Source organism: Mesoplodon densirostris, chromosome 2 (genome assembly GCF_025265405.1).
Source record: "Mesoplodon densirostris isolate mMesDen1 chromosome 2, mMesDen1 primary haplotype, whole genome shotgun sequence".
Lineage (NCBI taxonomy): Eukaryota > Metazoa > Chordata > Mammalia > Artiodactyla > Ziphiidae > Mesoplodon > Mesoplodon densirostris.
Genome location: NC_082662.1, coordinates 118,278,553 through 118,350,021, shown reverse-complemented (window position 1 = coordinate 118,350,021; position 71,469 = coordinate 118,278,553). Strand labels below are relative to the sequence as shown.

Sequence of the window (71,469 nt, the reverse complement as noted above, 5' to 3'; positions counted from 1 at the left end):
ATTTTCCAAGGTCTTCATCTAATAAAGCTCAAGAGGTTTAGTCTTCCTCAGCCATGAAATTTGCCAATTTAATGAATGTAATTTTCTTCATCTTCCAATGGCAAGGTCAAAATTACATTTGGTATTTCCAAATTGTAAGTTTGATCTGAGTAATTCTCTTTTTCATTCTCATTGTTTGTATTAGTAATTAGTTTTCTTTTAGTAAGAGATATGAAGAGAAATGAAAGCATTTTGTTTCACCTGTTCAAGTTGCAGGCTTGATGAGAGTAGTTTTCTTGTTCATGTGTATCATTTTCATAAATAATTAAGTCCTTAATAAAAATTGTAATATAATTACAAATTTTATGTGGGTCACATGTGGATGTGTTCATTTTCATTGTTTGCAGTTCTAAATATTTCATCCTCTTTTTCTTTTTCTCTTTTCAGCTCTTTTTCTTTGTGAGCTCACATTTTTTCCCACTGCCCTCCCCCCCACTGCTTTATTGTGATATAATCAACATATAACATTGTGTAAGTTTAAGGTGTAAAACACATTAATTTGGTATATTTATATATTGTAAAATGGTACCACCATAGCATTGGCTAACACCTCCATCTTGTCACATAATTACCATTTCTTTTTGTGGTGAGGACATTTAAGATCTAATCTCTTAGCAACTTTCAAGTATATAATACAGCATTATTAACTACAATCACCACATTATACATTAGATTCCCTAGAACTTATTCATTTTATAAATTTAAGTTTGTACCCTTTAACCAATACCTCCCCATTCCACCCACCCACCCCCCAGCCCCTGGCAACCACTAATCTGCTATTTCTATGAGTTTGCTTTTTTTTAGATTCCACGTATAAGTGATATACAGTATTTGTCTCTCTGTCTGGCTTATTTCACTTAGAATAATGCCTTCAAGTTTCATCCAAGTTGTCAAAAATGGTAGAATTTCCTTATTTCTCATGGCGAAGTAATATTCCATTGTGTGTGTATGTGTATCTCACATCTTCTCTTTATCCAGTCAAATGTTGATGGACATTTTTAAATTTCTTAATTCTTATTTATCACATTATGACTTGTACTCGTTCTCATTGACATAAAAAAATTTAAATGTCTTCCTTCAAACTGTAAAAGATTTGAACATATTTTCACCAAAAATTCAGATTAAAGTAAATGTAGAAGATTTTCCAAACAGAATGACTTTCATGTTTTCAAGAAAGTCATTTTCTTCTGCAGTATTTAAATATGTTAAAGTTAAAAGGCAAATATGAATGATAATTGATAAATATAAAATTTTTCTGCAGCAGCCTGGGTGGGAGGGGAGTTTGGGGGAGAATGAATAAATGTATATGTATGGCTGAGTCACTTTTCTGTGCACCTGAAACCAACACAATATTATTAATCAGCTATACTCCAATAGAAAATAAAAAGATTTAAAAAAATGAAGAAAAACCCTACCTTTCTAAAAGCTCTGTCTAGTCTTTTGGTCTATAATTCTGCTCCATATCTGGCACAAATAAGAATTCCTGCTCCTGATAAGACTTAGATGGTTAATCCTCTATAAAAATATTTCCCAAAGGAAAAGAAATATAAGATTTTTCATTAAAATTATTTTAAGCTGAAAGTTTATCTAATAGAAGAAACTTTATTTAAATCATATTGAATACATCTATAAAATTAAAACTATTTACAATTCTAGAGTTCAGTGTCTATTTATCTGCCAATGTAAAAATCAGTGCCTTGCTTTTTAAGTATTATGCATATATATATTTTAAACATCTTTATTGGAGTATAATTGCTTTACAATGGAGTGTTAGTTTCTGCTTTATAACAAAGTGAATCAGTTATACATATACATATGTTCCCCTATCTCTTCCCTCTTGCATCTCCCTCCCTCTCACCCTCCCTATCCCACCCCTCTAGGTGGTCACAAACCACCTAGCTGATCTCCTTGTGCAATGTGGCTGCTTCCCACTACCTATGTATTTTATGTTTGGTAGTGTATATATGTCCATGCCACTCTCTCACTTTGTCACAGCTTACCCTTCCCCCTCCGCATATCCTCAAGTCCATGCTTTAGTAGGTCGGTGTATTTTTTCCCGTATTACTCCTAGGTACTTCATGACCTTTTTTTTTTTTTTCCTTAAACTGCATATATATGTGTTAGCATACGGTATTTGTTTTTCTCTTTCTGACATACTTCACACTGTATGACAGACTCTAGGTCCATTCACCTCACTACAAAAAGCTCAATTTCGTTTCTTCTTATGGCTGAGTAATATTCCAGTGTATATATGTGCCACATCTTCTTTATCCATTCATCTGTTGATGGACACTTAGGTTGCTTCCATCTACTGGCTATTGTAAATAGAGTTGCAATGAACATTTTGGTACATGACCCTTTTAGAATTATGGTTTTCACAGGGTATATGCCCAGTAGTGGGATTGCTGGGTCATATGGTAGTTCTATTTGTAGTTTTTTAAGGAACCTACATAGTGTTCTCCATAGTGGCTGTATCAATTTACATTCCCACCAACAGTGCAAGAGGGTTCCCTTTTCTCCACACCCTCTCCAGCATTTATTGTTTGTAGATTTTTTGATGATGGCCATTCTGACAAGTGTGAGATGATATCTCATTGTAGTTTTGATTTGCATTTCTCTAAAGATTAATGATGTTGAGCATACTTTCATGTGTTTGTTGCCAATCTGTATATCTTCTTTGGACAAATGTCTATTTAGGTCTTCTGCCCATTTTTGGACTGGGTTGTTTGGTGTTTTGTTATTGAGCTGCATGAGCTGCTTGTAAACCTTGGAGATTAATCTTTTGTTAGTAGCTTCATTTGCAAATATTTTCTCCCATTCTGAGGGTTGTCTTTTGGTCTTGTTTATGGTTTCCTTTGCTATGAAAAAACGTTTAAGTTTCATTAGGTCCCATTTATTTATTTTTGTTTTTATTTCCATTCTCTAGGAGGTGGGTTAAAAAGGATCATTCTCTGATTTATGTCATAGAGTGTTCTGCCTATGTTTTCCTCTAAGAGTTTGATAGTTTCTGGCCTTACATTTAGGTCTTTAATCCATTTTGAGCTTATTTTTGTGTATGTTTTTAGGGAGTGATCTAATCTCATACTTTTACATGTACCTGTCCAGTTTTCTCAGCACCACTTATTGAAGAGGCTGTCCTTTCTCCACTGTACATTCCTGCCTCCTTTATCAAAGATAAGGTGACCATATGTGCATGGGTTTATCTCTGGGCTTTCTATCCTGTTCCATTGATCTATCTTTCTGTTTTTGTGCCAGTACCATACTGTCTTGATTACTGTAGCTTTGTAGTATAGTCTGAAGTCAGGGAGCCTGATTCCTCCAACTCCATTTTTCGTTCTCAAGATTGCTTTGGCTATTCGGGGTCTTTTGTGTTTCCATACAAATTTTGAAATTTTTTGTTCCATTTCTGTGAAAAATGCCAGTGGTAGTTTGATAGGGATTGCATTGAATCTGTAGATTGCTTTGGGTAGTAGAGTCATTTTCACAATGTTGATTCTTCCAATCCAAGAACATGGTATATCTCTCCATCTATTTGTATCATCTTTAATTTCTTTCATCAGTGTCTTATAATTTTCTGCATACAGGTCTTTTGTCTCCTTAGGTAGGTTTATTCCTAGATATTTTATTCTTTTTGTTGCAATGGTAAATGAGAGTGTTTTCTTCATTTCACTTTCAGATTTCTCATCATTAGTGTACAGGAATGCCAGAGATTTCTGTGCATTAATTTTGTATCCTGCTACTTTACCAAATTCATTGATTAACTCCAGTAGTTTTCTGGTAGCATCTTTAGGATTCTCTATGTATAGTATCATGTCATCTGCAAACAGTGACAGCTTTACTTCTTCTTTTCCAATTTGGATTCCTTTTATTTCCTTTTCTTCTCTGATTGCTGTGGCTAAAACTTCCAAAACTATGTTGAATAAGAGTGGTGAGAATGGGCAATATTGTCTTGTTCCTGATCTTAGTGGAAATGGTTTCAGATTTTCACCATTGAGAATGATGTTGGCTGTGGGTTTGTCATATATGGCCTTTATTATATTGAGCAAAGTTCCCTGTATGCCTACTTTCTGCAGGGTTTTTTATCATAAATGGGTGTTGAATTTTGTCAAAAGCTCTCTCTGCATCTATTGAGATGACCATATGGGTTTTTTCCTTCAAATTGTTAATATTGTGTATCATGTTGATTGATTTGTGTATATTGAAGAATTCTTGTATTCCTGGAATAAACCCCACTTGATCATGGTGAATGATCCTTTCAATGTGCTGTTGGATTTTGTTTGCTAGTATTTGGGTTTTTTGTTTGATGTTTGTTTGTTTTGAGGATTTTTGCATTTATGTTCATCAGTGATATTGGCCTGTAGTTTTCTTTCTTTGTGACATCTTTGTCTGGTTTTGGTAACAGGGTGTTGGTGGCATCGTAGAATGAGTTTGGAAGTGTTCCTCCCTCTGCTATATTTTGGAAGAGTTTGAGAATGATAGATGTTAACTCTTCTCTAAATATTTGATAGAATTCGCCCTTGAAGCCATCTGGTCCTACGCTTTTGTTTGTTGGAAGATTTTTAATTACAGTTTCAATTTCAGTGCTTGTGATTGTTCTGTTCATATTTTCTATTTCTTCCTGATTCAGTCTTGGCAGGTTGTGCATTTCTAAGAATTTGTACATTTCTTCCAGGTTGTGCATTTTATTGGCATAGAGTTACTTGTAGTAATCTCTCATGATCCCTGTATTTCTGCAGTGTCAGTTGTTACTTCTCCTTTTTCATTTCTAAATCTATTGTTTTGAGTCTTCTCCCTTTTCTTCTTGATGAGTGTGGCTAATGGTTTATCAATTTTGTTTATCTTCTCAAAGAACCAGCTTTTAATTTTATTGATCTTTGCTATCATTTCCTTCATTTCTTTTCAATTTATTTCTGATTTGATATTTATGATTTCTTTCCTTCTGCTAACTTTGGGGTGCTTCTGTTCTTCTTTCTCTCATTGCTTTAGGTGCAAGGTTAGGTTGTTTATTTTAGATGTTTCCTGTTTCTTAAAGTAAGATTGTATTGCTATAAACTTCCCTCTTAAAACTGCTTTTGCTGCGTCCCATAGGTTTTGGGTCATTGTGTCTCCATTGTCATTTGTTTCTAGGTATTTTTTGATTTCCTCTTTAATTTCTTCAGTGATCACTTGGTTATTAAGTAGTGTATTGTTTAGCCTCCATGTATTTGTATTTTTTACAGATCTTTTCCTGTAATTGATATCTAGTCTCATAGCATTGTGGTCAGAAAAGGTACTCGATGTGATTTCAATTTTCTTAAATTTACCAAAGCTTGATTTGTGACCCAGGATATGATCTATCCTGGAGAATATTCTATAAGCACTTGAGAAAAATGTGTATCCTGTTGTTTTTGTATGGAATGTCCTATAAATGTCAATTAAGTCCATCTCATTTAATGTATCATTTAAAGCTTGTGTTTCCTTATTTATTTTCATTTTCAATGATCTGTCCATTGGTGAAAGTATGGTGTTAAAGTCCCCTACTATGATTGTGCTACTATCGATTTCCCTCCCCCCATTTTTTTTTTTTTTTTTTTTTTTTTTGCAGTACATGGGCCTCTCACTGCTGTGGCCTCTCCCATTGTGGAACACAGGTTCCAGATGTGCAGGCTCAGCAGCCATGGCTCACAGGCCTAGCCGCTCCGTGGCATGTGTGATCTTCCTGGAATGGGGCAGGAACCCGTGTACCCTGCATCGGCAGGCGGACCCTCAACCACTGCGCCACCATGGAAACCCCAATTTCCCCTTTTATGGCTGCTAGTATTTGCCTTGTGTATTGAGGTACTCCTATGTTGGGTGCATAAATATTTACAATTGTTATATCTTCTTCTTAGGTCAATCCCTTGATCATTATGTAGTGTCCTTCTTTGTCTCTTCTAATAGTCTGTATTTTAAAGTCTATTTTGTCTGATATAAGAATTGCTACTCCCCCTTTCTTTTTATTTTCATTTGCATGGAATATCTTTCTCCATCTCCTCACTTTCAGTCTGTATGTGTCCCTAGGTCTGAAGTGGGTCTCTTGTAGACAGCATATATATGGGTCTTGTTTTTGTATCCATTCATCCAATCTGTGTCCTTTGGCAGGAGCATTTAATCCATTTACATTTAAGGTAATTATCAATATGTAAGTTCCTATTACCATTTTCTTAATTGTTTTGGGTTTGTTATTGTAGGTCTTTTCCTTCTCTTGTGTTTCTTACCTAGAGAAGTTCCTTTAGCATTTGTTGTAAAGCTGGTTTGGTGGTGCTGAACTCTCTCAGCTTTTGCTTGTCTGTAAAGGTTTTAATTTCTCCATCAAATCTGAATAAGATCCTTGTTGAGTAGAGTAATCTTGTTTGTAGGTTTTTCTCCTTCACTTTAAATATGTCCTGCCACTTCCTTGTGGCTTGCAGAGTTTCTGCTGAAAGATCAGCTGTAAACCTTATGGGGATTCCCTTGTGTGTTATTTGTTGTTTTTCCCTTGCTGCTTTTAATATGTTTTCTTTGTATTTAATTTTTTATAGTTTGATTAATATGTGACTTGGTGTGTTTCTCCTTGGATTTATCCTGTATGGGACCCTCTGTGCTTCCTGGACTTGATTAACTATTTCCTTTCCCAAATTAGGGAAGTTTTCAACTATAATCTCTTCAAATATTTTCTCAGTCCCTTTCTTTTTCTCTTCTTCTTCTGGGACCCCTATATTTCAAATGTTGGTGCATTTAATGTTGTCTCTGAGACTGTCCTCTGTCTCTGAGACTGTCCTCAGTTCTTTTCATTCTTTTTTCTTTATTCTGCTCTGCAGTACTTATTTCCACTATTTTATCTTCCAGGTAACTTATCCGCTCATCTGCCTCAATTATTCTGCTATTGACCCCTTCTAGAGTATTTTTAATTTCATTTATTGTGTTGTTCATCATTTCTTGTTTCCTCTTTAGTTCTTCTAGGTCCTTATTAAATGTTTCTTGCATTTTCTCTATTCTATTTCCAAGATTTTGGATCATCTTTACTATCATTATTCTGAATTCTTTTTCAGGTAGACTGCCTGTTTCCTCTTCATTTGTTAGGTCTGGTGGGTTTTTATCTTGCTCCTTCATCTTCTGTGTGTTTTTCTGTCCTCTCATTTTGCTTTTCTTACTGTTTTGGTGGTCTCCTTTTTGCAGGCTGCAGGTTCGTAGTTCCTGTTGTTTTTGGTGTCTGTCCCCAGTGGCTAAAGTTGGTTCAGTGGGTTGTGTAGGCTTCCTGGTGGAGGGGACTAGTGCCTGTGTTCTGATGGATGAAGCTGGATCTTGTCTTTCTGGTGGGCAGGTCCACGTCTGGTGGTGTGTCTTGGGGTATCTGTGGCCTTGTTATGATTTTAGGCAGCCTCTCTGCTAAGGGTGGGGTTGTGCTCCTGTCTTGCTGGTTGTTTGGCATAGGGTTTCCAGCACTGTAGCTTGCTGGTCGTTGCGTGAAGCTGGGTCTTGGCATTGAGATGGAGATCTCTGGGAGATTTTTGCCATTTGATATTACGTGGAGCTGGGAGGTCTCTTGTGGACCAGTGCTCTGAAGTTGGTTCTCCCACCTCAGAGGCACAGCACTGACTCCTGGCTGGAGCACCATGAGCCTTTCATCCACATGGCTCAGAATAAAAGGGAGAAAAAGTAGAAAGAAAGGAAGAAAGAGGATAAAATAAAATAAAGATTAAAATAAAATAATTAAAATAATAATCATTAAGAAAAAAATTGTTTTTAAGTAAAAAAAAAAACAAAAAAGAATGGACAGAATCCTAGGACAAATGGTGAAAGCAAAGCTTTACAGACAAAATCTCACACAGAAGCATACACATACACACTCACAAAAAGAGGAAAAGGGGAAAAATAATCTATCTTGCTCCCAAAGTCCACCTCCTCAATTTGGGATGATTCGTTGTCTATTCAGGTATTCCCCCGATGCAAGGTACATCATGTTTATTGTGGAGATTTAATCCACTGCTCCTGAGGCTGCTGGGAGAAATTTCCTTTTCTCTTCTTTGTTCGCACAGCTCCCGGGGATCAGCTTTGGATTTGGCCCCGCCTCTGCGTGTAGGTCACCTGAGGGCGTCTGTTCTTTGCTCAGACAGGACAGGGTTAAAGGAGCCGCTGATTCGGGGGCTCCGGCTCACTTAGGCTGCTGGGGAGGGAGGGGCATGGTGTGCGGGGCGAGCTGCACCTGCAGAGGCCGGCGGGACTTTGCACCAGCGTGAGGCGCGCCGTGTGTTCTCCCAGGGAAGTTGTCCCTGGATCATGGGACCCTGGCAGTGGCGGGCTGCACAGGCTCCTGGGAGGAGAGGTGGGGGTAGTGACCTGTGCTCGCACACAGGCTTCTTGGTGGCGGCAGCAGCAGCCTTAGCGTCTCATGCCCGTCTCTGGGGTCTGCGCTGTTAGCCACGGCTCGTGCCCGTCTCTGGAGCTCCTTTAAGCAGCGCTCTTAATCCCCTCTCCTCGAGCACCAGGAAAGAAAGAGGGAAGAAAAAGTCTCTTGCCTCTTCAGCAGGTCCAGACTTTTTCCTGGTCTCCCTCCCGGCTAGCCGTGTTGCACTAACCCCCTGCAGGCTGTGTTCACGCCGCCAACCCCAGTCCTCTCCCTGCGCTCCGACCGAAGCCCGAGCCTCAGCTCCCAGCCCCGCCCACCCCGGCGGGTGAGCAGACAAGCCTCTCGGGCTGGTGAGTGCTGGTCGGCACCGATCCTCTGTGCGGGAATCTCTCTGCTTTGCCCTCCGCACCCCTGTTGCTGTGCTGTCCTCCACGGCTCCGAAGTTTCCCCCTTCTGCCACCCACAGTCTCCGCCAGTGAAGGGGCTTCTAGTGTGTGGAAACCTTTCCTCCTTCACGGCTCCCTCCCACTTGTGCAGGTCCTGTCCCTATTCTTTGTCTCTGTTTTTTCTTTTGCCCTACCCAGGTACATGGGGAGTTTCTTGCCTTTTGGGAGGTGTGAGGTCTTCTGCCAGCGTTCAGTGTGTGTTCTATAGGAGCAGTTCTACATGTAGATGAATTTCTGATGTATCTGTAGGGAGGAAGGTGATCTCCGCGTCTTACTCTTCCGCCATCTTCCTCAACTCTTCCAAATATTATGCATATAATGCTAGCTACAGATGTCTAAACTTAAGAGAAATGTAAATGGTTTAACATGCAACACATTTTTCATCTGCCATGTGCAACCTGGGCTAGTCGGTGCATCTCTGTGTAACTACAAGTTGGTATGTAAAGAGAAGCAAAAAAAATAGACAGTTGGGCACTACTGGGAAATGATAATTTTTTATACAAGAACTTCCTGCATTCATGTTTTCAGAGAGGACAAGTTTGACAAGTTAATTCATTTGTTTTTTTCTGTCTGAAGAGCTCTTGCCATTCAAACCTCTTCTTATGCTAGGTGGTATCCACCTCATAGTGCCACAACCCACCAACTTAACGGTATGTGGACAGAACTGCTTTTTATTTTGAGGACAAAAGGCAAGAGGTGTGGATCAGCATTTCTCTGGGGGAGCAAAACATGTCAGTTATAAAGGTTCTATGTCCTTAGGCTATCACTGGACACTAGATCTTCAGGGTAGAAGCACCACTGTGTATTTTAATAAGTCCATTTTGGGCTATGTTTATGATATGAGTCCCTCTATATATGAGGTGTAGGGCAGGATCCCTTTGCCAGAATCAGAGTTTTACTGACACTAGCAGTTGTCTTAAATATTGTTTAGCTTATTAGCATTGGTGATGAGCAGCCATACTCTTTTTGGCTTTACCTCAACTGCCAGCTATAACATCAACAGCCTTATTATATATCCTGAATTTCAATCTCTTTTCCAGTTATGCCATTGTTTTTTTCTCTTTTTTTTTCCTTATCTTTTTCTCCTCCATTTGGTAATAAAATTCTGCTTTTCTAGAAACTGTAGCTCCCTACCCTGGGCTAGGTTCAGAGGATGGAATTTTCTGATTGACCAACCTGGATTATTCGCCAAAGACAGCCTTGGAAGAGATGGGATCACACAACCGTGCTTGGCCATCAGAGTTGCCTTCCCCACTCCACACATGATGATTAGTTCAGAGATGGGCACATGGTCCCAGCAGGGACAGTTTTTTTTTTCAGAGATTTATACAATTTTTGAGATTTCTCTGCTTCAAACTTATAAGCACTAAGGACCATGTAAGCCTAAAGATGCCACCAGCTATTTTTTTCTACAAACTAAGCAATGGCTACCTGAGAAAAAAACCTGCACAGAAGAATTAAGAGATAAGAGATTAAGAGGACAACTGATGACATCATTTGAGCCTCTGGATCCATCCTCACCTACTGTGGATTTTTGAGTTGTAAAAATAATTACATTCTTTTATACTTGTCTTTTTAAAAAAATTATCTAATTCAGGTTAAATTTCCATTATTTATCACCAAAGTGTTCCAAATAATACACAATCTTCCTCCCATCTGGTTTCTGGTTTTGTTCTTTTATGTTCTTCACTTTAGCATTTTCAACATGACTTCCCCATTCAAGTCTCTGTGACATTGAATAAAAGAGTGAATGAAGCTAACAATGACTTACTGATTTTTTCCCACATATGGAAACATTTATCACATCCTCCATGTTTAATTAATGTCTTTGAGATGTGAATTATTATTCTCATGATTACAAGTGAGGAAATATCTGCTCACACAGTTTCAGTGTCAGTGTCTTGCCCAAGACAGTGGGAAAACTGAAGCAGAATTTGGAGCCTGGAAGCACTGACTCCAAAGACTAAACTGTCCATCCCCCTTATACTGAATCACCATTAAAAAATAAATAAATAAATAAATAAATAAATAACCCCCCCAAAACAACGTTTGTTTTAGATGCCCTAGATGCAGTTGTTTCTTGCCTTTCTCTCCACAGTCCCATGATTCTCTTTGCCACCATTTCTTCCCATTTATTTATTTTCCTAGTGCCTGAAAACCACTTAGTTTAAAATTTCATAGTTTTCAGGTTTGCCTTTTATACTTAGGTTTTTCTTTTAATATCCCCAGAACCAAGCATAGTCCCTGGCCCATGGTAGGTTCTCTAGGCTACTGGTCTATGCACATATGTTGGGGAATTACTTGGACCATTGATTACTTGCTTCCCCATAAGATAACTCCTTCAGCCTGTAAAAATAACTACTGTGTTCTCCTTGAGTCTCCTCTTTCCAGAGTAAACTTTCTTAGTCCTTTCAGTTCTTTCTGAAACAGGTTCAAGTTGAGAAGGGTTTAGGCTTACTGTAGTTTTATAAGTATAAAGATCCAATTCCTTAGGAAGATTAATTTTGTATTCATTTGCAAGTTGGCTAAAAGGGGAAAGAGGCAGGAAGCAAAAGGTCCAGTGATGTTCTATCACAGGAACAAGTTATGCATGTATCATGGCCCTTATCACATATAATATTCATTCATTTCTTTTTCTGCACAAACTGTAAAGTTCTTGTGAATGGAAATAGTCTTATTCTTTCATTTTTTTGAATTCCCAGCACAAAGCACATGACCTCATACCTGATATTAAGCATGTACATGGGCTTTGAAGTCAGACTTCTGAGGTTCCAATCCTGGATCAACCACATATAGGCTCTAAGCAGTGGCAAGCCACCTCATTTCCATAACTCTTGATTTCATTATCTTTAAATGGGGATAATAATCATTCCTATTTCATATAGTCATTGTGAAGATCAAACTAGATAATCCATAGAAAGTGTTTAGCATAATGACTGGCACAGATGAAACGCACAGAAATGCCTGTTGCTGCTCCTGTTGGTATTAATACAGAGGTCCTTAATAAGTATTTTTAAATGAATTAGCTATGTGGTTCCAGGCCCTTGCTTTTCCTGTCTCTAACCTCTCCATACCTAACCATTTCATAATGCTCCCCACATTTAACCAACATATCAGACAAGATGCAACCAATGAAAGGTCATGAATACTGGTCACCTCCCTTTTGCACAGTTATCTTTCTCATCTAATCAGGAGTTAACACATAGTGTGTTTGCCAGACCCCTGGGCTTTCTCAATCATGTGCCATTTATCAACTTGTCCTGTGAAATCTAGGGGTAGGAATGATGAACTCACCAGCCTAAAATCTAGCACGTAGGGTGATAGCTTTGGCTTCAAAATGAGGTGTGGACCTGAGGGCAAGATAGAAAGGACATTGGTTCCTCAGTGACCCAGGGAAGCAAGGAAAATAACTCTAGACCTGGGGCTGGGTGGGGGGAGAACAAAAGTTAAAACTAGAAAGCAGGATAAAGATGACAGTAAGGACTTGCTTTATGTGTCAGCAAATGCCAAGCTGAAGTAATCAAACTATGCTTATAAGGATTCACCCAGACGTAGTTTATACCCTGAGAGCTCTGTATGTTATCCCCATAAAGCATCTTTGTACTCTGAAACAGCTGTGAGGGAGGGGCAGAGCAGAGGTGAAGGGGAAAGGATGTGGGTTCTGGGGCATGATCTTCGGAGGAGCCACTCACTCTTGCCTTCTGTGGTGGCAGTGGAAATGTACTCAGCAGCAAAAGTGGCCACAGGGCCTGTTGTTTGGGAGCTGCTCTGGGCAACCGCAGTATCACATGTTCACAGATCATGTGCTTTCACCAGTCCAGATGGACGCCACCTATTTCTGTGCCAACATCCTGAACCTGTGGTCACTGAGCAGTGGTCAAAATGCTATGCCCCAACCTAATCGTAGCTGTGGACCTGAGCCCTGCCACTGAACTAAAAGTGTTTCTCCATGCCCTTGTTACTGCTCTCTCTGTGTGGAGAGGGGCCCATGGCCCAGGCACTAGTGGGTAAACACCAATATCTCCCTGCTCTGAGGGGTATGTGGGACTGAGCCAGGAGAGCCTCTAGTTCAGATAGGGAGCTTGGTCCTCTTTTGAATAAATCTTTCTCCAGGCCTCAGATTTTAAAAATGTATAATAAATATTTATTTATGGGGTTGATTCCTTGATTAATGAATAAAATGTTGCTTCTAAACTTAATTTTTGGCTTCTGTAAGAAACATGTAAGCCTCTGTTTCCTCTGATCCACCCAAAGATAAAAGACCCCTTTCTCTCAAACTCAAAACTCCTTGAGAAAATGCCTTATGGGACCCAGTCCCAGATTGGTCCTTATGGGACCAGTTTTTTCTCCTGGGTTGCATATAAAGACACTTTAAAAACAGAAAATAGGGCCTCCCTGGTGGCGCAAGTGGTTGAGAGTCCGCCTGCCGATGCAGGGGATACGGGTTCGTGCCCCGGTCTGGGAGGATCCCATATGCCGCGGAGCGGCTGGGCCCGTGAGCCATGGCCGCTGAGCCTGCACGTCCGGAGCCTGTGCTCCGCAACGGGGGAGGCCACAACAGTGAGAGGCCCGCATACCGCAAAAAAAAAAAAAAAAAAAAAAAAAAAAAAAAACCAGAAAATAATTAAAGTCAGAAAGAAAATTGTCTGATCTCTATTTGATTCTCTCAAAGAACATTTAAGGAAATCCCATTCAGAATCCACATTTCTGGCACAGATCAAGCATTCCATAAACAGCGGTTTTGCTTATGTTTTTATTATTAGTTTTCATTTATTGTTGTTCTGTTTTACAAACCCCTCCCCAGAGTTCCACCTCTACTGGGGCTCTGTCCTGGAACCCTAAATTCCTTTTGTGAAAGCTCTTGTTGAAACACACATCTTACATGAATCACACAGACAGTCATTATCAGCCAGACCATAGGTTACATTTTATCAGATTGGCTTCAACCACATGCCAGAGACCAAAGTAGCAGAACCATGGAACCCAGTGAGTAAAAAAGAAGTGTCCTTGCCCCCAAAGTGAAGAGCATTCAAAGTGGCACTGGTAAGAGGCTCAAATTTCCTAGTCTAAACAAAAACCAAATCCTTTGAATGACTATGACAGAAAAACAGTAATCCACCCATAGTGGATGGAATTGCTTCTTATACACTTGGAGAAAGTAGCCACCTCTAAATGCTGTGAATGTGAAAGAAGATGAATTTGCAGACTTTCTATGTCATAACACAAGTGATATAATACAAATGGAGCAGTAAGGTTCTACTTTGTTACCTTCTACAAGATGCACTGAAATGAAATGTATGTCTCTAACATTGACTTAAAGATGCAGTTCGATTATTCAATTATTGAGAAATATACCTTAACAAGAGAAAGTCAATTTACCAATCAACAGAAACTTTTAAAGAGTTAGCTTTTATTTTAAACATCTTTATTGGAGTATAATTGCTTTACAATGTTGTGTTAGTTTATGCTCTATAACAAAGTGAATCAGCTATATGTATATATATATCCCCATATCCCATCCCTCTTGCATCTCCCTCCCACCCTCCCTACTCTACCCCTCTAAGTGGTCACAAAAACAACAACAAAACAAACAAAAAAACAAACAAATCTTGGGTATATCCATACAATGGAATATTACTTGGCCATAAAAAAGAAGGAAGTAATAATTCATGCTACAATGGGGAGGAATCTTAAAAGCAAGATGGTGAGAGAAACCAGTCACAAATGCTACCTATTGTAAGATTCTATTTATATGTAATGCATGGAATGGACAAATATATAGGGACAAAAAGTAGATTCATGATTGTTTAAGACTAGGGGCACAGGCAGTGCTGGGAGATGACAGCTAAGGTGTATGGAGCTTCTTTCTGAAGTGGTGAAAGTGTTTTAAAATTGATTGTGGTGATTGTTTCACAACTCTGTGAATATACCAAAACCAACTGAATTATAGACTTTAAATGGGTGAACTGTATGGTATGTGAATTCTATTTTAATACAGCTGTTGTTTAATTTTTTTTGTTAGCTTTTAAGAACATTCCACTGCTTAAATTCTGAATTATACAATTGCTAAATAGCTTTATGTTCTCTGCTTTGCCAACTGTGTGACCTTAGTCAAGGCAGTTAAATTTCTGAGCATATCTTTAAACATTCAATGAAAAGGCTGGGCTAGATAATCACTGTGTGACTTTGAAGGGCTAAGAGATTGTGTAAATTATAATCATTTATAATTTTATCTGCTGAGTAGAGCAACCTACCACAAATCTAGCATAAGAGTGCTAGTCCCACTTCTTTTTTCTGTTTTTTTAAATAAATAAATAAATTTATTTATTTATTTTTGACTCCGTTGGGTCTTCATTGGTGTGTGTGGGCTTTTCTCTAGTTGCAGCGAGTGGGGGTTACTCTTCATTGCAGTGTGCGGGCTTCTCACTGCAGTGGCTTTTCTAGATGCGGAGCACGGGCTCTAGGTGCGTGAACTTCAGTAGTTGTGGCTCGTGGGTTCTAGAGCACAGGCTCAGTAGTTGTGGCGCACAGACTTAGTTGCTCCACAGCATGTGGGATCTTCCTGGACCAGGGATTGAACCCGTGTCCCCTGCATTGGCAGGTGGATTCTTAACCACTGCGCCACCAGAGAAGTCTTAGTTCCACTTCTTAATATTTATACACAAACCTCGTTTTATGTCATTTTGCTTTATTGTACTTCTCAAATACTGCATGTTTTACAAACCAAAGCTTTGTGGCAACCTTGCATCGAGCAAGTCTATTGGCCCCATTTTTCCAACAGTATTTGCTTTGTGTCTCTGTATCACATTTTGGTAATTCTTGCAGTATTTCAAACTTTTTCATTATTTTTTTAAACATCTTTATTGGAGTATAATTGCTTTACAATGGTGTGTTAGTTTCTGCTTTATAACAAAATGAATCAGCTATACATATACATATATCCCCATATCTTCTCCCTCTTGTGTCTCCCTCCCACCCTCCCTGTCCCACCCCTCTAGGTGGTCACAAAACACCGAGCTGATTTCCCTGTGCTGTGCGGCTGTTTCCCACTAGCTATCTATTTTACATTTGGTAGTGTATATATGTCCATTCCATTATTCTTTTATTTGTTATGGTGATCTGTAATCAGTGATCTCTGATGTTACTATTGCAAAAAGCTTATGACTCTGAAGGCTCAGCTGATGGTTAACATTTTTTAGCAATAAAGTATTTTTTAATTAAGGTATATACATTTTAAAAGACATAATCTTATTGCACATTTAATAGACTACAATATGGTATAAAAATAACTTTTATATGCACTGGGAAACCAAAAAAATTGTGACTCTCTTTATTGTGGTACTTGCTTTATTGTGGTGGTCTGGAACCTACAATATCTCTGAGATATGCATGTATATAATATGCATCTTTTTCTGTTTATGTTGCTACCTCTATTTATCTTTAGTTTGGACTGATTAGCCTACTTCTTGTGAACAATATTATTGTTCACATTGAATATCAGATTATAGTTTACAAAGTGCTGTCAGGCTAGAAGATGGGCAATAGGGCATAATCATAAAAGAGTGGTGGCTCAAGAGCCACATTGCCTGGTCTTGATACCTTCTCTACTACTTCCTAGTTGCATGACCTTGGAACAGTTCCTGGTGCCTCCGTGATGTCAGCTATACAAAATGAATACAAAAATACCTACTTTGTAGGGTTACTGTGAAGATTAAATAAATTAATACTTTAAAGTGCTTCAGACAGTTGCACAGCCCATAGCAAACACTCAGTGACCATTAGCTACAATGTTATTATGATTATCATGTCCCTTGTTCTTCACAAGGCTGAAGAGGCATTCCCAGGGACCCTTCAGAAGAAGCAGCTGGAGGTTAAGACAAGCTGGACTGATTGCCAAAGTTCACCTAATGCAGAAGTGTCTAGAGATGAGAGTGGACCCGAAGCACTCTAGTTTCCAATCCAGTGATCTCTCTACACACTGCTTCCCTGTGAAACTAAGGGCTGGAGTTTGGCCATTCACTGGTCTGATGAGCTTCACTCCAGCAGAATCTGACTGGTAGGTCAGACAGTACCCCACAGTGCTCCGTCAGCCATCTCAAAGTTCTCAGCTTGAGAACCTTCAAACAAGGCTAATAACTATAAAGCTTTCTGTGTGGGGCACAAATCTGTACATATAGAACCTCCCAAAGACTGCTGCCTTTACGTCCTTTTCACTGGAAGTAATTAATCTCTTCTTTTAATAGCCACATCACTTTACCTGCACCTCTTCCATTGGGCATCATTAACTTCCCAGCACATGTTATGGAATCCTGCACCCATGTCTTATCTCTCTGCTACACTGCTCACTCATTGAGTAAACTGTTGCTGCCTTATTCTTTTTATACCTGACTGTGTACTCTATCAGTATCTGTTGATTGAATGGATGGATGAATGAGTGAATGAAGGTATACTTGAGCGATTGAAGTATTTGGGATGAGAATCAAACCCCTGCAGAAAGACACAATTTAATTCAGCTCTAGTCAATTTTGAGTGGTGAAAATATCCCTGGCACTTTACCAGATGTTATAGGGGATCCAAAACATATGTCATAGTCTCTTAAAATTTTTTGGATGGGTAAAGACTCATCTTCATGAAGAAATTATACCTGAGGGAGAAAAAAGGAAACGATATAAGAGAGTCCTGGCAGTGCTTAAATTAGAAGGCTTCTCCAAAATTTCATTTTTTGTTAGTTGTTGGAAATTTGGAGTACATTTACGTATGAAAACATTGTCATAAATTGTGATCTGTTTTCAATATTGGTCCACAATATTTTGCCAGAAAAGTCAAAGACAGAAAGGACTTCAGAATTTATCTGGTGAAAACCTTTCATTTTATAGAAAATACAGTGTGACTTTCTCAGGATCACACGGTGGGTGAACTGAGACTAGAATCTGAATCTCTTGACTTCCTATTGTGTTCATTTTAGTAACACTCAGTACTAATGACAGAAAAAGCCATCATCATGACAGTGCACTGTATTTATATAAATATTTATCAAACACCCATTATGTGACAGACACTGCAAATGTTTTTTTCACCCAAACTACTGAAGACCCAAGCATCATCCTTGACTGCTCCATCTCCTTCCTCTACTTTCTCTCCTACCTTGTCCTGCTGATTTTACTGCCTAGATATTCCTCAGATCTATCCCCTTCTCCCCATCCCTACCATCACTTTCTTAGTTCAGGCCATCTTAACTCTTATCTGGCCGATTATAGCAGCTTTCTATACAATCTCCAAAGTGATATTTCTCTGATATCTTAAAAACAAACCATATCATCTCATTTCTCTGCTCAAAATCTTTTCATGAGTCCACACTGTCAATAGGATAAAATGTATGCTCCCTAACTTGTTCTACGAAGTTCCCCATAGTCGAACCTTCCCTACCTCCCTGTCACTCCCTGCCTCCCACTGGGTGCTACAGTAACACACACCTGCTTGCCATTCTCTGCTCAGACCATGATGTGGTTCCTCCCTGTGCCAGCTCAGTCCTCCTCCCTTCTGCCTGGATCCTCCCCTCCCCTAGCTAGTCTTTATCTGCCCTTAGGTAACAGAGGTATCCATTTCACTCTCTCCAGGTTGCTTCCAACCATCTACTGAGTACAGGTTCTTGAACTCCTTACCCAATGGACTGTGATAGAGGAAAATTCAAAGCAATCCTTTCACCCCCTCATTAAGTGACCAGAGAGTTTCTAAAGATTTGAAGTGTCCAAGAGCTTTGCTTGGGTGAGAATCCTCAGTATTGCTGGATGCAATGCATTGACTGAAGAACTGTGGATGGCCTCTCTGAGGCAGAGACAGATTGCATGCACTGACTCTGAGTACCCAGAGAGCAAGAGTGGTCAGGGTTCCAGATGTAGATGGCCAGCTACCCTTGCAGGAGGATTGTCCCTAGCAGCCACTGCTGGAGTGGTCCTCTATGTAGGTACTACATCCAGGCGGCCTGCTCTCTTGTCCACCAACCCTGGCCTTTCCTGGCCCAGTATCCCGTCTCTATAAACTGCTCTCTCAGGGACTTAGGACCCTGACACTTTTCTCTCCTGTGTCTCCCCCAGGTCCTCTCACCTTTTCTCTTAGATCTTCTCCAACAAGGAGTGATTCCTCCATCTTTATATAATAGGGGTGTTGGTCCATCAGGGCCCATACGTTTTCTTAAAAACCTATTTATCAGGTTATGATCTGGGCCATCTGGCAATTTCTCCTGTCCAGTCTTTAAACCCAAAGGTTGATCATTTTCCCAATGAGGGCAAGAAGGTGTTTATTTTGTGCCACAACATTATCTCTCTAGTTAGAAAGAAACTGGTGACATTTATTTACAACAAGGCATTTTGCTAAGCTTTGAGACTTAGTTCAACATCACCACTGACCAGAAATCACTCTAACAAGCAGCATTTTCTACATTCCCCTCCCACTGGGCTGGATGCCTCTCCTCTGTGTCCCTTAGTAGGCAGAACAATATCTCTCTCATTGCACTTATTACACTATGTTGCAATAATCTCTTTATATGCCTATCTCCACAATGCCTATGAGTTTCTGAAATAAGACGAACATGTCTTATTTGTGTTCTTTATCCCAACACATGTCTGACACATAGTAGATGCTCAATAAATGATTGTTGTTGTTTCACTGACCTCCTTTGCTAATTGGAGTAAATCAGAGAGCTGGCCCCTGCCCTCAAGGAACTTACCTCCCATTTAGCATTGATTATTACTACTATGAATGATGATCTTTTCCTGATAGGAGGGGTAGCTGAGACACCAAGTATTACTATTAAGATGGGAGACACATAGAAATACATTTAGCTAGCCAACAACCATCAGATCAGCTGAATGGCTAGCTGTGATGATTCAGCATCAGTCAGAGGCCTATGATAAGAAGTCCACCAGGAGCCCAGGTATCATATTCTCTGCAGGGTTCTGGATGAGATATACACTTTGTGGAGGGGTGGCGAGGGCTCTGACCCACAGAGCACAGAGTCAGGTACCAAAGGGGTATTTAACAGATACTTCTTTCAAAGCAGCTCCATGTCGAGGAAAAATACGAAAGTCTGGAGAAGAGCTGATGAAAAAAATAAATAAATAAATCCAGCAGAGTCTTAGGAATGCATGAAGGGTGTTTAGAATAGGAAGTCTTCTGGGAAGTTTCATTCTTACAGAGGCGATGAGGCAGGTCCTTGTGCAATTGGCATATAGATATCTTTCTAACCTCTTTTCTCTGAATTGCAAAAATTGGCAGAGAAGCAAGATCTAGTGGTGATGAGGGACTTCAGCTAGCAGGACATCTGCTGGAGGTCTCATGCAGACCAGCTGATGAATTCTTCCCTTGCCTTGCTGACAACTTAATCTCTCAGTAGGTAGAAAAAGCAATGAGGGGGAACTGCTACTCAGGACTTAATTATGACCAGTAAGAAAGACCTGGATCATGATGTATATGTTGTAGGAAACTGGGGGAAAGTGACTATGGCATTTCTGAAAACTAATAATAAATGATAGGGTATCCTCTTATTATAATAAAATATGGCAACCTTCTCAATACCTTTCGGGAAGCATTATATGAACACATTCATTAAAATATTCAGATCAGTGTACCCCAGACACCAGGAGAGCAGATTTCTGAAAGTTCAGAGCAAAGGATTATAATCTTATGACCCATGATGCAAAATAATAATGGAGTTCCACTCTCTAATGGGATGGGTACTTCTAAGAAATGAAATTCAAATAATATAACCATGAGTCATCCTGATAAAAAAAGGAGAAGGCAGCTAACAAAACCCATGGGGCTTCATAAAGAGTTCTTTGATGAGCTCAGATTGAATAAAGCCCTGCACAAAAGATATAAGAAAGAAAGTGTAACTCATAACAAATCCAAAAGTCCACATGGTCCTATAAAGACAGTAATAATATTAATGCCCAATATTTACTGAGGATTTGCTGTTGTGCCAAGTATTGTTCTAAGCACTTTACATATATTAACTCATCAATTCGTTGGAAGAACATTATGAAGTAGGTGTAAAATTTATCTTGCTTTTACAGAGGAAGGTTCTAAGAAAGCAAAGTGATTAAATTACTGACCCAGGGTCAAAAAACCAAAAAATTGGGATTTGAATCCAAGCAAGCTGGCTCCAGAGTCAGTACTCTTCACCCCTATGTTCTACTTTTATCTATTTCACAACTCTTCTCCGGCCATTATAGGCAGGTTAAAAAGCAGAATGCATAGGTCTTTGGCAAAATAATAATTTAATATGGCTTTTAAAGGGGATACTCCTGTAACAGGAAGAAGAAGGAAATATAGACAATGGAGGAGACAAAATGGGAACAGATGTCAAAGGAAAAGCAGTCCTATTAAACTCTTATTTTGTTGCCATTTTCTTTGAAGTGAGGATTTTTAAGTTGGAAAAGGTAGATTAAACATGGTTGTAACATGGAAGCCAAAATAAAAAGGAAAAAGTTTCTTGTTGCTCCAAAATAATAGCTGTCCTGGATTCTGGGGATTTTAGCTGGCCAGAAAGGAAACAAGGCCCATTTGTGCTGTGATGGCATACAGGGTTCCCCTGTCAGGAGGGGTAAAGAGGTGATAGGCATGGAATCCGGGACCCTAAAGACCACCCAATTCAGCTCTTTGTCTCATTTCACTCCATATAGTTGACTAGATTTTGCTCAGTTCTGGGCAGACTATTTTGTGGGAAACATTCATCAACCATTCCATCCATGTCCAGAGGAGGAAAAGCTGATGGTGAAGAGTAGATGCTGTGTTGTACGAAGATCTCCTGATGGAAATGGGGCCCCCTGTGACTATAGATGTAACGATTGCATGGTACATCACCATTCGGAAAGTGCCTTCAGGTGCATTATCTTCCTTGATCCGCACAATATTCTTCAACAGTAGATGCTCCTGGCCTATTTTATAAGAAGGTTAGAGGAGGAACCCAACACTCTTGCAGAACTGGAAATTAGTTTACACCAAAAGCTCTGCCCACTATCCCAGACTCCCTCGTGGTTGCTGTCTTCAATCATCTGAAGGGAAGTTGTGTAGAACAGGGGTTATATTTGTTCTCTTAGCTCTATTTGGGATCCAAAGGGAAAGGAATTTCCCAGCAGGGTGGCACCCTGATCCTTGAAGTGTTCAAGTGGAACCCAGAGATTAGCTTATAAGGTTATGCTACTGATTGGAGTTTGGTCTGATACCATAGTGGTCCTCAGATTTAAATTTCATGAACAAAACAGTGACAACAACAACAATAGTGATAATAAATGGAGGACCGACATAGGATTAACACTCTTACCATCTGCCTTTTATCAGCTCGTTAAAAAAAGGAAACTGAACACCGAGAGAATAGTCTACTGCTACATTGCTTTTTTTGTTTTCACATTTTGCTGTAGACTGGTAAAAAATTTGTCACAAACTGGCAACAGTCCACAGCCCATTATTTGGGAAACATTGGATTAGAGCGTTTTTAAGGTTCTTTCTAATTCCAAAAATTGTACACCTCTAAATCATACATTTTGTTACCTAATTATGCCTTTCTTATATTTTAGCTAACATCCTGAAAGCATTCTCAGTGCCAAGCAATGTGTTAAGTTCTTTACATGTCAGGCAACTTAATCCTCTAAATAACCCTATGTCATCAGTAGTTGCTGGTCCACTTTCAATGGAGACCGACTCAGAGAAGTTCTATGACTTATCCCAGGTCAAACAGCTGCAAATTCAACTTTGGTCTCTGCCTTCAATGCCTCTGCTCTCAACGACAGTATTACATGTTTTATTATTAAATACAAACACAGTATTTCAAATATCTTCCTAGACTCTGAGTTCCTAGATGGCAGGGTGTGTACATTTTAGCTTCCAAATCCCACGATTGATGTTAGCACAGTACCTCTACTGCATTCAACAAAATTAGAAGGTATTTATTAAATACCTACTGTAGTTCAGCTCAGGGCTTCCTGAGGCGCACAAAAGATATTTGTTGATTAGCTGATCAGCAAATTAGTATAGGAGAATGTTGAATCTATGAAATTGGTAAAACAGTTCTCTCATTTCACTTATATGCTGTCTGAGTATTCAATTTCATAGGAATCACCAGCAAGGACAGTCTTTTCTCTGATTTACCAACTCAAAGGAGGAAAGTCCTGATGTTCTATTGCTTCTCAGACTCTCCTCCCATGCCAAGGAGAACAGCAAGGACCCTGTCCTTTATTTCCTGTGTTCTCCAAGCAGCACCAGCTGCCTGCCTTGCAGCCTGAAAGACCAAATAGACTCCCCTCTGGGTCTCTTTGAGCTTCTGCACTGTTAAAAGGCCGTTGGGAAGAACCCACTGTGAGCCAAATAGTGGGAAAAGCTGGTTCTCTGAGAAAAGGGGAGAGGACTTGGGATAATATGGTGAAGAGGAAAGATTCTAAAGGGACCAAGAGCCCAGTGGTTGACTTCACAGTTTATATTCATATAATGTTCATGATGTGCCCACTGTCCTGTGTGCAGAAGGGGTTTTATTGTATTGCACTGCCACCAGAACAGTGAGAAACCATGTAACTTGCCAAGAACGTCCAATCAGCATAGCTGTTATCTTAGTCTGAGAATAGCAGATGTGAATGAGCAGCCTCCCTCAGCTTGTCCTGAGGACAGGGACTCAGGCGAGGCTGCTGGAGCTGCCCTTGCTGCCCCTCTCTCTGCCACCAAGCTGGAGCTGGATGTTCCTGTCCCCTTGTCAGCACTGCCCTTCCCACAACACCTGTACACAGTCATCCAGTGTCAAGGCTCGGGGATTGTGGACAGATGAGAAGGAAAGTGAGAAGAGCAAAATCTATCCATGACAACCTGAAGGTGGCAATTATCACATTTACTTGAAAACTGCCTAAGAATGAACTATGCATTCTTGGGTGGGTATGCAAATGTATGCAAATGAACCCAAATGAGAGACCCTCTTAACTAGTTTCTGTATCTGGATGTGACCCTTGTGGTGAGGCCAGAAGGAAGTGGGCTCTAAGTGATGGATTCTGCCCAGTTCTCCCTTTGGGCTGGGGGGCAGGGGTGGCTGGATAAACATATTCTTTGTTCTCTAGGCCACCTTTTTCCCATAGCTGGGATTTGGGATTTGAGATTTGGGCACGTAGCTCTTGATCAATCAATATATATTGCTTTGCTTCAGTGTGATCTGATCTGGAGAAGATGGGCTTTGTGTTTTCTGGCCCCTTCCTCATTCCCCAGCCCCTCCCATCCCAACCTGGCCCAGACCATTATGTGATAATATGACAACATTATCATGTTGCTCTCAGTACCACAATAAAAAGGGAATATTCTATATCACTGAGCCTCAACCATCAGCTAGAAAACAAGAAGGCAGAACCTGATTCTCTTTAAGTTCCCTCCCAGAAGGTCAGATCTGAATGTCTGGAATCGCTGATGGAAAATATAGCAACAGGGCTGTGCTGTGATGACTCATCACCAGCTGGATGCAAGAGAGGAAGAAGCAAGGGCTTTAAAGTTGAAGTCATTCTGCAGCACAGACCCGGGTTCAAATCTTAGATTTTTCTGGTTCCTAACCATTTATGCTTGAACAAGTTGCATAATTTCTGATTAGATATTCCCTTTTGGTACTTAACCTCTGTCCTCCTTACATGCGTTAATACACACAACAGACATTTAATATTTAAAATGCATACTTTGTGTCCAGTACTGGTCTGGGTTATAGAAATTGAAAGATAAGGAAGCCATAGACTCTGTTCTTAAGACACCTAGTCTTAAGTGGGAACAACACACAGGGACAGAGACTAAATAACACAGGGTAAAGTAACTATTGTGCCCAAGATGCTTTGGGAGCACAGAATAGGTGCACCTAGTTCACCAACCCAGCCTATGAGGATACAGAGGATAGTTACAGGTTAGGGGACACTTGAGTCAAATCTTCAAAGACAAGTTTAGGCATTGACCAGACAAAGGGGAGGTGTAGAGAGCTTTTCAGTCCAATGGAGCATCCCCATGCAAAGGCATGGGGCCCTGAGAGAAGGTGATTTGATTTTGGGGAGTTGTGCATCATGTCTGGAACTCAGGATGCTTGGTGAGGTTGGAGAGGTGGGTTCGGGGAAACTTCGGGAGGATTGTAGGTGCCATGCTAAAGCTTGGCTTTCCTCTAGGATGATGGGCCCAACAGGAGGCTGGAAATGCTAGTTCCTCCACTTACCCCAAGAATCTGGATCTGTGTAATCCCAGCCCACATCCTACCCCGTGGACCAGAGCTACTCCTTGGCAGAATTGTGAGGCTGGGAGAGTCTATCTGGGCTCCCCCACCTCTGCTCCTCCTTCCATTTGGTTCTTTTTTTCCTCCTCAGCTGCCTGATTTTCTGCTGTTGCCCTCGACCGTCCTTGCAGCAACATTTCTGATAAATTAACTTGCACTTAGTGTCTGTTTCTTAATTCATTGCCCCTCTTAAGGGAATATATATGTTAAAAGAGGAACCCGGTTGAAGGCAATGTTTACCAATGAGAGAGAGCTTTCTAACAGCAGTCATTTCAGGAATCAGCAGAGTGGACATATGTGTGACAGGGATTGGACTACGAGGCCTTCCCTACACCATCCCGTCCCATCCCCTTCCCATCCCTGACACTCTCAGACCACACAGTAGATCCGAGACAGCCTGCTGGAGTTATGTCTGTGCCACCAAATTCAGACAAGCACTGGCCTGTGAGGATGGGGCAGCACGGCCTTTGCCTAAAGGGCATGGTGCCCAGACAGCATCTGGAAGGGGAATGTGATGTGTGGCTGTGCCCACAGGCAAGTGTGAGTGTGCCTGCCTGCCTCTGTGTATGGTGTGACCCTGTGCGGTCCCCTCGCTACCTAGAGGGACTGATCCTTTTCCATTCTGTGGCCGGCAACCCCTCAACACGTGGTCACTTCTTATCCTCTCTTACCTCATATGTGACTTACTGACAGTTTCCCACTGTTGCCCTTCCTAGAGATCCCGCTCACCCAGAGTAAGAGGAGAAAAGAAAGGTAGAAAGACTGTATTCCCCATTGCCCCACAGCCCTCAAACCTGTGCCATTTGGGGCAAGACTTGAGGAAGGTCTATCCTTCTGGGGCAGAGGGAGCCTGGGAAGGAACCTGGGTGTGGTCTTTATCTCACTTTGTCTAAAGCATGGAAACAGTCTTTGCAGGACCTCCCCCCACCCCACCCCCGCATGATAATTCCTGAATTTTGAAGTGGAGTCTAGAAGACAGGGAGAGTGGAGAAGGGAAAGGTTCAGGGAACCAGGTCTGCTACCTGCTGGGGGTGGGGTGGTAGATGGAGGATGCTGGATGAAAACAGAGCCCAGGTTGAATACCCAACAAAGTGTGCAGTGCTCCCCAAACTTCCATGAGCCAACAAATCACCTGGGATCCTGTTAAAGTGCAGATTCTGATTCAGCCGTGGGTCTGGGGTGGAGCCTGAGAGTCTGCATTTACTACAAGCTCCCAGGTCTTGCCAATATTGTGATCCATGACCCACACTTTGAGTGGTAAGGGTGTAGAATACGTACCGTTAATCTTTCCCAAAGAGTTGGGGGAAGCTCACCATGGGCTGCTGAGCAGGCAAGTTCTCCCACAATAAGGAGCCTCCAAAAGATGCCATCTTCCAAGGGGCAGAAAATATAGGAGAGACCATGTGAGAAGAGCTGGAATGTGGTCATTTTAGGGTCCCTGGGGAAAGGTTGGGTATCATAAACAGCATTTAGGTGATATCACTTTTTGGCAGTCCGGGAACACTTTGTGCTCTGCCTTAAATAATACTGTAATGCAGCAAAAGTCAGCCCAAATGCCAGCAAGATGTCTGCAACAGTCCCTATTATTACCACCACCATCACCCACACTGGGTCAGCCTCTCTTTTAAAGGCACACTTCCTGGGAGCTTCCTATTAAACTGTCTCAGACAGATTCTGTTAGCCCTTTGGTCACAGGGTTAAGTGGAGACACAAGGACAGAGGTGGAGGTGAGTCTCAGCAGTCCAGCTCATTCTATGTACTATTGCCTTTGTAAAAACGTTTCAGTGGAATGACCGAGAAGGCAATGGACAATTTTCCCAATTGCCTGCCCGGCAAACTTTAATACTAATTGCATTGTATTTCCTCCTAGCTGTAACTCATTTTACAGCTTCCACATCTGCCAGTTCATTTAATCTTTATGTCAGATCTGTAAGCTAGGCAGGCCAATGTTGTTACCTGCTTTTTCTCAGGTGGGAAAACTAAACCTCAAAAAGCTGGTAAATGACACATTTCAGAATGCCATGATCCCTATCTCCCAACTCAACCCAATGCTCTATCCAAATACTCATTTCTCATATATTTTATATTTTCCCAGGGAATTGAAATGACCCATGGAGTCCCTAATTGATGGCCTGGTGTCCTGGGGAGTTGTCAACTCTGGTTTTTAGAAGTTACCTAAATTGAGATCATCTAAGACATGGCAAGGGGCAGGAGGAACTTGGTAAGCAATTTCTTAGTTTTACCACTTCTATTTATTAATGTTAATTCTACTGAATAACTTTCTAAAATATGTACTTAGGCTTCTCTGCTTTATTTTCATAAGGCCCCTCATCTTCATAGAGCCTGTGTCAGAAAATAATTCTCTGGCTAAACGGGGGTCTGGAGAAGTGGAGCTGAAGTGATAATTTCTGACCACTAGAGGGACCCCAGGCACCAGCTACAATTTTTCTGCAGCAGCTGGTGCCTGGAATGGTACCCACCGCCTGGAAAGATTCAGGTCAGGTGCATATCTGGCTAAGAATCCCTTTATTGTTCTACAAACCAGGTCTGGAAGAGACCAAAGCATCCCAGCTCTGAACCAGAGGGCTTTAATTCGAGGATCCAAGCAAAGAGATTAAAATGGTCACAAGTGAGACCCAGACACCAGAATCAAAGAATATGCATTTTAGTCTATAGCTCTTTCATTTAACATATCACCTTAGGGTTTTCAGAGTCTTCTAGTCCCAACTATTCGGGTTCAGAATATCCTGAATTGAGACAAGGGTTGTTGAAAAAAATCTCTCCCCGGGAGATTCTGATGCACTGCCAATTTGGGAAAAAGCTGCTGGACTGGTCCTGGCTCTATCCCAAAGCATGGGATATCCCTCGACTATATTTTGATGATTTGTTACTGTCCAGCCTCAGCTTGAGTCCTTTCTGTTACTGTGAAATCCTGACTCAAATCAGTTCTATCTTGTTATTCTTTTCCATGGCACCAGTTCTTTTCTCTTATAACAGCATTTGTAATTTATCTGTGTGTTACGTGTCTAATCTCTGCCTCTCTTGTCTCTAAACTTGACAAAAGCAAGGCCCTCATCCGCTATGCTCATCACTGTGAAACAAGAACACAGAGCAGTATAGAGCATATAGTGTGTGTGTCTATATGTTTATGTGCATGTGTGTGTGTGTTATTTTTTTACATTATCAAGAATGCCAGGGCTTCCCTGGTGGCGCAGTGGTTGAGAGTCCGCCTGCCGATGCAGGGGATACGGGTTCGTGCCCCGGTCCGGGAGGATCCCACATGCCCGGGAGCAGCTGGGCCCGTGAGCCATGGCCGCTGGGCCTGCGCATCCGAAGCCTGTGCTCCTCAATGGGAGAGGCCACAATAGTGAGAGGCCCGCGTACCGCAAAAAAAAAAAAAAGAATGCCACAGCCCATCCCTGTAATCTGCAGTCTTGTTGAGGAAAGCCTTTCCTAATATTCAGTCAAAATCAATCTCTGTTATTCCTCCGCATCCCGTGTTTCTAGTTCTAAAGCTCCAGCTACATATATGTTTAATACTTCTTTCAAGGACAACTCTTCAGTTATACAAAGATAGCTATGTATTTTTCTACATTTTTCCAGTGTCAATGCCCCACCCGTACTCAACCCTGCTCTTCCAGACCATGCTTAGAGAAGAGGTATGGTCTCCAGAGTGGCATCATTTGGGCACCCCCCCTTGGAAGAGCTCTGATTTGTTAGTGTCTAACATTTGGTACCCAGAGCTGAGCCATTTATTCCCCAAATGGCCTGTCTTGGGTAGGAGAGGATGGTGTAGTGCCCCACCTTGTCCTGTACACCACATCTCTTAATGCAGCTGGAGTCTGCATTAGCTTTTTTGGCTGCTACACACACTATTGAATCATCTTTAGCCTGTGCCCAAGCGAAACATCTAATTTTTTTTTTCATAAGAACTTTTGTTGAGCCAGGCCTCTTCCATTCTGCTTTTATGCAACTGATTTTTTTTTTTTTTTTTGGTACGCGGGCCTCTCACTGTTGTGGTCTCTCCCATTGCAGAGCACAGGCTCTGGACACGCAGGCTCAGCAGCCACGGCTCACGGGCCCAGCCACTCCGTGGCATGTGGGATCTTCCCGGCCCGGGGCACGAACCCGTGTCCCCTGCATCGGCAGGCGGATTCTCAACCACTGCGCCACCAGGGAAGCCCATATGCAACTGATTTTTTAAAACACAGGTTTTACATTAATCTCTCAAACTTTATTTAATTTCTGCAAATTTTTTTCTATCTCAGTAACCTTCCCTCCAACATACTCCTTTCACACTTCCAGAGTTTCCATAGATCTCCCTCTGCCAATCAATCAAGAATGTGAAGTGAGCAGCCCTCTTCTGGGGCCTGAAAGAGTGGGTGTAGAGGAAGAGAAACATGGTCATATTTTTGGAAGCTTCCAGGCTGATAGTCAAGAGAGTCCACTTCTTCCTCACCTCTTTCTCAGGCCACAGACAGAAAAGGGCCAACTGATTTGTAAACAGCTTTCTTTTCCAATGCTCCACACCCATCCCTTCTTTTCTGGGTAATTGGCCTTCACTGCACTGGCTTCCAGAATCCACCACATCTACCTTATAAGAGTGTGAAAGGAAAAATGTCCTTTATTCTTGTATCTTCTCTGCCTTTGTACATAGAGAATATTCTGGATGTGACAGTGAGACAGAACTATCCATTGGCCATGGGCTTTATGGTTTGCTAAGGGCCTGTAGGTGTGAAACAGAGGCCTGAACGGAGCGGTCCATGTGACGGAGGGCCTTGTGGATTTCCAGTGTGTCCTGGGATCTGGATATATTCAGGGTTATTAGAGAGAGGGCTGGGAAAGCCTGCGAACCAAAGAAGGAAGGGGACAGGAGGGGACCAGATGAGTCCAGAGAGATGCTGATGTCCAGAATTGTGTCTGATTCACTTCTGTGTCTTCTGGGACCTCTCACAGTGTCTTGAACTTAGAAGGCACTCAATACATCCTTTAAATGAAATGAATTATACACCCTTAAGTGCCTTAAAGGGTTAACCTGACAAAGTACCTAGAACTGCAGAGAGATAAATGCCACATTCTGGCTACAGAGACCAGAATGGGAAAGAAGGACCCAGAGTTCAGAGGTTGGGAAAGGCTAGGGGGCAGAGGCACTAAACTGGAACTAAAGAAGAGGAGGAGGGAGAACAGAGAAGAAAAAAATCAGCAAGGAGACGGAAATGACTTTTAGATCCAAGGAGGGTGTGGGCTCTCCCGCTGAGTGTGATGAAATGTGAGGAGGTGGCTAGGCTCCAAATTTGGTTCTGAGCCAATGGAAAACTGTCTCCCAGAACTCTGGTGAGTCTCCTGGGACTCACTTTTCCGCAAATAAAGATGAAGAATGACAGCCCTTCCCAGCTCTCCCCTGCTGTCCAAAGCTCGCAGTTTTGTTCCAAAGGAAAGCACACATTATTCCGCCGACATGGCTGGGGAACTGCTGTGAAGTCCCCCAGCTTCAGCCACCTGAAAGGTGATCCAGAAAACTGGTTCCCAGAAATCGTGTGCTGACAGCCCTCCAGTCTCTTCAGCCCCCAAATGCTTGCATGGTGTGGGAGAGATGGCCTATAAGACTTAGGGAGAGGAGCTCCGTTTTCTGGCAGTTCTTCTGTGCTAATTCTTTGCTTACTTGTTCCTCTTCCCCACGGGACCGTAAACCCTCCAGGGTGGGGACCATGCTTTATTCTTATAAAATTAATTAATTTCCATATTTAGCACATGTTTACTGAGCTCTGACTATGCTCCAGGCACAAAAGGGGAAAAGTTCTTGCACTCTTGGTGCTAGTTTTCTAGTGGTGGGAGGAAGGGTAGATTAGCAATAAGCTGGTAAGCAAACAAATGAAGAAAGAGACAATTTCAAAGTGTGATACATGGTACACTGGAAACATCTCAGGTGAATTGGTGGGGAATCAGTGGGTGCGTGAGGTGGCCGGGGGCTATAGCCCATTGGATGTCAGGGAAGGTCATTCTTGGAGGAGGCGAGATTCACATTGAGATCTCAAGTATGGGAAGGTGTCAGTCACTGAAAAAGCACAGGAAACAGCATTCTGGGCAGAAGAGATGTAAAGGGCAAAGACTCAGAGTGGAAACAGGACTTACCCATTCAAAGAACAGAAAGTCCCCTAGGTCACTGGACCTCTGGCTTAGTGAGCAGGAAGGAAACTTATGGACGTCCCAATAGGCAGTGGGAAAGCATATGAGTTTAGCTCTGGGTGCAGCAGGGGAGAACTAAATACCAAATTTGGGGTGTAATATTATGTTTTCCTGAAAAGAGACTTCACAGTTTTCATCAGATTTTCCAAGAGACCTGCACTCTCCTCTCCCCCAGATGTTGATGATACCTGAAGTAGAGGGAGAAGAGATGGCCCAGGCCCTTCAGAAACATCCAGTTTGGAGTCACATGCAGTGAATTCTTCCAGGATGCAGAGAATTACCCAGGAAAAAAAGTACAAAGAATGATCCTTGAGGAGGTCAAGGGTGGAACTTGGGACATCATCTGTGAAATCTTAGGGAGTAAACAACGTCTAAGTGTCCCCCAAATATGGTAAGAACATACCCCAAAATACGGGGAGAAATGGCAGGGTTGGGAATGTTGGGGATCTCAAGGAAGACATCAAATTTGCAAACAACTGGACAATGAATCAGAGATATTTGAGCATTACAAGGACCTCTTTCTCTTGTTTCTACAACTGTGTCTAAAAGGTTTCTAAAAGTCTAAGGGTGATATAAAGATGCCTAAAATTCCCCTAATACTATGCCCCTAAATTTCCCTAAGTCAGTTTTTTCAAGGACCCCTTTCTCCTGGAGATTTCCTCTTCCCTTCACCAGATAGTTATAGGGAAGATGAAAGCTGACACGCAGTTTGGCTAAATGGACTTTTAACCTCCTGGCTAAATGGACTTTTAACCTCCCCCCACACCCCGCGTGCCCCACGCCGCTCCTGCCCAAATCACTAGAAGATGTGCAGAGATGATTTGGAAGGGCTTGGACTTGTTTATTAACCTAAACAGTCACATTCGTCTGCAAGGTGCGCTATTGTTAGTTAAAACTGTGATTCTCCTTGTGCCCAGAGAATAATTGGATAGCGTACAACGGTTTTCATGCAAATCCCTGGCAATTAGAGTTGGCAATGAATTGGGTTTGAAACCCCAGTGAAGCTTTCAATCAGAATTCTCTGAGGGTGGTTTCTGGAGGAAGGTGATGATGGGGCTGGGGGTTTACACAAATAGGAGTAGATAAAAGGGTGTGAGGACCAGGTATTTGCTTCCTAAATCCTTTGGGAGAGGCTGCAGTTTGAAATCAATGAACTATGGGCATCAATGTGATCTTCCACCTTCCCTTAGGAAATAAGTCTCTCTCCATAAAGAAGCAATGCAGACTGACCCTACCCAGGGCGTGGAGTGTTCCCAGGAGCTTGCTCCCTGGCTGTCATCTTTCTGAGAGGATTTTTTCTTTAGGCCCAATAACTCATACACAGCTAAAGTCTCTGCCTTCCCTGAGATTAAATTCTTAAGGGTTCAAAGGAAATAATAGGATTTGTATTCCTGAAGGGTTTCAGAAAAGATGCCAGAGTTAGACTAGTTTGGGAGTGGCTGGTGGCATTCAGTGGGTTAAATGGACTGGGGTGACAGGACCCCAGGAAAACCTTAAAGAAATGACTGAGGCCAGGGTTAGACTTACAGAAGAACTATCCAAATGCAGTGTAGATAACACAGGGAAAGGCCAGCCCCCTAGGGGACTGGGGCAAAGCTGTGGAGATGGAATGGAGAGGAGATAGCCATGGGGAGGTGTCTCCAACCCATCCTGACCTCTTATCAGCTGCAGGCTTCTGCCTCTGCCTTTCCTTTGTGAAAGATGTGAGAGCTGCAGAGCTATCTGAGGGTCTCTCTAACAGGACTGAGCAAAGAGGGATTTCTATCTGCAAGCATGGCTTGGGGTGTTGATAAGACAACTCCAGTGGTCTTAAATTAAGCCTCCCTTGCATCAGGTTGACACTGGAAGATTCAGCAAGTTGAAAGTGCCCTCTCCTCCCCCTTAACTAGGTCAGCCTCCGAATCCAGTAGCTTGTAAAGGAGTTGGCCAATGTCTGAAGGATTGAGAGGAGGGGGCAAGCTACGAGAATAGGCGGGAAAGGGAGTAAGAAAAAAGAGAACACTGGGACACATGCATAAACTGTGGTTGGAGACCTTAGCATAATTTAGGTTTGTAAATTATGTATTTTTTCTTCATTTTCTCTGCCTTCCTTTCTGTTTCAGAATGTCTCCCGCCTCTCAATAGATCCCTAAATCCCGCCTTTCAATTTAGGATACACCAATCGGCATATAATCTGGTGGTTGCTAAGAGACAGGAGGTGGGGGATTGAGAGGATTTGTCACTGCACCCACCCAGGAAAATTCCCCGAGCCTAGTATGCTCTAACTCATCCCTGCTCCTCTCCTGTACTCTCCTACTTAGCTCCCAAGTCCAGAGTCAAGCAGAAACGGTTTAGGGGAGAAACCAGTTATAGCACATCTTTGAAAAACGAAAGACCATACCTAGATTCAGACAGATATAAGATACCTCTCAAGTCTCCCCAGCTTTTTAACTGGGTTGGAGGGAGAAACTCATTTGTGTGTATGTGGCATCTTGGGTAGACAGTGAATTTGTTGGTGCCGGTAGGAGTTGTTCCCCTTATGAAGTGGGGCTTATTCATGGCCCTTCCCATCATCACCTGAACTTGGCTGAGAAAAAGCCCTCAGGATCATGACTAAGCATCCAGAGAAAGGGGGAAGGGGGTGGGCGGGGGCGGGGGCGGGGAGGGCGCCCAGGTCGAAAGGGTACAGCGCGGAAAGCGGAAGGATATATTTGTGTGGCAAACAAAAAAGGTTTATTTTGAGAGCTGAAAGGTGTTTGAAAGGGAAATTTGGGATCCAAATTCTTGGCATCCAAGAAAATGACCCAGCCAGATCAGGCCCTTCCCCATTAAGTATCTCAGGCTTCACAACTTGGTTTGTTTAGTTCCCTGTACACATTCTTCACGGAGAAGACTAGATACAGAAACCAGAGTAAGGAAAACTCATTTGGTAAGGAGTGAGTTGCAAATCCTGATTCCATATCCTGAGAACAAGGAAGGAGAACAGAATGAGGTGGAGGGAGAGGCCTGAGAGAGATCAGAGCAAACACAAATGCAAATCAGACACTGATGGAGAGGCAAGTATACACGTAGATTATTACATGCATGTTATTACACGCATGCATCTAATGTGGATACAGGTTCTAACAGATTGAGGACAGACAGATGCACACATGCACGCACACACACACGGGGATTAGGATTATGCTGAGGAATAAACCTCGGAGAGATGACTCCTGAGAAGTGGCTTTAGAATTATCTTGATATGTTCCCTGGACTAAGTAAGGTCCCTCAGGATGCTTCTCTCCACCTTCCCTACCACCACCCTGATCTCTAAGCAAAGCCAACAGGGAGACAGAAGGCAGGGAGGAAGGCTGGACAGGCTGAGCCGGGAGGAGGAGTCATGCTCTGGCCTCATCTTCAGTCTTCTCTGTTTTTCTCTCTCTGGCTTCTACTCCGATTTCATTTGTTTTCTGCAACAGCTTCTCTTCTTTCTTTACTAGCTAAGCCATCTCTTCTAGTTTAGGTTGAGCTGCTCTCCTCATATTCTGGTCCCCCTGCTCTTCCCCCTTGAGATGGCAGTAACCCCACACCTCAAGAGAACATCTGTGTGCCCCGAGGATGTTTGCATATCATTCATTTTCTCTCCCCAGGCCAGCCAGAGAAGCAGACGCTGCCAGGAAAGTCTGGTGTGAAATCTCTCTCTCTCTCTCTCTCCATTCTCCTCCCTCTCTTCTACAATCCCAGACAAAACAAGAAACCACCAGCTTCATAAAAACAGCATACACTTTAATTCAGGTTGACAGGTGGAAAGAGAGCTAGGATTTGCATCCAAGGATGTCCAGATGAGAAGACTGTGTTGCCGAGAGAGGCAGGGAAGGCAGAGAAGTTTGAATGGCCTGGTAGCAGACCTGGGCGAGGAGCAGGGGTGTAGCCACACAGTGCAATATTGCCAGGGCTTCTGTCAGGTCCAGCAGCACGTCCAGGGCCTGCTGGGCCAGACATGTTGACACCACCATGGCCCTGGACCTCACCAGGGAGTCCAATCCCAGCGCCATGCCCTGAGGCCACCAGAAAATGAACCAGACACATAGGATATCAACCCAGGGACATGGCCCCCTGCCCAAAGCCTTCTTCAGCCCCTTGGCTCCCAACAAACCCAGTGGCAACAAGATGAAGATGGCAAAACAGGCTGCAGCATGTATGTACCGCAAAATTTCCCATTCCCCGCTGAAGGTCACTGTACAGAGTCCCTGGGAAGTGTCACTGCCCAGCGTGATTGGCAGTGACAATAGGGCAGCCACTCCCCAAAGTCCCACACTGATCCCCAGCCTGAGGCCTGGGACGTGACCTATACCCAGTTTGGGGCCCAGGCAGGCGTGGCACCCTATCAGCAGAGCTTGGGCAAAGGCTGAGCCATACGAGACCAAGTGAGCTAGGTGGCACAGGGAGGTGATGAGGGCCCCACTTAGCCCCCGTGCCAGGATGGGCACCATAATGCTGAAGAGAGCACTGCCCACAGCCAACTGCACCAGGATAGACCGGTTCTGGTAGACCTGACGGGGGAACAGAGGCCTGAGAAATGCATAGAGGACAGCTCCACTGATCAGGATGCCCAGGACACTGGCGAGGATGAAGAAGGGCAGTGAGGAGTCGTCGAGCAGGATACAGGAGTGGCAGGGCGCAGCTGCTTCCACATCGGTGAAGTTATAGTCTGCATCGTACATCTCAAGAAATTCACTCCAAGTGTTGTCTTCAATGGCCAACTTCGTAGAGTTGTCATCAGCCACCTGGAGGACATTCTCAGAAGGGACAAGCAGAGCATATAGTTACCCCACTGAAGGGTATCCTGGGAACCGAGGGCAAGAGGTGGGGAGAGAAAGACAGTGGGGAAGTGGGGGCTGGAAGAGCTGGATGGAGTGGGGATGGTGGGAGAGGACAAGGCAGGGCGACTCAGGAGGAGCAAAGAGTTGTAGAAAAGCAAGGGAAGGGCCTCCCCTGGTAGTCCAGTGCAGGGGGTGCGGGTTCAATCCCTGGTCCGGGAGCTAAAATCCCACATGCCTCGTGGCCAAAAAATCAAAATATAAAACAGAAACAATATTGTAACAAATTCAATAAAGACTTAAAAAAATGGTCCGTGTCAAAAAAATCTTAAAAAAAAAAAAAAAAAAGAAAAGAAAAGAAAAGCAAGGGAAGGGGAGTGGACAGGACTGGGAGAGCGGGGAGGCGGGTGGTCTGGATGGAACTGACAAAGATGAATGAGGAGGACCTAGGACACTGAGGTAAGAAGGGGAGAAGGAAAACGAGGGAAGGGACAAGGGATGAGAGAAGGAGAGAGGTATACAGACCCGAGGGGCAGACAGAAGGAGTGGTGGGGGGCAGAGAGGGAGGGGCTGTGGGCTCAGACCCACACTCACCGGGTGCAGACAGTTCCCCATGACACTGCTGGGCTCAGGGCAGGCAGAGAGAGGGGCTGGGATAGTTCTGTCAGTGGCTGTGGTTCCCAGATAAGTGCCAGGGACTAATGAAGGCCATTGGCTCTGGGCAGGGCTATGGGGCGGGCATTGCAGGACGGGGATGCATTCAGGAAGTCTTTACCCCACGCCCACTGCCTGCCTGAGCCTCAGGACAACTTGAGGTCCTGGCCCGGGGCTTCCTGTTTTGAAGGTGGATTCCGCTGGTGGGGACCTGTACTCAGGAAAGGAAAAAGGTGGGGGCCAGAAGGTGGGTATTTTCCCGAAGGTGGAAAGGGAGGCTTTCCAAAGGTGGAGAAGCCAGGGGGTTCCCAGCATAAAGGGATTCTTCAAGCACAAGGAAGGAAGAGGGGGCCAGAGGTGAAGTGTGAGACAGAGATAAGAGATGTGCTGGGAAGTTGGAGGGAAAGGGCAGCTGATGGCTCTCACTGCTTCTCTGTCCCCTTGAACTTGATCCAAGGAAATGTAGTTCAAAAGGGACGTGTTTGTGGGAGGGGGTGTTAGTGGTGCTTGTGGCTGGATCCATGTGATGCTGACAGCCTGAGCCACATGTGTGTGAGCAGGGGCTCTTTGTGTATCAGTCTGGGTGTAGGAATGTACTTACTTATCTGTTCTTGTCTGTGTGTGTGGCTGTGTATTGTGTGTCCTGTGTATCATATCTTAGTGCTAGGTTTTAGGCAGGTGTCTTGGTGTGTGTACTGCTATCTCCAGGTCTGGGTGTTTCAGTGTGAGAGGAGGGAGGGCTTGGGGGCAGCTGCCAAGGTTGCATAATGAAGCTACTTCAGGGAGCGATTGGGCACTTGCCCAGCCACCTATGGGCACAGCGAATGTATCTTCCATACCAAGCAGAACACATGACGTGACAAGTGAAAGCAGGCTCTGGGGGACAATGGGACAGCATATTTTAAAGTGGGACTGTTGCCTATGGGGTAATCTCTATTCATATTTCTGTTGGGGGATATAAAGGCTCTGGAAATGCTACACTGGTCTGGCATCTTAGCAAGATGTAAAGTTTCTTGTGGTGGGGGAGAGCTATTTCTCTCCAGTTGGCACAGGGAGAAAAGGCGTGTACCCTGCAGGAGGATGCCCCTAAACCGACATCTCTGCTCCTTGGTACCCCCTCTCCCCACCATCCCACTGCTTTCACGTGATCTCTGCTCTTTAGTTCCCTCCACCCCTACCGTGCATTTTATTTCTTCACTTGGGGACACTTAGCCTGGACATTGGGAGGGGTGAGTCATGGAGTGTCCGAGCTGGAACGATGAGATAAACAGGGTTGGTTAGGAGACACTGTTTCATTTGTCCAGGAAAGCGCGGGATGTGTTAGCGTCAGTTCTGACGAGTGGTCTTTCCCACTCACACAGCGCCGCCTGGAGGTGGAAGCAAAGGTGCAGAGGGATGGCCATCTTGCTAAGATGGTCCCCTTTCTCCCAGGACTCTATAGCTTCAGTTTCAGGTTCAACATGAGGTGGGCTAGAAAGGGAGTTTGGGGGGTCTGTTGAAGTGGTCCCGGAATGGTGTTGGGGGGGGTCTCCTTCTCCAGCACAGCCTGGCACGGGACATGGGGAGCAGTCAGGGACTGCGGAATGAAAGGACCTGGCCAAAGGGGATGAACGCACTTTTGTCCCTTGGAGAGTTATATCCATTCCATACAAGATGCCCTGGGGCGAGCAGCACGGCAAGGCACACACCACCCCTGGAGGCGCCACGTGCGGGGGCACCAGCAGAACAGCCCTTACACGCACGCATCCCAACTGGAGCAAGAGCGGCAAGAAGGAGGCAGCCGAAGGACACGGATAATCCAGATATATTGAGGGTGGCCCCTCTGAGATTAGCACAGGAGAGTTAGAAAGATTATAAAGATACACGATGCCCTCCCTGCTCCCTGCCCCGCCACCCACCCCCACGACAGACACACACACACAGCACAACGGCCCCTCCCCCTCCCCCCCGTACAAATATGGCTTCTGTGTAATATGGACAAGAGTGGTTCAGCTCGAAGAGGAAAAGTCATTTTCCCAAAAGCGGGTGCTGGGAGGCAGGGAGCCCACAGGCCTGGGGCCCTAGGCTGCCTTGCTGCTGTAAGAGGAGGGGACCCCGGGCTCTAACCAGCGGCTGGAAGATTGACAACGGTATTACCTGAACGGAAAGGGGTGGCAGATCTGCTGGCTGCAGCTGCCCCCACTTCGCACGCCCCTGGGTTGTCAGGGCAGGAGGACATGCTGGAGGAGGGGCAGAGCAGTGCCCAGGGGCACCCTGGGTCTGAGGCAGGGCAGCCGGCTGGCGGGGAGGGCGAGCAGTCTCGTCTCCACGGCAACCAGCTCGGCCACAAGGAAGACAGAAAATCAAAAGCAGGGGTGGAGATGGGAAGGAGACAGGCAGCATCCCTCCCAGCCCTCAACGCACCGGGTACAGACTATGGGAACAAGAAGTGACAGTGGTCATTCCAGGGTCAGCGCCAGGGAGAGGCCTGGGAGATGCATAGCAAAGGCTGTGGCACTGACTCCATGGCTCTGAGAGGGGAAATGGAGGCGGGGGTTGAATGCCCTGTGTTTTAGGGAGAGATGAGGTGGACGACTAAGCAAAAATACACCCTGGGACTGTTTTCTCCATGACAGATGGGCGCTGGGGACGGCATGGAAAATACCAGGATGGAGCAACATCCCAGGTGAGGTACACAGCCTGCCTAGGGACCATCAGCTCCCAAAGCCCTCCTTTACAGGAGCCCTCCTCCCACAGCCTGCCCACATGCCCAGGAGCCCCTCTGCCTCTCACTCACACACATATGTGCACAGACACACACAGACACGCACTCACATTATTCCCTTCGTTTGGGCAGGAAACAGCTCAGTGCAGTGAAGCTCCTTTTAGTATTTTTGTTGTTATGTCTGCCTGGCTGCTGAGGGAGGGAGGGAGGACTAAGGGACAGCTTCGGGAACAGGAAGGGGCACAGGGCAGCACAAGACGGGGAGGAGGAGTTGCTGAGCAATGCCATAAGATGAGTGGTTGACGTGCAACAGGCCAGGGGCTCGGGTGAGAGTGAAGGGACCCTCGCCGGGGAAGCGGATGCAGTTTAGGGCCCAGAGCAGTGCCTCTCCCACAGCTGCTGGAGCAAGGAGGGGCAGCCTTGCTCTGCTATCCACCCCCCAAGGGCGGTTCCTGGGAAAAGGGCCTGGCTTCGTTCATCGTGGGGGGGCCATCTCCGCCATCCTTCCTCTCCAAATCTGCCCCTCCTGCAAGGACCTGTGTCGTCCCCCATGGGGAAGCCCTGGGCCCCCGCATGTGTGGCTGCATGCCACCTGCAGGTCACATCCCCTCAGGGACCCCCATTCACTCCTTTCCTGTTGGGGTGGAGAAGGGGTGTCAGATGGTACCTGCTCCTGTGTCCAGAGCTCAAGGTGTGCGACTAACAGAGGAAAAGCCACCTCCAGCTCCTGGTCACAACCTCCCCGTCCCTGGAGAAGTCCGGGAAGAGCCCCTGCTGCAGAAGATGGAGGGCTGGTGAGAGCCCCCCACCAAACTGACCCCACTTCTTTCCTGCCCTTACCCTTTCCTCATTCTCCTCCTAACACTCTGGGTTTTTTTTTATTTTGTTTTTGTTTTTTTTGTTGTTTGCTTTCCTCACCCCAGGACCCCTGCCCCTCCAGCCTGGAGACGGATTTGATTTGGGATTGTTACAAAAATAATAATAACCCAAACGCAGAGAAGCCACGGAAAGGGCTGAGGGCAACCCTCCCTCCCCCCGCCCTCCTCCCTCCCCATTCCAAACCGAGTACAAAACCGCACCCAAAGCAGACATTCTGTACAGGGGGGTGGCGGGGGGGGGCTGGGGAGCAAGCGGGAGGGGCAGCCCTGGGGTCGCTCTGTACAAGTCCAGGTTGGTGATGACCCCAGCAGTCCCCACGGGGTCCCTGGGGGGCTGCCCCTAGATGAAATATTCCTTCTTGTCGTCCCCGCCCGACTGCCCGCCTTCTGCGTTGATGATGGCTGTGTCCGCATCTGGGGCGTCGTCAGAGCCTTTCGCCTCGTGTGTCAAGTAGGTTCCTGGGGAGAGAAAGAGGCTCCTTCTTTTAGGAGCAGTTTCCAAACCTCTGAAGCCTCTCTGTCCACTTTCCCACCACCCACCCACCCCTTGCTTCTGTAATTTTTCTCCTGCCTAGAGCTTTTTTCCTCCCCACCTGCCCTAATTTGCATCTTGCTGCCAACATCCATCACCTGACCACACCTCCAAGAATTAATGAATCCTGCCTTTAATTAGAGTCTGATCTATAATACAGGCCAAAAAAAAATGGTGTGTATATGTGTGTGTGTGTGTATATATGCGCGTGTGCATGTAAGGTGGTGATAGGGAAACGGCTAGGTCAGCTCCATGACAATGAACCTGAGATCTGGCTAGCATTTGCCTGGTCCACTTAAGTCCAGCTGCTGGCTAGAAGGAATAACAGAGGGGGAGGTCTGAGAGGAAGGCATGTGAGAAGAGGGGAGGGAGAGATGGCAGGGATACAGGAGAGGAGAGAAAAGTAAAGGGGTGGTGTGAGGACAAGGCACAAGGACACCAAAGGACAAAAAACATGAGGCTAAACAGAAAGGAGGAAAGTGCAGGAAGGAATGGGAAGAAGATGCAGAGTTTCAGCAGTTCTCTGTCTTATGGCAGGAGACCCTGGAGGCAGAGCAGCATGGGAGCAGCAGCTGACTGAGTGGGAAGGTTCGATTTTACTTGGATGAGCACCAAGGGATCAGGCTCTACTGTGGGGTTGGAGGTGCTCAGTTATCACAGGGTTGGCTGTGTTCTTTCTTCCTCAAACTCTCCAAGGGGCTGACTGAGTCTCCAAAGGCCCTTCCTGCAGCCTGCCCTTCACTTCCTACCCAATCCCAATCCCTCTTGATGCTTCCCTCATGCCTCTGACCTTTGTGCCGGATCAAGTAGTGGCCAAGGAAGATGAGCAGGATGAGCAGCAGGAAGACGATGAAAGCTACGATCCCACCAATGATGGCGTGGTAGGTGCTGGAGGATGAGGGCACTGGACTGGGATCTGGAGGGAGGTGGGATGCACACAGTCAGATCTGGGAAGAACCTTTATCTCACAGCATTTCTGACCTGGCCATGAATCATCTTACACAGCAGAGAACATGGACTAACATAAGGAGAATGGAGTGGCATCTTCCAGCAAAAAGGGATATGTCTTATTTTGTACCTAGTTTCTTACAGACTATCTGGAACATAGTAATTGGTTTAAAATAATGTAATCATGAATAAATAGATACATCTGCTCACACTTAACCCTTTAAGTTGAATTTGTGAACCTGAAGCTTGACCTTGGTCAAAGATCATCACTTTAATGTCTAAATCATCTCTTGTTCTCTCTCTCTCTCTCTCTCTCTCTCTCTCTCTCTGTGTGTGTGTGTGTGTGTGTGTGTGTGTGGTGTGTCTGTCTGTCTCTCTCTTTCTTTCAATTTCTGGGTTATCAGAGTATTTCTTCCCTATCCCCCATGCCCTCTTACCCTCCCGTCTGATTTACATCCTGAGCTGGCCTTTCTAGGGGGGCTTCTCACCATATTCACCCATTGTCCTGATATCAGATAGGGAAGGAGAAGTGAAAAACTGATGGAGCCAGTAATAGGCACTTTGAGAGCACCTTACAAAAGACGATGGACTGTGACTCCCTGTATAAAGAACAGTGTTCCTTCCTGGCAGGGGAGCTTAGAGTTCCAGCAAGATGCAATCCTCCAGCAGGTCTCATCAGAGAGGTCTGGGACTCCATCTTCACTTCCCCACCAACTAAAGGTTTGTGGGAAGGACAGAGACTGAACTGCTTCCTCCCATGATGGCAAGGTCTCGGCCACTGGATATAGAATCTGTCCTCCATAGCAGCATCTATAGAGGATAGATTCCCAAGCACAGGCTTGGCCAGGCATGCAAAGGAGAGCCACAGCCTTAGTCAGAGTTCCGCAGATCTCAGGAGACAGTGCACAGGCCCAGGACACAGTTCTGATGTGTCCCAAATTGCATGAGCCGTAGTTGCGGCTCTCCCACCCATGGGAGAGCTATTGTTTTTTTATAGACTCAGCTTGAGCCTTGATGCCTCATTGACTCCTCATACATTTTGTCTCTCCTACCTTATGTCTCCTCAGGCTAGACTGGACCAGCTTTTTAGTTCCTTGCCTGTCTCCGCCTTATTTGGAAAAAAAACTTATGCTCTGGTTTCTTCTATGCTCTGCTTGGGAGGGAGGGAGAAGAGGGTACCCGGGGCTCTATAATAGGAGAGGTGGGAGAATGTGAGACACAATCCACATTAAAAATCAGTCCTGGATAATTATCCCAGAGGCTATGGGAATGTAAATTCCCTAGAAGAGCGTAAGTCTGCACGACCAAAATGAACTCTGGGGTCATCAATTACATGTCACTCTCTCTAGGTAGAGCTGCATTTAATTTCACTCCAGGTAGTTGGGAGTCAACAAGGTTTAGGATGATTTCTGGAAGGAGATGCAGTAACTCATTCTACCACCAGGCGTCAGCACTGGCAGCAGATGCAGTCAAACAGGACCGCGCTTTCTACCACAGGGTGGGGGGGGGATCCGCAAGAAACCAACCACAAGAGCACAGGAATTTTCTCTCATTGCCAATCATCGTCAGAGATCTGGGGGCAGACACAGGACCTCAGTGCATTGTCCTTGCTCCTGGCACCCTACAATAGCTTTGTTTGTTGTGCTGAGGCAGCTCCCACTTGCTGAGGTCTGCTCCTGGAGTTGGAATCACCCCATCTAGACACTTTGGTCCCAAGATCTCCGATCTCTTATTCCTGGGAGGCCTGGCTGCTATCCCTACACTGCTTTACTGGGCATTTCACATAAGGGAGTCTCTGATGTTCCCCTGATGATGCATTTCCCCTGTTCTGAGGAAAGGCTTATTAAGGCTTTCTGGAAGGATCCCACTGCTGTTGGGGTCTTCAAAAAACCTCCTGCCAACTCTGCATAAAGAGGCCTCTGTCCTAGCCTATCACTTCTTCTGAAGCTGGATTGTGTGGTCACACCTTTGGGAAGAACGTCAGAGAAGGAGCATCATCTAGCCTCCCTAGAAAATATGACATCTGAGAAAAGATTCTGACCGTCTCTCAGCATCGTACAAACTTATCTCTCTTTTCCACCTGGATCCTGTATAGTGCGTCCAAGGTCTGCAGAAAAGGAGATGACAGCAGCAGCATGTATCCTGTACTAGTCACAGGAGAAGCAACTCTGAGGACAGCGTGTTGCAAAGGGAGATGCATCTACACTCACACTTGAGTGGCTCGGGGGCCTCTACACACAGAATTCTTATTCTTGTTGCCAGGTGAGTGCAGGGGCTGGAGGATGGTGTCGCCTGGGTCACCACTGCTAAACAAAGGCAGATGAAAGTCCACCATTCCACTGGTTTTTCCTTATTCCACATTTTGGAATGGACCTAGAGCCTAGGTCCTCAGGCCCTCTGGTGGTGGGCTGTTGCCCTACAAGTCCACTACCAACTATGATCGGGGGATGCTATCAGGAGGTGGAAAGACCAGGGTACCAGCTGTTAGAGGAGAGGAGAAGGGGTTTGCTGGAGGAGACCTGCGGAGGGCTCACCGTTCACATTGAGAGTGTAGTAAGCCTTGTAGCTGCCCATGTTGCTGGTGGCTGTGCAGCCATAGGTACCGCTGTCACTCTTGTTGAGGAAGGGGAAGATCAGGGCGCTCTCCTGGGTCATCTTTAGCGGTGGCACACTGCCCTCCTTCTCCCATAGGTACTGCTGGGGGCTGTTGAGGTAGAGAAATTGAAGGGTTCAGAAAAGAGTAGGGCAGGGAGCTCAAGGACAAAACAAAACAAAACAAAACTGGGAGCAAGGAAGTCAAGGACAGTTTGATGAAGGCTTGAGCAGTTATAGGGGCCAGAGACACTGAGCTGCTCAGAGGCAGGCGGAGAGGGACTCCTTGGGGTTCAGTCTGGGGATGAGGAAGATTGCCTAGCTTGTATCTAACTGTGACTTGGTTCCTTACAGGAACCCCAGGGGCTCAGCCAGGGGGCGGCCCCTCCCCACTTCTGCTGCTCTGCAGGAGAAGCGGTCAGAGGACAGGTGTTGTTAGACGGTGTCAGGGAAAATGAGAGGCTCAGACAGTACGAAGGAGATGGGAAGACTTTAGGCAAAGTCTTTGGACTTTGGAAAAAAACTTGGAATTTGGAAAAAAAAAAAAAAACGTATGCTCTGGTTTTTATGCTCTGCTTGGGAGGGAGGGAGAAGAGGGTCCCTGGGGCTCTGTGATAGGAGGGGTGGGTGTGATGTTGTAATCTGGAAGAAGCACAGTGAGGTTATCCACTGTTCTTCCTCTTCTCTCCCCTCTCCCCGCCCCCCGGGGAGAATGTTCTGAAGAGAAGAACAGGAGAAGCAGTCAGGAGAAGCAGTCAGAGGATGGGAGAAGCAGTCAGAGGATGGGTGTTGTTAGACAGTGTCAGGGAAAATGAGAGGCTCAGACAGTATGAAGGAGACGGAAAGACTTTAGGCAAAGTCTTAGTCTGTAGAGGTGTATTACAACCCAGGAAATGGATCTCCTTACGCAGGATTGCCACGCCCCTCGCAGTGGAGCAACAGCTTCTGGCCCTCGCGGGGATGCGGAGGGTCTGGCCTAATCTTCGCTGTTGGTGTGTCTGTGGAGAAGGAAATGGAGTCAACGTGAAACTCAAGGTCACCTCGATCTCAGAATCATCCAGTTATGCATTTCTGCCGCCACCCCTAAAGGCCTAGGAGCCCAAGAGGCTGTGAACAAAGACCACCCCCCGACCTCTGTGAGCAAAGACCACTATTGCTGTTGGATGCGTGAGGGAGTCATATGGCAACCTTGCAGAGGTAGGATTATGGAAGGCCTGTCCTTGCTGGGGACCCAAGGGATGTCTTAACAGAGAGCTGAGAAGGGAGATCACTGGATCATCTGTGCCTAGCACATAAATGGAACTTAATACATATTTCTGACGGAACAAATAAACTTGAATTTAATAACTGATTGAGTTCACAACCTCTCCATCCTCTCTGCAAGGGAGCTTAAACAGGAAGCAATGCTTTAATGCAGAACATCATTTTTAGTAGCTGGTCTAAAAATGAAGTGAGAGCTTTGAAACAGCAAGAGATGGAGGTCATATTTTGGCTGCAAAAAGGCCCTGACACAACATAGATGGGTTCTGGGAAGGAATGATGGCATCTGCCACCGATGCCGAAGGGCTGCTTAGGAGGCTGGGTCCAGATGGCCACACAGAACAATACAACCAGATGCCGGTTTAGAACAACAGATAAAGAGGCCGAGCTTCCCCTAAGGAAAGAGCCAACCTTAACATCCGGTTAATGAACATGTTTCAGTCCAATCAAACGGGACGAAGAGAATCAGGCCAGGTGAGAGAACGGGTGTTCCAGGGCCTCACAGCCAGAGAAGCCTCTAGTGCAGCACCTGTAGTATAGCATTTGTTGACTGATGGCTGATCACAGTTGGGCCAAAATGATCCCTGGAGAGTAACTGCCAGATGGTCCAGTACCTAACAGAGGAGCCTTTGGGGCTCAGACAGGGGAGGGCCTTCTTTAGCCCTGGCCAGGGACCAGGCCCTGGACAAGGAGCCCAAGGCCAGGGGCTTTACATTCAGAACTAGTAATCAGAGAAACACCTTATAGTAATACAGAACTTTGAAGTTTACAAAGTTCTTTCATTATATAGTGTTTCATTTAACCTCATGAAAATTCACTGAAGTAAGAAGGGGCCGCAACGAGACTGAATGCTTTGGTGAAAGTGACATAGCTAGTAAGCGGTGGCTCTGCGGCTAGAAGGCTAGAATCCAGCTTATCTGTTTCCAGACTGAGAGTCTGCTAAACGGACAGTGACACCACCCCAAGCCTACCTCATGGTCAAGTTTCAGCAATGGGTCTAGCAATTGATTTAAAGAGCACTGAAGTCAGGCCTGGATCTTCCATAAGGAAGAGATGAAAGGTTTGAGTTATTTTAGAAAAACACCCAGCCTTTAGATAAGTTAGGACAAGCAGTACATTCTTTTATAACTCATTATCTTCTGCCTTTCTACTTCATTTATTTCCCCTTGCCTTTTTTTTTTTTTTTTTTTTTTGCGGTACGCAAGCCTCTCACTGTTGTGGCCTCTCCCATTGAGGAGCACAGGCTCCGGATGTGCAGGCTCAGCGGCCATGGCTCACGGGCCCAGCCGCTCCGCGGCATGTGGGATCCTCCCGGACCGGGACACGAACCCGCGTCCCCTGCATCGGCAGGCGGACTCTCAACCACTGCGCCACCAGGGAAGCCCTCCCCTTGACTTTTCTACTCAGAAAAGTTCTTTTTGAAAATTTGTAAATTTCCTCAGGTGAGTGGGTTTTTTCCCACCCATATTTAAGGCAGATTCCATAGAGGGTTGAGGATCCTTGGAAAGGTTGGGAGTAGTGATTTTGACAGTGGGCATTTCAGGTCGGAATCCCAAGAAAGATCACAGACCTGGGGCAGACTAGTGGGGGGACTGTAGGGAGAAATCTGGGAATAATGATGCCAGAGAGAGCATGTTTTCCTACCACCTCTTTTCTTGAACTCATAGTATGTTAGACCAAGAAGAAGCCTTTGTGATTCCATGTCCATCTTCTCATTTAGCAAATAAAGAATCAAGCTCAGTGGGGTAATTTCCTTAACATCACTCAGCTAGTAAGCGGTGAAGGGCAAACTAGAATCTGTCTTCTAATTCTTGATTTGCTACAGTTACTGCTACAATTTACAATCTAGATGCATAACACTGGCCTAGCCCAGGAGATGGTAAATTTACCTATCGGGCCAAATCCTGCCAGCTACATGTTTCTGTAAACAAAGTCTTATTGGAACATAGCTACGTTCATTTGTTTACATATGATCTATGGCTACATTTCTGCAGCAACAGCAGAGTTAAGTAGTTGAGACAGAGACCACATGGCCCTCAAAACTTAAAACGTTGACTATTGGGCCATTCATAGAAAAAGTTTGCTGACCCTTGGCCTAACCCTGGCAACTCTTGTCTTATGTTTTTACCTATTTACTTATCTTTGCCTGGTGCTTCATATACAGTAACCCACACTTTTCTTTTCCCCACTCCCCATCTCATACCAGATCCTCTTCACTCACAAGCCCATAACATACATAAAACTTCAATGCGTTGAGTGGTGGATCTGTCAGCTCCCTTTAGAGATTCGTGGTTCACAGAGCATACAATGTCTGCCCCATCGTCCTCCCGGGTGACCTGGAAGGTGACTGAGCTGCTCACGGTGAAGGTTTTGCCATTGGGATCTTCCTGTATTCGGGTTGGTTCCCCTAGAGAGCAGAAACAGACACACACTCGCACACACACATAGACAGAGAGTGAGCCCTAACATGCAGAGATTGTGTGGGCCCCACTGTAGACATACAGATGGTGCATCTCAACTTAGGCAGACTTAGGAAGTTGTGAAATGGATATGTACACACAAGGAGGATGGAGTCCCCAACGCGCGCATGTGCACACACACACACACACACACGACTGTACACAGAATATCTGTCAGTCCCCTTTCTTCTTCTACACCATGTCTTATGTGCACATACATAGGCATGTAGACATGTGCCTCTCACTCCCTCTCTCCTCCCCGCTGTCCCAGCACCACCTCCTCCCGTCACGCCCAAGGCAGGAGGAACTTACCATGAAGCTCTTGGTCACCCTTCCTCCAGGTGAGCTGGGCTGCAGGTTTGCTCCCAGAAGACTGACAGTTTAGGGTAGTTGTATCCTTTTCCCGTAACGATGACTTGTAGCCAGTGATTATGGGCTTCTGTGGGATTCCTGCCATGGATAGGAGATGGTCAGGATAGGAAAGAAAAGCACCCTGAGGTCACACCTCATCTCTCCCTGCTGAGGTAGACTCTCTGAGGGTTAGGATATCTGAGTTCTATTTTGGTTTATGATGGGTAGAAGGCTAGAGAAATTATCTTTCTCTTTGATAAGAGAAAGACCACCCCAGGGGGAGGAGATATGATGGTGGGAGATTTACTATACCTGAGATGATACATGACCCAACAACCCAAAAGCACAACTGGGTGGCCACAGATATATGTGAGGCTCAGGGGAGCAAAGAAAGAAATGAAAATGTAGGATCAAGATGAGAGCATGCAGACAACTGGGGTACTCATCTTGAAAATTATAATCATACACTGCACATACTTCTCATGTTTCCCTTACACAATCTTGGGAGGTAAGTGGAAAAGACACTAACACTTTGTTACAGGTTAGGAAAGTCAGGCTCAAAGAGAGTAAGAGATTTGTCCCAGAGCAAACAGTAAGCAAAGGAGAAAAGATTAGACCCCAGCACTCTTTGCATTTCATTCCATTGCAACAGAAACACACGCTGAACTTTCCCAAAATGCTTGGAGACTTGCTTGGCTCTAGGCTGCCTCAGGGGCCCATGCAGGGAGATTTGTTTGCAAGGAACCATGCTGTGGAGACACTGGGGTTTGGGAGCCTCACCGAGCACGGTGACGAGGGACTTGGCAGTTCTCACGGGCATAGTGAAGATGGAGCAAGTGTATTCACCCTCGTCTGCCAGGGCCACGTTGCTGATGCTGATGCTGAGCTCATGGGGCGTAGATCTAACCAGCTGAATCCGATTATCTCGAAGGGCTGGGGGAAATTGGAAGAATTGGAAGCAAGGCTTTTACTGGTGACTTTCATCTTTATCTTCCAATCCCAGGGCCAGCTTTTTTTTCAAGAAGGGGTCTAGTGTGGTTTGGGGCAGGGGAAAAAAAAAAAAACTGCTCCTGAGTTTGAGTAGTCTTTAGTTTATTCAGTTACTTCCCTGGGCCATTGTGCTCAGTAGCCTCAGAGATACTCAGAAAAGTAGGATGGATTTGTGGGCCACATTGGGGCAACACTGACATCAGCTGTCTCTTAGGGCTGCTTTGGGGTGAGTCACTCCAGGACCCTATAAGACCATGCATGGCCTAGGTCAGAGCCATAGTTATGAAGTTTCTCTGGAACCAGCTGAGGAGCCCATGGCCTGTTGCTTCCCCAAATAGCATCCCTTCACGTTTCTCAGCCTCTGGACTACAGGGACATTTCCTCTCAGCTCTGCAGCCCCCTTCCCCAGCCCATGCTTCCCATGGAGGCAGATAACTCGTGGGACACTACCTCTCTTCTCCCCAAAGTAGAGAGTCTGCTGGGCAGGGTTAGACCATTGCAGGGATGAATCCTCATGATCTTTGACTTGGCACTTGAGCACCACGGTGCCACCAGCCACCACTGTCTCATCAGATGTCCAGGGCTGACTGTCTGCAGGAGTAGAATTGGGTTAGTTTCCTAAGGCAGCACTAGCCCCTCCACCCATTTCTGGGCCACAGTCCACCTCATCTAATTCAGACCACCCAAGGCCCATGTCTCTGTATTCTCTTCACACATCATGGGGGAAGGAATAGAGGTGGGGGTGAGGCAGGGGAAGACAGACCTTACTTCCTCTTGCTTTGAATGCACAGAAAAACAGTCACTTGTTGAATATTTGCTGAATGAACTGACAGGGCCACACACATTTAGAAGGATAAAGGCACCCCAAATCTACACATACCACTCCCCATGTATCTTTTCTGATAGAGTTCTACCATTCACCTTTGAAAACACACATACGAGTCTGTCATTCTGTTTTACCTTCCTGCCACCACCTGCATATAGGAGCAAGAACAGAAGTGGTTGTAATAATGCCCAAACCAAAAGCGAAGAAAAGGCCAACCCCCAAGAATGTGGGTTGCACATTCATTTACACAAGAGGTAGCTGATGAAACTGCAAAATAAACAAAAAGGACTTTTAAAAAAACCTAAAACGTTTTGACACAGACTTTTCAATTCCTCCAACAATAATTTCCCTCCAATCATCAGCTCCCTTAACATATTCCTTTCAGTATCAGTACTACCCGCCTCCCAAGTCACTATCCTGACGTTATTTTAAAGAATAATGGATTAAACTTTTCCCTTCGATGTGATAGAAATATGGTTTCTAATCCCTCTCTACTTAGTCAAGTTAAACAAAAGAAGGACTAGTAAGATATCGTGAGGATGAGTCATTTGAATCTCAAATGTGCCTTCTAATCAGGCCTAGCTGTGAGCCCTTCAGTCTGTGTGACACTTGCTTCCTCCACCCAATATTGTCCCATGTTCCCCAAAGCATGGATTCTGATTCCGAATATTGATTCTCTCATCTTCAGGCCTGACTTCCTGTGACCCAATGGCGCTGACCTCTGCAGAGCTAAAGTAACACCTGCCAGCGCTGATTCCTGAAACATCCACACCATTTCTTCTATGGTACTAAATTACTTAACCAGCATTGTCGCCTCTGAATCAGAAACCAAGAAACCTACTTCCGACATTCCCTGGTTGAGCAATTTAAAACAATCCTCATGCTCCCTATGGCACCAACCTTACCCCTGCCCTGTCTGCTTATTCCTGTCTTTCCTGGTCACCAGAGCTCCATTTCCAAGGAATATTCAATGAGCGTTCCTAGCAGAGAAGGGGCCCTGTCAGCTGGGGCTGACACCAAACACCAACGCTTCTGAGTGACTGTCTCCAAATTGGAGCCCAAAGCCTGGCTGCTAGTTTTAGCGTTTAGAATCATAATAATTAGAACTGACAGGGATCTTAGGGATCATGGAATCCAATTCCCTCATTTTACAGATGTAGACAATGAGGCAATGGAGGTGAAGTGATTGGTTAAGATCATTCTCCCGATCAGTGATTCTAGTTAGGACTAGAATCCTGACTCTCAAGGCAGTGCTCTTTTCACTGGAATGCGCCTCAGGTAGCCATCTAACTTGAGAATCAAAACTACAACTTTAATGTTAGCAGGCCAGAGACTGAGCCGGCTGAATAAAGGTGGAAGTGATATCTTCCTTAAATATCTCAACAAAAGGTCTGGGAAAACCTATCATTTACTGCTAGCCATATACCGATTTTTGACTGGTAATCCCATTGTCCCTGGTTCCTTTTGAAGAATTCTATCTTGATTCTGTCTTTCCAGAACCTCTTTATTCTGAGTAATACACTCCTCCTGGAATCTTTTTTTTTTTTTTTTTGCGGCATGCGGGCCTCTCACTGTTGTGGCCTCTCCCGTTGCAGAGCACAGGCTCCGGACACGCAGGCTCAGCGGCCATGGCTCATGGGCCCAGCCGCTCCGCGGCATGTGGGATCTTCCCGGACCGGGTCACGAACCCGTGTCCCCTGCATCGGCAGGCGGATTCTCAACCACTGCGCCACTAGGGAAGCCCGGGCTTCATTTTATTTTTGGAAAAAGGTGTAAGGGATACAGAGGTCCCTGTACCGGAGTGAGGGAAGGAGGAGTAGGTGCCAGAGGAGTTGGTGGTGTAGAACTAAGTACTAAAATGTCAAATGGAGACCAGGAAGAGTTGTGTGGTAATGAGGGGAGTGAGAACACAGGGTGGAGGCAACATGAGTGGGAGATGATGTGAGGATGGTGGAGGGAACTGCGGGACATTGAGATGAGGGGGCCTGGATTCTCACCTTGACTGGCCAGCATGTCAGGGTTGCTCCAGGCTGTGGAGCTCATGGCCTCTTCGAGTGGAGCCAGAGTCCCCAGCTCCAAATTCTGCTCTTGCCAGTAGCCTGGGGAGAGAGTCTCCATGAAGGATGAGCCCTACATGTAAGCTGCTACCGTTTGGGATCTGTACTTTCATTGTCGAGGATGGGGGAGAGGACTGGTCCCTGTGAAAAGCAGGTTCACCAGGGTACCTATGAGAAGGTGGCTTTCTCACAAAAGGGGGAGATTAACTCAAGTCCTGAAAAAGGAAGTGAAGTCTTCCTCCGAAGGGGTGAATTAAAGGAGGATGCTAAGCTTTAGCAGTCAATCACATAATGTTAGAGTCAACAGAGAGCTTAGAGGTCATCTGGTCCAGTTCTCCCAGTTCACAGGTGAGGACACTGACGCCCACTAGGATTAAAAGTGACTTGGCGAAGGTCATACAGAAACAGGAAAGATAACCAAAGACTTTTCATTCCTGATCCGGGATTCTTTCTGCTACACCAAATTATCTACTAAAATAATGACAGGTTTAATAATTAAAAAGTACGTTCCCATTTAATCCTTTTAATAAACCACTTAAATAAGTACGTTGGTATTATCATTACTACCTTGAAGAGAGGAAACAGAATGAAGTGACTTGCCCAAGGTCCTACAAACAGAAGAACAAAGACTGGAAATTAAATGCCTGATTCCAAATCCAAAGCTCTGTTTCAAGGTGACACCCTTAGCACTGAAAACAGAGACCACAGCTGGCGTTGAAAGTTACCCCACGCCTTCCTAGATTGTTACCTTCTATCCGGTGCTCCAATTCTCAAGCTTTCCTCCTCCACTCTCAGTCTCACCATTTTATATCACTGACTCTGCTCCCTCATCTGGCACAACACACGCCCAAGACTTGAGTCACCGGCTCTCTTCCTAGTAGGTAGCCCCTAAACCCTTTTGTGAAGTACTGTGTAGTTTCCATGGCCTATTTTCCCCAACTCAACCTGAGAGACGGAGGGACAAAGAAACCGGGCTTGAGAATCTTTTCAGATCTCCTGTTGTTGCAAAGCCAGTAGCCAATCACATGCGCAAAACTCAGTAACGTCATCGGCTGCTGAGCAGAGTCCGGAACTGCTCCTTGTCCCGGGCCTGGAGTCCGGCAGAAGAACTTCGCCAATTGTCCCAGCGCGCCCGCTCCAGAGGCAGCGGAGGAGGGGGGTGGGAGAGGAAAGGACGAGAAGGGGGCGATGGGACCGAGGAGGATGGGTAGGGGAGGTGGGGAGGGTACGGAGTAGCAGGGGTGTGAGACTAAAAAGATAAGTGGGACGTGGTCTTAGGGTCCACGAGAAGAAAGGGGCCGAGGACGAGAGTTGCAGAATCAAAGGGAAAGAAGGGTGAGGGAGAGGAGAGAGTGGGGGAGGGAGGGAAGGGAGTACCGGGGAAGGGAGAGGGTGTTAGAAAGAGTCCTAGCCTCGGGATAGGGCTCTAAGATAGCTTCAGAGGTTCACTGGCCTTCAAGGAGACGCCTCCCCTCTCCACTGTTCCTCAGACATCCTCCAGGAGGTTTGAGAAATGACTCTGTTCCTGAACAGGAGAAGCGCTAATGCCCAAATGGGGAGGGGGAGTAAAGCAGTGAAAAAAAAAAAAAAAAAGAGTATCTGTAACAGGTAGAAGTAGGCAAGAAAGCGAACAAGGAAAGTGTTGGTGAAGAGAGGCAAGAAAGATGAGAATGGGAGAAGGAAAGGCGGCCAGGAAGAGGACAAGGGCTCTCAGATCCAACAGAGAGTCCCCCTGGGTGCCCTCACCCTGCTGCCTTCTGTGGACATCAAGAATGGAGGCAACCGGAAGTTGGTGAGTGTTTCACGGTATTTTGCAGGTCGTCTGTTTGTGGGCGCCTCCACACACAGTGGGAAGGCAAACTGGTTGTGCTAAAGCTTGGAATGGTGGAGGGACAGGGAGAAGCCAGAGAGGGGTCAGTGCCCCACACCACAGTATTGGTACCTAGTGCGAAAGTAAGCACTAAATAGACCTTTGCTCAAATGGATAAAATAGCCACCTCCTACGCTGGCATAGGGCTTTCAGTTTGCAGAGTGGATTTTCAATCATGAATTCATTTCATGTCAAAACAACCTTGAGGGAGAGGCAGCCAGATAGAATCACTTTTTAGAGATGAGGTTTAGAGAGGTTCAGTGACTTACCTAAGGCACACAAGTAACACCCTCTCAAGGATCCTCTTTCTCCTGCTGGTGGTGCACTCAAAGCTTTTTCAACAGCTTCTGTTTCTTATAGCATTTCAGTCCACTGTATTGCAATTTACTTGTTTAGTTACCAGCCTCCTCCTCTAAACTCCGAGTTGGTGAAGAGAAGGAGCCTTCCCTTATTCATCTTTGTATTTTCAGAACTTAGCCCATAGTGGGCTCTCAGTACATTTATTTGGCTCTGGTAATTCATTCAGTCACGACTGGCACTTTGCTGTGTCCATTCTTACTCAGGCAGAACATGTCTTCTGTCCAGATAGCATAGGTTTAGTCTTCATTCTCTTGCTCCTTATTTCATTTGTGCTGTTTTCTGCCTTCTCCTCAGTTGCTTTTCTCCTTGCTTATATTCCTTTCATCCCTCCCCTCCTTCCGCATTTTGCTGGCATTTTTTTTTTTTCTGAATAGGATGAATAAGTGAAATGATGATGTTGATCATTCAAACTAAACTGAATTGTTTAGATGAGGGGTCTGATAACTAAACAAATAATCTCTAGTAAATGGTATATTGGGGATATGCTTGATATACAGTATTGTCTCTGTAGGTTTACAAGGAACTCACTCTGGTTTGTTGTGTTTTAAGAAACTGATTAAGAAGTAGCTGGGTTTTTTTTTCCTCCTGGGGGTGATACTTTACCTTGTAATTCTCCAAAGTACTTATGATCTCATGTCTCCTCTTGAGAACTGTCTGTTAATATGCCTGAAAGTTTTCTTGCTGTTTTTATAAAATCGTATACCTGTAATGATAAATTCCGAAGAGCCACTCCCCTGGGTGCAGATGAGTGATTATAATGTTATTCACAGAAACATGGATAAATGGCAGAAATTATAACCTGGAATGGAATGTGAAAGACTTGTTCTTTGGATTTAGAGCTTGCCAATTGTTGGTGACATCAGCATAAATTCCCTCAATGGATTCAGACTCGAAAGGAAAACTTAAGAGTGCTCTGAAAAGGTGGCATGCACTTTGAAGTGGAAATAATGACAGTTCTGCTCAGGCAGGGTCATTGGAAGGAAATGCAGACTTTGAGTCCACAAGACCGTTAGTAAGGGGAGGCCCAGGTTAGTCACATTGAAAAACAGATAAAGAGAGCTCCAGTCATATGGGTCATATTGTTTCCCTGCTTAGAAACCCTCACTGACTTCCCATTGTCTGCAGATGATATCCAGATTTGTTAGCCTGGCTTATAAAATCCTGCACGGTCTGATGCCAATATGCCTTTCAGCTTTGTCTTTTCTTTACTTCACTCACCCCATATCCCAGAAATATGACGCTATTTGGAATTCTTTCTATAAACCCTTTCCTTTCCTGCATACATTCCCTTTCCCACAGTCACTCTGTTGATAATACTCTTCACCCATCTTCACACATCTAAGCCCTAAAAAGCCTACTTTCTGTGGCACTTCCTTCAAGAAGGCTCCCCTGATTCCCTGATTGCCTCAGATGGAAATAATTTCTGATTTTTTTTGAGTCACAACACTTTATCTACTTTTCTTAAATTATGTGTCACTCTTTACTTTGTACTGCAAGTTTCGCTTTCTTCCTAAAGTTTAACGATTCTGCAGGTAGGGTTGATATCTGATTTGTCTCTGTATCTGGTACTGGCCCTAATACAGCATACTGCACTTAGAAGGTGCTTAATGAGTATTTATTTAATAAATGAATCAAAGATGCTAAACATCTTCAACTGTGAGAACTAGGTTCAAAATCTGCCAGTGAAGAGGAAATAGCAAACCAAAAAGGCTAGGAAGAAATGGGCCAAGGAAGAGGGTAGATCATCCAGAAGCTGAAGCTCTATAAGTTTACAAGATGGGTGGAAATCTCTATTTATTGATTACCTTCTGTGTGTCATGATCCAAGTGAGGTGCTCTATATTCATTATTCCAGAATAACCCTTTAATAGGTATTATTATGCACATGCTAAGGATGAGTTAACTAAGACTCAGAGACTAAGACTCAGAAAAGTTAAGTAACTTATCCACATGATGCATCCAATAAGTGTTGGGATAAACTTAGATCTCTCTGACCACAAAGCCCAGACTTTCTGCATATCTTCAGTACACTGCCTCCCTTTGCAGGAGCATGTGCTTCATGTGTGTGTGGGGGGGTGGGGGGTGGGGGAGGGCAGAGGTTATAGGTGGAAAGATTCCTTCTTGCACTGCTGGCCTGGGGGTGCTCACCTAAACAAAATTCACAATGCTTACCTGCAATACGATAAAAATAACAGTGTAGCGAGTTGGAAATGGGTGCTTGTGGTGGTGGTGTGATTTGTATCCACTGAATTGCATTTTTAATTGGATTTCTTGGTGTGTCTTCATCTATATCTTTGGGGGCTCACCCCAAAGGCCTTATAATTTGGGATGATTCTTCAGTTAACCAAGCAATAGACATGTCTGGTTAAAACTAACAGAATGCCCTCACATTTTCATAGCACTCTAGCACCTAGGCTACGAACTAAGATTGTCTTCTTATTTGCTCTCAGTTGTGTGGAGGGTTTCTTAATTCTTGGTCTATTTACTCATGGGTTCCAGTAGCTTTAAGACTCCCAGCATTTTAAAGGACAAAGTAGCCCTTTCACCCACTGATTTCCTTCTGATTAATTGTTCATATTAAGAGTAGCAGAGGTGGGAACCAGGGACTTACTAATGTGCCTTTTAAAGCATACATTGACACCTCTGATTTCATTTTTCATCCATAGTACAGGACCTCACACATAGTAAGTGCTCAATATTTATTGGATAAATAAATGAGTAACTCAAATGAATAAAAATGTATTATGTTTCCAATTTAAGTGATGCTAGTAAGGAAGTTTGTATGTCAGTATAACCCCTTATTGCTTGGTTTATGTATCTTCCCTGTCCTGTCTGTTTCTGGAATCTACATTGCATGGGCCTTAGGGCCATGTACAGGGTCACGGGTGCACATTTGGGATGGTGGGACAAGGGGACAGAGCTCCCCTGCATAACTGCTGCTGGCCTTGCCAGTGCTTGGGTCCAGAACTCCACTTCCCAAATTATAGAGAACACCAACTCCCCGAGTAGGAGTTGATGGTGATGGTGATGATGATGATGATGATGATTCAGCATTTCTCTAACTCCAGAGTTAAAAATACTCTTCATTCCAGCCTACTTGTTATTCCTCACGACTACCATGACAGGTGGGTGGAGGAGTGTTATCTCCAAGGGAAAAACACATTGGGGGCTGTGGCCCAGAATGCTGAAGGGACCCACTTTTAGAATGGTTTACCCACCCCCATCACTGGGCTCCCTGACCAGGTGATCTCACTCTGATTCTTCCCTAATACTAGCTATGCAGTGAATTCTTATATGTATTTCGATCACACACTGAAGAGAATGGCCATGAAATCAGAATTAGAACTCAGCGCCTTAATCTTTTCTTTATGCGCAGAGCCACATTTTTCTTTAGCAGTGGACGTCTGCTCCTGCATTTGGAGGAAAGTGGACCAGTCTCATCTGAGGCCTGATTTAATAGATAACTCCAAGATTTGGGAGGGGAGTTACTTTGACCTGAGTAACTTTAGAGCACAACACCCTGATCACAAAGGACTCTCTTTAAACTTAATTTTCTACATTTGCTCTTAGGTTGCCAGGAATTATGCTACTTCTGCAGAAGTTACTGTGTACTTTCCTAGTCTAAGACACTGAGGACAGGAGTGTCAAAATATTCTCTCACTTGCTGCTCTACGTTCCTTTCTAACTTTGTCCTCCCCAAGCTCCCAATTCGCTTCCATTCCCAATGTTATAGTGTGGTCAGACAAAAGGAAGCTGGGGCCATAGAGGTAAATAAGAGTTATTCTGTCATGGGGCCTTGTCTGTCTTTTCAGGTGTACTTCCTTCCCTTCCTGTTGCTCTTCAGGGCAGGCCCCTGTCCCCTCACAGGCAGTAGGATCCCCTAAAGGATCTCCTTGCTCAGCTCAGATATGCTCCGGCTCACATCCACTTCAGAGCCTCACAGCTCAGTCACGCTTCAGCTGCCTGCCTCCCTGATCTAGGCCTTCTCTCCAGCTCGCTGGCGCCTCCACCCTTTCTGTCTTGAGCTGCTGAGACCTTGCTCCTTTGTGTTCCCTCCCTCCATTATTTCTGTTGCTGTCTGGTTTTCCCTCCTGGAGTCTTGTTTATCTACTTTCTCTCTGGCTCCCAACAGCCTCTTGGGCCCGAAGTCACTACTCTCTGGGTGTAGCTTTACTCTCCCAGGAGGTGTACCCGATATAAGTGAAACTGGAAGGTGAATAGGGTGGGGAAGAGAACCTTCCCTGTAAGAAGTTCCTACTATACTGATTAGCCTCATAGCTTGGTAAAGTGTGGCCAAGAGGTACAGATTTATAGAACCAGGGATCCTATTCTGTTAGATGATCCAAGAGATTTAGGTTTGGAAAGGATGGATCTGGGTTCAAACAGGTTTATTATTGCATGAAGGCAGATACCTTTTGGTTCCATCCTAAGCAGTTGTTGAAAATGAAAGGCTTTTGTTTCCTGGGTTTGGAATGGTGTGGGGCTTAGCTTTTCTAGGCTGAATGAAGAGGAGGGAATCTTTAGGGTACTTGGCTAGTTGGCTAGCTTGCCTATGGTGGGCGTGAGGGTGGGGTTAAAACAAAAAGCACATCTTGATGTTAAACCTCTTTTCACTGAAAAAAATTTAAAAAAACAGTTATTCCAAATGTTTTCCGATATCCAAATGTTAAAAATGTATACAAGTTTAAGATGCCGTGAGTAACTATATTTGCTAAAACCCTGCAGTCAATTTGCATGTTCTAGTCATTTTCTACTGACCCCTAATGGCCAGAGGTGGTTATTCCTAAGATCTTTTTGAGTCTTCTAGACAGAGGATGGAACTGATGTCCTTTCTGACTCCCTATTACCAAGGTTCAGTAATTCCTTGCCTTCTCTTTCTGCACCTCATTCTTCCTAAAATGTTTCCCCATCTATGATTCTTAGAAGCATAGACTTTTAGAGTTGATAAGAATCTTAAGTAGCATCTAGTACAAACTCCCCATTTAAAAGATGAAGAACCAAGGCTCAGAGAGCCTTAGAAACTTAAGCATGGTCACACAGGCAGCTAGTGGGAGCTGTGGTTATAACCCCAGTCTTCTGTTCTCATTGCCATTTGATAGCAGTCCTGTGAACTAGCTAATTCGGAAGTTAAGTTGCCATTTAGTGTGATTTTACTTCCAGTGACATCCACTCTTCCTGCTTCCCATCTCCCTGTGCATTGTAGTGTGGAACCCCAGGACCCTAGATCTCAAGGGAAGTAACTCTACTAAATGCCGGGCAGGTTAGAGGAGTTGGGGTGAGATGAGGAAGGAGTCCCTGAAGGTGCGAGGAATGGCATCATCACAAATGTCAGGGTCTTCATGGCAGATCCCGGTTCTCACAAAAGAGGAGGCCATGGGGCAGAAGCCACTTCCATGCCCTTTAGGAGTTAAAAGAGTGATGAGGAGGACAGGCCATGTGTACGTGTGCATGTTAGCATCTGTGTGGTGGAGAGCTGGAGGATGCTAACCTGTTTGTGATGTGGGAGACAGAGACTAGAAGAGAGAAGAACGCAGAGGAGCTTTTCCTATTCTTGAGCTAGTGAGAGAAAAAATCTGGAGGCAGAAGTGGGCTTGCAGTAGGCTGAGGTGGAGGGGCTCTCGGAGACTTAGTTAAGATTCTGAGGAGCAGAGACTGGGAAGTGGGTGGCAGAGAAGGAGGTGGGGACAGCTGTTGCTTTGATTTGCTATTGAGTCAGTGTTCTCGGTGCATTAGCACTGGGAGGGAGCCCTGGGCTGGACCCCAACAAAAACAAGCCCCTCTGGAGCCAATACTGTGTTGTAGTAAGAACTGAAGTTGGGAGACAGAAAGGAAGGGGATCTAATCCCAAAAGAGCCCCTTCCTCGCCTTAGCGCCTACCTTCTAGGACTGGGCTCTGTGCTCCAGACAAGTGTCTAGTGTTCTGTACTAAGAGGCTGGGGGGAGGTGATGAGACACAGCAGAACGGATGGCTCAGTAAGGGCTGCTGGGAGCATGGGTTCTGTGCAGGGCTTTGACTTTCATCAGTTATTTCTCAAGCAAGTCCCTAAGGTAGGGCATGAAATCACTCCAGTTGAAGACAGCCTTGAGCCATTTTAGAAGTGTCCTTTTACCCCTATCTCCTCATTCCCTTCCCACCATGCTCACACACTTAGAAATCACAACAGGTATACAGACCTGGAGTCTGTATTCTAATGCAATAGAGAGTCAGGAGTCTAGACTTTGAACTTTCAGATGTCCCTTGAACCAAGTGCAGGCACTTTTATACCCTTTCCCTAAATGTATCTAGCTGCTTTCACACGTATGTAATAGAACTGGGGAAAAAAAAATCACCCCATCTTAGGAAAGTACTTAGGAAAGGATACATAACAGAGTCAGCATGGAGTAAATGAAAGCATAATTCAGTTTAACTTGTTGGAAAATATGTTTAGCTATGAGAAAATAGGGACTGGGAATGGGAGGGAAAGCCCAGGGACCCTGGGGAGAAGTAAAGAACAGATTCCCTGAGGAATCTCCAACCAGGTGCCAAAGGCTTGCTCCTAACCCTCCAGAGCCTCGATACCTGTTTGAGTGCATGGATGCATTCCCTTCTCAACAAGCTCTATCTTATTCTTTGCTCTTTAATGTGGCACTTTAGATATTTCAGGCTGATGGCTTGGTGTGGTGGGATAACAATGCTGTGAAAAAGTTTAATTTGTTAGAAGTCAGGCAAGAAAGCATTCATCTCGGCTGGCTTTCATTTTACTGACTTGTTTCTCTTCACTGGGTCATCAGAATCAGGGTGTGGATGACAGGTTCAGGGCAGTGATCAGGAGAACCACATGGCGAAAACGGTCTGCTCTACACACCCACACTACTCTGGGCTCCCCTCTTCTGCCAATCCTAGCTGAGATGTAGTCTCTGCCCTTCACTCTTCTCACCTAAAAATGTATTTTTCAGCAGGTTGTTGTTCAATTAGCTTTACTTTGGGCCTTCCTGGGAATTTAACCCTTCTGTGAGATAGACACATTCTTCCAAGTCTGCAGACCTCACAGTTCCCAATATGGCAAATAATTCTGTTCTGACCCAAAGAGCTCCTCTCCTTAAATCTTCTTGAGAGTCTCTTCTTCAATGTGGATATACATTCGATTTTATTCCCCAAGATGCACATATATTCCAACCTGGTGACTCTCTTTTTCTCCTTCAGTATGTGTCCCTCACTACACACATGACAACTACAATTTTCACTATTTGTATCTCTGTTTTCATTTTTTTTTTGGTCATAAACATAGCATTTTCTTATGACCCAGATACAGAGCCCTTTTCACAAGCCCGTTATTAATCAAAACCCTTAATGTCCAGCAAACCATATGGTTTAAACTCAGAGACTCTCCCCAAAGCAGAATTCAGGCTCTCTCTCCTGCTCAAACTCCCCAGGAGAGGGCCAGAATCCTTTTCTCCCCAGGGCTGAGGCTCAGTCCATCTGTCACTGACACTGGACTCTAGGGCTTGGAAACCAGAAGAGAGTTGGCATTAAGCAGCAGTTGAGGATAAATGAGAATGTGTGAGGCCCATGGGCTTAGTGATGGTGGTTTTTATATTTGTTTGAGATTATAGGATGGAGATTGGAGGAGGGAATATATAATATGTGTTTGGAAATATCTCATCCTTAAGAACTAGAGTAAGAACGAGTAAGAACAAGTGAGTATAACTGTCTCACTGTTAAGTTTGCATTTGCTGAGGGACAAATGATTAAGAGCAGATGGTAAAGCGGGCCCCTCATTTTATGATAATGAGAGAACTTGACTCTAGGCTCTTCAAAGACTGACCTAGGCTAGGCTAAGCCTTAAGTTACTTGTCATCGATGTATTTATTAGAGGTTTGCTGGGTTTCCAAGGAGTATCGGGTATTTAAGTCAGAGACTCAATAAACCAGTTCACTTTCTGGAGCTTTTTACTCTGTCTGAGGCTTTGGCTGGAATTCTAGAATCCAAATTGGAAGCAAAGAGCCAGGTCCCAGAAGAAAAATGAACACAAGAAATAAGGATCTGCATATTCCCAATGAAATCTGCTATTGGAAGTATAGTTCTCCATTCTATTTTGGTAACACCTGGGATTATATGAAGGAAATGGAGAGCTAAGTAATGGCTAGCTTAGAGATGAATGGCTGAAATATCAGCCTTCATTTCTTTTTCTTTTTTTCCTAGGGTGAGGTGATGCATCTGACCTTTCTGACCCTGAACTGGAAGTAAATGAGCCAAAGGTGCTTATAATTAGCAATCAATACACAATTGGTGTAGGTCTAGCTGGGGTAAGGAAAAATAAATCCTTAGAGAAAACAACATTTTAGTTCTTTATATTATTTAGCTTTCTTATTCTCCTGGAGATGTCCAGGAGAAAGATGGAGAGAGATGAGAGGGCTAAAGGATCCCAGAGGTAAGAGCTCACGTAGAAGAATGATACACATATTGAAAAAAATGTTGGAGTCTCTGCATTAGAATCCTTTCAGAAACATGTCTGCTCTTTAAGAGAACGGGGTCTCAGGGAGATGAGTAGATGGGAGAAACTCCAGCTGTTACCATAACCCTAATTCTGTCTTCTTGAAGGCTCGCTCATGGAGATAAATCACTTCCATTACCTGTCCTTGAGGAATGAAGTTTCTCCTTGTATCAAATAAGGAAATGGAAGAGGGATCCTGGAAATTAATTCTGGAAACCTGTTTCCCCAGCCTCACTCTGGTGTAGGTCATTCATAAGTGTTCACTATTATATGAACTATTATGCAAAATTGACATGGGGAAATCAGCATTTAGGGGAAGAGAAGCTTGTGTAGCTTTGATGTGATGGGAGGAACAGGCTGTCTAGTCTCAGACTGGCAGGGGCTGAGCATTCTCATTGGGATCATTGGCAGATACCCCAAAAGAGTAGCAGAGTCCAGTTTAAAGATCCATCTCCTGAGATCTGGCCAAGGACTTGGACTCTGGGATAGGGTGGTTATATTTAAGGCCATGTAGTCTGTACTAGATGGTTATAATGATGAGGGACATGAGTCAGGGATTTGATATTTATCTTCTATGCCTCTCATATATTGAATTCCTCTATTATCTATTCTGATAACCTATCCTATACGTTGTCTTTACGTTTACTGCTAAGGCTGAGGGGACAGGAACAATGGGTACCATGACAGGACAATTAGAGTTGGTTGTCAGGCTCAGAGTGGTGTTAAGAGGTACATGCTCATAAACTGAGTAGGACTCATTTTGCACTCCACATTTATAGTGTATATGTGGTTATAGTATATAAGCAATGCTGTCTCAATCTAAACCACGACTATTTGTAGTTCTGTTTTAAATCTATGAGTCGATATATGGCAAAACATTCAGTTCTTTTGAGGCCATTTGAGGTCACTCTATGTCCTAGTCTCCTGAACACTGCAAACCACACTTCTTTTCAACCTCAGTATTATTTGCTTTTTCTGTCCCCTTCCTACAGGGGATTAGGTGGTTATGAAGACTCTCCAGATCTATATCTACAGGTCTTGTGTACCTCTTTCTGGTGGAGCAGGTCAGGGATCATAACCAGGATCATGTGTGTGCTTGTGGTAGGGGGAGGGAAATTCCAGCCCTGTTCTGAGGGCTGCAGTGTAGAGAGTAAAGAGATTAGGAGCTTGGATGGGGAGCAGGACCACGGAGAGCAGCAAGAAGAGCCTGGAGCATCCCTATCAGGGTCTAGCACCATGGAGAGCTCAAAGCACCTGTGGTTTGTTCCACAAAGAACAGGGCAACCAGGATCATAGGTTAAGGCAGCCAGCTCTCAAACAAACCAAACAAACCAGACATCAGGGCTTCTGCTAGGATCACACCACACACACCACTTGCTCTCAAAGGCCTCCTGAAGTACTCTGTTTGAACCTGCCACACATACAACCAAGAGATTGTGCTAAAAAGTGAGGACTGCCACCAGACTGAGTTTGTCAACATAAGCCTCAGTAATTATGAAAATTACATTAGTATCAGTGGCGGTGGAAGAGGTTTTGACTTGCTACAACCAATTATGAATGAAATTAATAGTATCTTTCAGCGTGGGAAAAAGAGCACCACAAAGCCTGCGTCCCCTCAGAGACACACGAGGCATGAGGAAACCAAAATGTGTATTACAGTCAGATAGGGTATGAGATGTATCAGAGTCCGAGTGCTCTAAGACACCCCAAATTGCTGTGAATAGTCCAGTCTTGATCATACACAGAAAAATGGAATGGGTTATGACTCTTAAAAAGGGTATTGTCCTCAGGACTTAGAGGCCTCTGTGTTAGTTGGGAAATTTGGCCACTCTCTTTAGACTTAGGGGAATTTCAGTAAAGGGACAGATAGTTCTCTCTTTCAGTACTTGTTGCTTCTGTGAAGAATATATAGCTTTAATGAGCTTATATTTTGTAAAAAATCTCAGCAGCTTCATGTGTTCAAGACTTTTGACAACTTGACTTCTCAGTGCTAGAATGGATGGATCTCCTTGTTATAACAGGATTGGATTGGGTTTTTACTTGGGTTATAAAACCTCTGAGCATCAGCTGGTTCTGACCTTGTAAAGAATCATCTCTGCTGCTGATCCTAGAGGAAGAAGCAGATCTTTGGCCCCAGAGACTTGTTCTTCTCTATTTTACAATTACGTGGAGTGTTTGTTCTTAATTTGACTGAGTTCTTAGAGACCCTGAATCTTTTTCTGACGGCTTGCTTTTCTGGTGGTTTGTTTCTCTCTATTTCTTATAAGCATTCCCATGAGGATGGCTATTCTCGGAATTCATGGATGGACCTCTAGGACATGACCTTATCCAGGAAACAAAATGTTCCAGTACGTGGACCTATAGCCAATGATTAAACAGGAAATATTAACTTTTAGCATGAAAAATGAAAGAAGATATAATTAACAAAATTATCTAATACCCTGGCTTTTTCATTCAGTAGTCAGTAAGGAGCTCGTCCAGTCCACAGCTTGCTTTCGTGGAGAACCTGGAGCCTAGATTACCACCCTTCAGTGAAATTCCATTACTGAGAAATAGATGACAAAAAAGGGATTGTTGGGCTGGTTCTATTGGAGTAGGAAACAACAAAGAATGTGACTAGCCACAGCCCCAGGGGTTTTATTATTTCTCTGACGAGAACTGTGAGGATCTTTTCCTAGGTTATTTTTTTGTGACCTAAGGACAAGCAGCTTTTGATTCTATTGTATATATTATTTGGACTGCAAGAAAGTAGTAGTAATAACAAGGGGTACCAAAATCAGATCTAAGGATTTTCAAAGCAATAGCACAACTACTTAGTCTGCTGTTTCAAAGTGACCAGAGCACCAAAAAGATGCCATCTGTGGAATTTTATGGCTGCAGAACTATGAGTCATTCTTCAAGTGAATAGTGAATGTCTCCAACAAGGCCCTCTTGAAATTAGATTTGGCCCTCCTTTTCTCCTCAGTTGGAAGGAGAGAGAGAGAGAGAGAGAGAGAGAGAGAGAGAGAGAAGACACCTAAGGGTAGTGAGCTGTCTCATTTACTGTCAGTCTAGGGCAGAGGATTTCAAACTGTATGTGGCAGAACCTCTATCTATGCCTTAAGGATTAGGGGGAGTGTAGGGGAAGACAAGAAGAAGGGTGAGAGGGCTCCAGGTCTTACTTATCTGTTTCAATAAGAGTAATTCTCCTTGGATCTGTTTTATTTATTTGATAAAGGAATTTCACATCTTTAAAGATAAAAGTGAGAAAACCACTGTACTAAAAGAAACTACTAAAACCAACAGTGCTGCCTAGCCCTAGGGAGAGCTTAGGACAGAATCTTCGGTGTAACTGCTGGATAGGCCGCTGATATGCCACAGCTTGGACCCCACATCAGACAGACTGTATGATATCAGTGTCTCTCTGATGGTTTCAACTTCTTTGTGCCAGAAAATGCACATGTCTGCAGGGAGAGCATCTCCTTCCCAGGGGTTCCCAGCTGCAACTGGGAAGAGAACAGGTACAGAAACAGAACAGCTACAGCTGCAAGGAACAGAAACTGGATGGAGTAGGTCTGCCAAGCAGATCTGTGGGCAGCTCTAGAGTGAATGCCTGCTGGACTTCTCTGGCACACTGGGCATGATCTCTGCACTGGGCACCTGGCCAGGGGGCTGCAGAATGGATGGCAGTGGACAGAAGGTCATTGGGAAGGGAAAGATATTCATGTGTGAGGCAGTGCAGTCCAAAGTTAAACTGCTATATCCTGGTATAAAGCAAAGTGAGGCTGCCCACCTGTCTGTCTCTGCACTAGATCAACTCACAGAGTGCTGTAAATAACTTGAAAAGGAAGAATCCAAGGAAGTCTGGTTACAATGTTGAATGTTGAGCTGCTCACCAGAAAGACAACCACAGAATACATTAAGTTCACAGGCCTTGTATTCCCCAAAGCTGGAACTGCCAACTTCTACCAATACTAGTGGAGAAACGTGAGAAGGAAGGGGCAGGTGGCAAACTGAATATCTAAGCCATCCCTGAGTTTCCAGCCACAGCACTCATGGCCAGGTTCAGATAACAGTTGTTTGCCCTTCTCCAACCTCTCAATCCCTGTTCAGCCTTATGAAACCTAAAAAAAAAAAAAAAAAAAAAATGTATGCTGTACTTCAGGGAGCTGTATACCCCAGCAGCATATTAAGTTTGTTTTCCTCATTCTAAATGGAAATAGCCACTCTTGCCATACACCCTTGACCACTCCAGCATCCGTGTATTAGGATATCTTGTCCTTAAACTTTCACACCACATCTCTTCTTGTTTTGGTCAAATGTTACCAGGTAAGCTATATACTGCCTAGCTCCCTGCCCAGGGGCCTCAGGCCAAGTCAGGGGTACTAGACACACCTTCTTCATGATCCTGGGCAGAATGGCCTTAGGATCACCACCCATGAGCATTAAATCTATGCACCTACCTCCCCCATCAGAGTGGGTCTTTTTTGATCCTGAAGCTAAGAAGTAGAATTAATTTAGATAGAAGATCACATGTGGTTGTGCCTCTTGTACATCAGTACATCCTGAGACATTACAACCAGACATATGTCCACTGTCTGCACAGATGATGCTCTACAAGGAAAATGATGCTTGATTTGACTCTGTCTTGGGAACAGATCTCCCTCCCCACCCCCAAATTCTCAACCCCTCCTCCGGACATTCTCCATTCAAAATTTACTGCCTTCCACTCTTCCTTCAAGCCACTGCTCTGATATAGATATATATATATATATATGGATAAAGCATTTCTCTTCCTCTAAACATTAAAGCCTGAGTAGGGGCTGGAGCCCAAATTGAAGACCAAGAAAGAATAGTGCAGTTGGTGAAGAAAGACTTGGCTAGGGTATGGATTTTCTCTCTTCTCCAATGTTTACATCCTAGGATTGAGCTCACAGCTTTCTGGGATGACTTCATTCTGTTTAGGTCTCAGCCTGGCCCCATCAGTTCCCACTGCTGAACAGGGGCAGTTTGGGTCATGCTTGTCTCTTTTAAACCCAGCTACCAGGATGGGAAGGCCAGGGGCTGCAGCTGAAAGTCAAGGCTTAGTAGAGACTCCTTATTGTGGTACATACACCCAGCAGCCTCTCCTTGCCTTGCACTTAGCCTGCCCTCCCTCAGGACTCTCTTCACCTCCTCAGTGAGTAGGGTCATCAGTACAGTCCTCTGGGGAAGGGGGATTCCACACAGGGGAGAGGAGGGGCCGCTGTCTCTATGGTGACTTGGACAGGAACTCCCCTGGGGAGTGTTAATGGGTACAGAGTAGAAGGACTCAGCCAGCCAGCTGTAGGTAGGGGATCCCCAGTGTCCTCATACCAGCAGAAACTCCTTTATCATGATGGAGACAGGGCTGGGGGAGCAGGTCAGGCGAGATGGAGCAATTATTCCTCCAGCACCCTGGCTCTTCCCCTGTTTCCTTCAGATGAAATTCTCTACATCATCATCCCCAGTTTCAACCCCTCCCCTCTCCACCCCCGCCCCGCCCTGTGCCCATCCCTTCTGGCCACTGGGTCCATCACCCAGGAGCCGCCTCCCCTTTCTCCTCCCCTGCGGTTCTTTCTGTTTTTCCTTGGCATCTGGCCGGGCATAGCCACCACCCTCCCCTTCACTGTCCCCACATCCCTTGGCTCTGCAGAGGTCCCGGTCCCTCTTCCCCTCCCCCAGCCCAGCCTGCCTCAGATAGGGGCGGAGGAGACCGAAGGATGCATTCCTTTAGTCCCTTCACAGCCTGCCCTCCCTCCTCCAGGGATCTGAGGCTCAAAGCTGTGGCTCCCTTCCTGGTCTCCCTACAAACTGCCCCCTGCCACCCCATTAATCGTCAGCAGCCTTTAAGAAAGCTGAGGTGCCCCGACAGAGCTGACCTACATAGCCCGGTCCAGGGCAGGAGGGGGCCCCAAGTCCCCTCACCCCTGGCCCCGCCTCCTCCCCCCCCACTCTCTTCCTTCATCTTTCTACCGTGACAAACCCAAGAAGGTTTGAGTTCCTGACTGAAGCAAAGGGGGCTAGGCAAGACACCCCACCCCAAATTTGGAAAATAAATCCTTAGCCCAGGAAAGCATTGGGTTTTCTATGCATCCTCCTCCCCAAATATCTTCATCCTTCCCTTTGCCCAGCCTCTCCCCACTGCCCCCCCCCCCCCACCTCCTCCGCTCTCGTCTGGGTTTCTTTTACCAGCTTCTGCCACCGCTAGGGATGTTGCCATCCCAGGGCCCTCTCTGCCCAGTGTTGTTGTTTTGCTCCAAGGAGAAGCCCCCCACTTCCTTGCCCACGCCCCCCTCAAGAGCCTCACCCAGGCTCCCTTCCCTGCCCACTCGGAGCTCCGCCGCGGGTGGTGGGGACGGGCTGGGGAGCAGAAATGTTTGCATACAGCAGTTTGGGGGATTGCACTGGCTACCCAACCCCTCCAGACATACATACACAAACACCCGACACACGCCCTGACTGAAACAGCGACAAATCTCACTCCGCCCCCAACACACACTGACACAGACATACACACAGATACTGACACAGAAACGCAGAACTAGACACCAACACAGACGCGCACACCCAGACACACACACGGACATCAACACATCCATACCCCGGGATGCTTATAACAGACCCAAACCCCGACTGCACACGCAGACACACTCGACGGTGTACAAGGAGGGGGCATACCCGGCACACCCCACGATCCACAGAGACACGGACGCTCAGAGACAGACACGGGTATCAGCAGCGGTTGGCGACTTTAACCCCCGCTTCCAAACAAAGCCAACAGGCTCCCTCCGCCCCCGCAGCCGGTCGGAACCCCCGCCCCGGTCCCACCCCACCTCCCCTGGCGCCGCCCCCTCCCTCACTCACCGTCCTGGGAGAGGTTGGCCCCGCCGGGCGCCCAGCAGCTGGCGAAAAGCAGGAGCAGGGGCAGGGCGGAAGGGGCCCCCATCGCGCTTCCCGGCCGGCTCCCTGGCTGGGCGCTGGCGAGCCTGGGTCCCCAGGGGCTGGGGCTGGGGAGGGGGGTAGACGACGACACTGACCGAAAGGGCGCCCCCGAGCCGCTTCGGAGCCCGGGGCCGAGGCGGGGACCGGGAGGGAGCCGGCGCTGCTGCAGTCGCTGGGATTAAATAGGGCGCTCGGAGCAAACCATTCGGTTGGAGGTGGAGGGGGGGTGACGGGGGCTGGGCTGGTCGCGGGGGGGACAGGTTGCCGCATTCCCCACGCCCCCCCCGCCTCACGCACCCCCTGCGCGCAGTCGTGGTGCCTTCCACCTTCTCCCTCGGGAGCTCCACCAGCCCGGCTCGGGCGTGGAGCAGAGGGAGAGAGCTGGCTCAGCAGTGGGACCTGGTGCCCACCCCTCTTAGGCTCGGAGTGGAGGGAGGGAGGGATCGGGCAGGGCCCTGGGCCAACTGGCGGGATCGGCCACTGCCTGCCTGGGCAAGGGCGTGCCCAGTAGCCCGAGATCCTCCAGCCCCACCCTCCCTCCTTTGGCAACCCGGGATCCCCAGGAGCCCTGGGGTTCCCCTATCAACAGTATGCCCAGGGACATCTCTTCCATGGGTAACCAGTTACCCAGGTCATTCTCCAAAGCACTAACATGCCCAGTTCCTCTGACCAAATGAGCCCCTAGTTATATGCCCAGTAACAATTTGTAGCCCCAGGCAACTTCCTTTGAAAGGCATCTTCCAGCAAGCCCCCAGGCCATGGGAATCAACACTTCCCTCAATCCCTCCTCAAAGAAATTACTCCCCATCTAAAAACAGTGACTTCCCTTCAGACTCTGCCCAACCAAGCTGCCTACAAAGCAACTCAGTGGTTTCCCCCCTTAATCCTTCCTATTCCCCCACTTTACTCCCAGCCCTTACCCCCAATATTTTTCTTCTTAATATTTCAAAGGAGTTTGTCCTTCCTTCTCAAATTTTAGTGAGTAAGATTCCTGGGTGAATGATCCGATCTACAGACCCTCAGGAAGCTGCCCACTTAAGGGCCAGTGCATCTGTGGCTAATGCAATTCTTGCCCCTGAGGCCACATATAAGATGAATGAGAGAGGCAGGGTGTCTGTACTTGCTCTTGGCTCATGAGTCCCAAGCCCCTGGGGTTTGCTTTTTTGTGAGTGATTGAAGTTCTCTGAAAGAGTCTTGGTACATCTCCGAAAGAGATCCTTCTGAGTCAGTTTTGCTCAAACTTAGCTTTTGGGAATACATTCCTAAATTTTAGAATCTCTGAATCAAAGAATTGTATGTATATAAGGATTCTTAGAAAATATTTGGTCCAATCCCTTATTACACAGGTGCAACTGAGATCCAAAGGGTATGAATTGATCTACCCAAGGTTATACTGACAATTAATAGTAGAAAACACAGTGTTGGCTAGGGCATGGAATCATATGCTTTTTAAAGTGTCATCCAATCTTGGGAGGCCAATTTTGTCCCTAGATGAGGGATTTGT

General features: G+C 45.2%; 2 protein-coding genes across 3 annotated transcripts; both read right to left on the bottom strand.

Moving 5' to 3' along the window:
* Window positions 1-35,064: 35,064 nt before the first annotated feature.
* ACKR1 (atypical chemokine receptor 1 (Duffy blood group)) lies at window positions 35,065-38,448 on the bottom strand. Its single transcript, XM_060090789.1, is given in 6 exon segments — window positions 35,065-36,048; window positions 36,664-36,796; window positions 37,922-38,043; window positions 38,046-38,159; window positions 38,162-38,254; window positions 38,256-38,448. Coding segments are annotated over 6 exon segments (1,557 nt in total). The 5' UTR covers window positions 38,367-38,448.
* Window positions 38,449-38,678: 230 nt separating this feature from the next.
* On the bottom strand, window positions 38,679-70,115 carry CADM3 (cell adhesion molecule 3). 2 transcript variants are annotated; one of them, XM_060090791.1, is made up of 10 exons: window positions 69,888-70,115; window positions 52,261-52,362; window positions 49,888-50,028; window positions 49,228-49,380; window positions 48,409-48,546; window positions 47,874-48,044; window positions 45,285-45,375; window positions 44,320-44,489; window positions 41,628-41,753; window positions 38,679-40,764 (listed from the first exon to the last, which is right to left on the bottom strand). In XM_060090791.1, the coding sequence occupies exons 1-10, from the start codon at window positions 69,967-69,969 to the stop codon at window positions 40,646-40,648; spliced, it is 1,293 nt and encodes a 430-aa protein (XP_059946774.1). In that variant the 5' UTR covers window positions 69,970-70,115; the 3' UTR covers window positions 38,679-40,645. The 2 variants fall into 2 exon arrangements, with proteins under 2 accessions (XP_059946774.1, XP_059946775.1); XM_060090792.1 differs by lacking the exon at window positions 52,261-52,362.
* Between the last annotated feature and the right edge of the window lie 1,354 nt (window positions 70,116-71,469).

Excerpts from the sequence above, each read along its gene's own strand:
- CADM3 (XM_060090791.1), bottom strand. The coding sequence starts at position 69,969 with ATGGGGGCCCCTTCCGCCCTGCCCCTGCTCCTGCTTTTCGCCAGCTGC. Across the intron at positions 48,547-49,227 it reads GTCCCTCGTCACCGTGCTCG|GAATCCCACAGAAGCCCATA; the intron begins GTGAGGCTCCCA and ends TATCCATGGCAG. Across the intron at positions 44,490-45,284 it reads GAGGGGCGTGGCAATCCTGC|CCCCCAGCAGTACCTATGGG; the intron begins GTAAGGAGATCC and ends CTACCTCAACAG.